We start from the raw sequence: 72,089 nt of genomic DNA, 5'->3' as shown, positions 1-72,089 counted from the left end.
AGGGACTAAGAACAATAACGGACTATAAAACACCATCTTCTAAAATGGTGAATGCGGACGCTTCTCTGGCAGACGAGCTAAACACCTTTTACGCTCGTTTCGAGGCTGCAGCTAACCACGCTAGCGGCACAACCAGCGTGCACGCCGAGAGAGCCGGAGAGGTAAACACGTTCACCATCTCGGAGCATGACGTAAGGAGGGCTTTCAAGAGAGTGAATACCAGGAAGGCAGCAGGACCAGATGGCATCACAGGCCGGGTTCTGAAAGCCTGCGCTGACCAGCTAGCACCGGTGTTCACTGAGATATTCAACCTCTCACTGGAACAGTCTGTTGTCCCCTCATGTTTCAAACAGTCCACCATTGTTCCGGTCCCGAAGAAACCCCAGCCCGCCTGCCTTAACAACTACCGCCCTGTAGCCTTGACCTCAGTAGTGATGAAGTGCTTCGAGAGACTGGTCAGAGACTTCATCACTGCATCACTACCAGACACACTGGACCCACTGCAGTTTGCGTACCGTCAGAACCGCTCTACTGAGGACGCCATTGCTCATCTTCTCCACACCACGATGAGCCACCTGGACCAAAGAAATGGGAATTATGCAAAGATGTTGTTCGTGGACTACAGTTCAGCGTTTAACACCATAATTCCCTCCACACTCACCTCTAAGTTGGAGGTCCTGGGACTCCGCTGTGTCAATGGATCTCTAACTTCCTGACAGACAGACCACAAGCCGTACGGGTGGGAAAAAAACACCCCATCCACCCTCACCCTTAGCACTGGCGCCCCCCAGGGTTGTGTTCTGAGCCCCCTGCTTTACTCAATGTACACACATGACTGTGTGGCCACATCCAACTCCACCACCATCATCAAGTTTGCTGACGTGTCTGATCTCTAACAACGACGAGACGGCCTACCTACAGGAGGTTAAAAACCTGGAGAGATGGTGCCAGGAGAACAACCTTCTCCTGAACGTCAGCAAGACTAAGGAGTTGATCGTGGACTTCAGCACAAAGCGGGAGCGGTCATACCAACCTATAAACATCAGCGGGACCCCAGTGGAGAGAGTGGACAGTTTCCGGTACCTTGGTGTTAACATCACACAGGATCTGTCTTGGTCCTGTGCATTCAGCTGAACGTACCATCCACACTGAGCTCCCTAACCTGCAGGACATCTATAGCACGTGGTGCAGGACCAGAGCCAGGAAGATTATGAAGAACCTCAGCCATCCCAAAAATGGACTTTTTTCTCTGTTGCGTTCAGGAAAACACTTCCGCTCCCTGAAAGCGAACACAGAGAGAATAAGGAGGAGCTTCTTCCCGCAGGCCATCCGGTGTTTAAACCAGGAAACACCCAGGATCTAGAACTGGCCCACTCTCTCCACCATCATCATCACACTTCTCTGTACATATATTCACCTTCGCACCACGTCACTTTAAACATATCTCACCGTTCGCACCACGACACTTTAAACTCTGGACTTGCACAGGACAGTGCGCTTTTTATTTTATTCATACCACATGGACCATATTGCACCATATTGCACATGGACACTTTACGGACCTTTACACCACACCATACCGCACACGGACACTTTATGGACAACCCACCACAAATTGCCTATTGTTTACATTTTTATTTTGTTTACATTTTTCACTACACATTGTTTACTGTTTATATGTATATTTGTTTCATACATTATCCTTTTATATATCTATATATCTTTATACCTTATATTCATTTATTTTATTTTATTTATTTATTTTATTTTATTTTAATAGTTTTTCTTATACCTTATAGTTATTTATCTGCCTCCTTTTCTTTCCCCCATCCTATTCCCTCATGCCGGACCATCGTACAAAACATTTCACTACATGTCGTACCCTGTATGTATGTGTATGTGATGAATAAAATTTGATTTGATTTGATTTGATATCATGAGAACGATTTAGTGATACATTAGCAACCATGTATCTAATAACATCATAACAACCACCAATAATATTATGGCATCCAATGAGAAAGATGCCAGCAACCCCTGGAATACAGAGGTAGCCAAATTGGTTAGCATAGCAACGAGAGAAACGCTACAAAATGAAGAGAATAAACTGTTGGGAATAAATTATAACAATTTCATGGAACAAATATTAGAATTTAGGTGTTAAATGTAGGTCAGTGCTTCTGATCGTGTTTAGGCCAGAAGAGAAGGCTTTGATGGCCCTGATGGCCCACCACTGGTAAAACCTCTGCAAAGAACTCTGTGTGTGTGTGTGTGTGTGTGTGTGTGTTTGTGTCTGTACAGTACAGTATATACACTCTACCAGTCAAAAGTTTGGACACACCTTTTTATTTAAAGGTTTTTCTTTATTTGTAATGTTTTCCACTTTGTGTATTAATATTGAGGACATTGAAGTTATGCCAAATGTGGAATTATCTGGTCAATATAAATGTGTTAATTAACCCAGACTATGCTTTCTATTTATTCAAAATAAATACAAACTCTGAAGAAAAAACACAATGAATAACAAAGAAACAACAAGCAAACTGAAACATGGATCAAGGGTACAAAACCATGGAGAAGAAAAAAGTTGCAACATACGCTGAGTCTAAATACAAGTCTTAATTATCCACAACAGGATTCAGGTGCACAAAGAGACATGTGACAGGGCCCCTTAATGTGCAGTGGCTGATAGGAAATGTAAATTGTAACAAAATAAATATTAAAATATTATTATTTTTTTTTTAAATTATAATGGAACTAAAACATAAATGTCAAATAAATATATATTATGAATCTATATTCCCTTAAAAAAATTTTTTTACCTGAAAATAGATTTCTTAAGGTAAAGGTATACTTTTAAAGCACTACAACACACTACTGAAGCATAAATACTGCTGTTCTGATGAAATGCCAAAGACGTTCTTCTTCTCCTGTTCAGTTTAAATACAGAAAAGAGCATTCACATCTGTCTCAGCTCTTGCTTTTTCTGGGGACGTGCTGGATTTTGCTGTAGATCAGAGATGAATCATCTGTCATAAGCCTATGGAACAAAAAGAGGTGACTTAAAGACACGAATAATGCACATCTAATCAGTCAGTTAATGAAGTAGCCTGAGCAGCAGAGTTAGTGTTGGTGTAATGATAATGATTTGCTCACTGGGTGGCAGCAGTGCTCCTACGAATATTCACAGCAGCGTACTGAACATTCTCCTCATCTGTGGTGTCTGGAGGAAGTCTGGGTGACCGAGACCGTCCCTGGCTGTGGGATTGTTTAAAAACAACACTAGCGTAGGCAACATTCTCCTGATCATCTGAGGTGACTCTGTGTCTGTGGTTTGAGGCTGGAACATTGTCATACACTGGAGCAGGCTGACGTTGAAAAAAGGAGCACAGAATTAAGTTTCAACTTGAACACGATCAAACAGTCGCTCCATTCAGTCACACTCACCTGTTCACCCTCGGCAGTGCTGCTGTGTTTATTAGCTGAGCTCGACTTCCGCTTCCTGAGGAACGCCAAGCACATGTTCATGCTAATTATAAATCGTTTTTTTCAACATAATTAGTATGTTTGCATTTTACATACCACATCCACAGAGCTCCTGAGAGGAGTGTTACTGCCAGGAAGACAACCAGACCCACCACGCTGAACTTTAACACTGTGTTCTCTGAACCTTCAGAAATAAATCATAAAAAAGATGATACACCATTTCATTGATATTTTTTCTTCTGCTTCATAAAGCTATGTGACAGTGTTACAATGCACTTACCTAACACATTCAGGTGTACGGGTGTAGAGTTTTGCCGTCCCAGCTGGTTGTGAGCAGTGCAGTAATAGAGTCCATTGTGATTGGTGTTGATGTTGCTGATGCTGTAATTCTGGCTTGTTGTCAGCGGTGTGTCTGTAGATTCTATCTGCTTAAACCAGGAGTAGGTGTGAACAGGAGGGTTTGCATCACTGCTACAGCTCAGAGTCACTGAATCCCCCTCCATTAGGTCTCCAGATGGATGAACCACTGCTCTGGTGTTTTTAGGGGAATCTGTATAGAAATACAACAACTAAATCAGCTGGTGTTGGTTCAGGATCAGCATTTGTTATATAAAAATACTGTGTTTAAAAAAAGGTAAATCCACACTTACACACTGGAGGAGATCGGAGACTGTCGTGGCCTTCAACAGCACAGCTGTAACTGACCTCACCACTGACTGCAGCTACAGAGCAGGAGGCAGATTTACTCTCATTCACCCGCTGTCCGTTCTTGTACCAGATGTAAGTGGGATTGTTAGACAGAGTGCAGGTGGTGTTACAGCTCAGCTCCATGTACTGATCAGTCCAGTCTGATACTGTAACCTTCAGATCTGCAAATTATAGAAAGTATGTGAGTAATTATTTTTCTCTTTATTAACTTTATTTAGTAAATATATACTTGTATAACTGTACAGCACCTGTAACAGACAGAGCGACTCCAGGTTCTCCAGTGTAATCACCTCCATCAGTGTAGAATCTGAATCTGTATGTTTGAGCATCTGTCTCTCTCAGGTTAGTGATTCTCAGACTACAGTTATTCTGAGAGTTCTGTGTGTCCTGCACTCGGCCCTGATACTCCTCACCCTTTCTCACATCTACAGGATCATCATCAGCCTTCTGTTTAATGAACCACACTGATGTTCTCACTGTGTGTTCTGCAGGGTGCGTATAAGAGCAGGAGAGATCAACCAATGTGCCTTTCAGAGCACACACATGATCAGGAGTGTAAGTCACACGCCAAAACGCCTTACTCATTACACCTGAAACATATAGAGAGGTAATAACTGTGGGAGGATCTTCTTTTGAAGCCTGGCATCCCATAATTATCATCTAGTTCTGGTCATAAATGTAGTGAAAACAGAAGATATTGAGTTTAATTTCGAAAATTAGGTGTCTTGTCAATTTTATTGTAAACTTGAGGGGGAGGAATCTGGACAGATTTACTCTGACACTTACACACTGGAGGAGAGCGACGTTCACTCTCATACGCCCTACAGGAGTAGCTGCCTTCATCATGTAGTCTAGTCGAGTCGAGGACAATGAAGTTATCATATGTAGTTTTTAACTTTTGGCCATTCCTGTACCAGTCGAAATTGTATGGACTGAGACTGCAGGTGAAACTGCAGGTCAGTTTTACTTCTTTCTGTCCTTCAGGTTTAGGCTCCACCTTCACCTGCAAATCTACACACAATAATGTACAAAAACTCTGTAAATACTACAGACCTGTTATATATCATATTATACTGCAAAGTCTACATGTGCATTATTACCTGTAACAGTTAGATGAACTCCAGATGGCGCTGATATCCAGTCACTGCTCTGTGTTTTAAATCTAATGTTATAAACTCCAGAGTCACTCACACTCACATTTTTCACTGTCAGCGTAAAGTCAGATGTCCAGATTATAGCTCGTCCTGAATATTGTGGATCTTTACTCAGGTCTTGTGGTTCTCCTTCAGAGCTCTGGACTCGATACCACTCTCTCTGTGTGACACTGGAGTGATCAGGATTTGTAAATGTACAGGGGATTTTTACTGAAGATTCAGCAACAGCACAGAGACTCTGAGTGGGGAAAGTTACACTGGGCTGAGCCTGAACTCCTGGAACACACACACACACACACACACACACACACACACACACACACACACACACACACACACACACACACACACACACACACATGTGAAGTTGAAATTAAAACGATGACACATACACTGATCAGGAAGGTGTTACTTTAGACTTTACCACTGATGCTGCTGTTTTTAGTCACACAGAGCGATTGTACCAAAATCATGTGAAAATGACATGTAAAAATAGATCTCAGTTTGAAACAGTTTACAAACTTCCTCTTGGTTTGAAGAATATAAACAGTACAAATAAACTCACACAGATGAAGAACAGTGGAGGATACTAATATATTGTTGTGTAAAATACATGCCTAATATACATCATGAGTTTTTTGTACATTCGCATGTTTTCAGTAAAAGTTGCAATAATTCGTTTAGTTTCTTGCTCTGTAACTCCTGATGTTTACTCTACAGCACCATACAAAGGATCAATCTTGCACACAGACTGAAAGGATACAGCAACGACATAATCGCACAGAAAAACAGTCAAAAGAGCTGAAATATATGAGAAGTTTACCAGTCAGTAACACGAGGATTGCAGCTGCTGCTGTAATGTTTCTCGCCATTCTGCCTTCAGACAAACGTCACTTAAAGATCCACCAGGTGTTGAATTTAATGCAAAGATTTCCTTGGAAATGCTTTCAAGAAATGCTTTCAAGAAATCTTACACTTTTAATAAACAATAACTTTCTCACTTAGTTTGTTCCTCCTTCACCCGTACTGTATTTGTGAGCACCAGCAGTAAAGATTGTGATTATCAGTCTGTTTCAGCTCAGTCTCTTCCCCTTTTGATGCATTAAAACAGAAATACATACGGTTAACACCCCTTTATTACTCTGTCTTTCTTTCTGTTGTGCTATGAAATGGCGTCTCTATAACTGATTTGATTTTCAGAATTAAGGTTGGAATATTTCAAATATCATTTTCATCGGGAAACATTTTCATAGTTTTCATCGGGAATCTAGCTGATGATACAGTGCAGAAAACCACTATCAGAACGTTTCCCAACCAGAAGCCGTGGGTGGATAAAACTATCCGCGACGCTCTGAGATCCCGCTCCGCTGCCTACAACACGGGGCTCGCCACCGGGGACATGGACGAGTACAAGGCTGCGTCTTACAGTGTTCGCAGAGCGGTGAAGGAAGCAAAGCGGCGCTACGGGAGGAAACTAGAGTCACAGTTTCAACATGGTGGCTCTAGGAACCTGTGGCAGGGACTAAGAACAATAACGGACTATAAAACACCATCTTCTAAAATGGTGAATGCGGACGCTTCTCTGGCAGACGAGCTAAACACCTTTTACGCTAGTTTCGAGGCTGCAGCTAACCACGCTAGCGGCACAACCAGCGTGCACGCCGAGAGAGCCGGAGAGGTAAACACGTTCACCATCTCGGAGCATGACGTAAGGAGGGCTTTCAAGAGAGTGAATACCAGGAAGGCAGCAGGACCAGATGGCATCACAGGCCGGGTTCTGAAAGCCTGCGCTGACCAGCTAGCACCGGTGTTCACTGAGATATTCAACCTCTCACTGGAACAGTCTGTTGTCCCCTCATGTTTCAAACAGTCCACCATTGTTCCGGTCCCGAAGAAACCCCAGCCCGCCTGCCTTAACAACTACCGCCCTGTAGCCTTGACCTCAGTAGTGATGAAGTGCTTCGAGAGACTGGTCAGAGACTTCATCACTGCATCACTACCAGACACACTGGACCCACTGCAGTTTGCGTACCGTCAGAACCGCTCTACTGAGGACGCCATTGCTCATCTTCTCCACACCACGATGAGCCACCTGGACCAAAGAAATGGGAATTATGCAAAGATGTTGTTCGTGGACTACAGTTCAGCGTTTAACACCATAATTCCCTCCACACTCACCTCTAAGTTGGAGGTCCTGGGACTCCGCTGTGTCAATGGATCTCTAACTTCCTGACAGACAGACCACAAGCCGTACGGGTGGGAAAAAAACACCCCATCCACCCTCACCCTTAGCACTGGCGCCCCCCAGGGTTGTGTTCTGAGCCCCCTGCTTTACTCAATGTACACACATGACTGTGTGGCCACATCCAACTCCACCACCATCATCAAGTTTGCTGACGTGTCTGATCTCTAACAACGACGAGACGGCCTACCTACAGGAGGTTAAAAACCTGGAGAGATGGTGCCAGGAGAACAACCTTCTCCTGAACGTCAGCAAGACTAAGGAGTTGATCGTGGACTTCAGCACAAAGCGGGAGCGGTCATACCAACCTATAAACATCAGCGGGACCCCAGTGGAGAGAGTGGACAGTTTCCGGTACCTTGGTGTTAACATCACACAGGATCTGTCTTGGTCCTGTGCATTCAGCTGAACGTACCATCCACACTGAGCTCCCTAACCTGCAGGACATCTATAGCACGTGGTGCAGGACCAGAGCCAGGAAGATTATGAAGAACCTCAGCCATCCCAAAAATGGACTTTTTTCTCTGTTGCGTTCAGGAAAACACTTCCGCTCCCTGAAAGCGAACACAGAGAGAATAAGGAGGAGCTTCTTCCCGCAGGCCATCCGGTGTTTAAACCAGGAAACACCCAGGATCTAGAACTGGCCCACTCTCTCCACCATCATCATCACACTTCTCTGTACATATATTCACCTTCGCACCACGTCACTTTAAACATATCTCACCGTTCGCACCACGACACTTTAAACTCTGGACTTGCACAGGACAGTGCGCTTTTTATTTTATTCATACCACATGGACCATATTGCACCATATTGCACATGGACACTTTACGGACCTTTACACCACACCATACCGCACACGGACACTTTATGGACAACCCACCACAAATTGCCTATTGTTTACATTTTTATTTTGTTTACATTTTTCACTACACATTGTTTACTGTTTATATGTATATTTGTTTCATACATTATCCTTTTATATATCTATATATCTTTATACCTTATATTCATTTATTTTATTTTATTTATTTATTTTATTTTATTTTAATAGTTTTTCTTATACCTTATAGTTATTTATCTGCCTCCTTTTCTTTCCCCCATCCTATTCCCTCATGCCGGACCATCGTACAAAACATTTCACTACATGTCGTACCCTGTATGTATGTGTATGTGATGAATAAAATTTGATTTGATTTGATTTGATATCATGAGAACGATTTAGTGATACATTAGCAACCATGTATCTAATAACATCATAACAACCACCAATAATATTATGGCATCCAATGAGAAAGATGCCAGCAACCCCTGGAATACAGAGGTAGCCAAATTGGTTAGCATAGCAACGAGAGAAACGCTACAAAATGAAGAGAATAAACTGTTGGGAATAAATTATAACAATTTCATGGAACAAATATTAGAATTTAGGTGTTAAATGTAGGTCAGTGCTTCTGATCGTGTTTAGGCCAGAAGAGAAGGCTTTGATGGCCCTGATGGCCCACCACTGGTAAAACCTCTGCAAAGAACTCTGTGTGTGTGTGTGTGTGTGTGTGTTTGTGTCTGTACAGTACAGTATATACACTCTACCAGTCAAAAGTTTGGACACACCTTTTTATTTAAAGGTTTTTCTTTATTTGTAATGTTTTCCACTTTGTGTATTAATATTGAGGACATTGAAGTTATGCCAAATGTGGAATTATCTGGTCAATATAAATGTGTTAATTAACCCAGACTATGCTTTCTATTTATTCAAAATAAATACAAACTCTGAAGAAAAAACACAATGAATAACAAAGAAACAACAAGCAAACTGAAACATGGATCAAGGGTACAAAACCATGGAGAAGAAAAAAGTTGCAACATACGCTGAGTCTAAATACAAGTCTTAATTATCCACAACAGGATTCAGGTGCACAAAGAGACATGTGACAGGGCCCCTTAATGTGCAGTGGCTGATAGGAAATGTAAATTGTAACAAAATAAATATTAAAATATTATTATTTTTTTTTTAAATTATAATGGAACTAAAACATAAATGTCAAATAAATATATATTATGAATCTATATTCCCTTAAAAAAATTTTTTTACCTGAAAATAGATTTCTTAAGGTAAAGGTATACTTTTAAAGCACTACAACACACTACTGAAGCATAAATACTGCTGTTCTGATGAAATGCCAAAGACGTTCTTCTTCTCCTGTTCAGTTTAAATACAGAAAAGAGCATTCACATCTGTCTCAGCTCTTGCTTTTTCTGGGGACGTGCTGGATTTTGCTGTAGATCAGAGATGAATCATCTGTCATAAGCCTATGGAACAAAAAGAGGTGACTTAAAGACACGAATAATGCACATCTAATCAGTCAGTTAATGAAGTAGCCTGAGCAGCAGAGTTAGTGTTGGTGTAATGATAATGATTTGCTCACTGGGTGGCAGCAGTGCTCCTACGAATATTCACAGCAGCGTACTGAACATTCTCCTCATCTGTGGTGTCTGGAGGAAGTCTGGGTGACCGAGACCGTCCCTGGCTGTGGGATTGTTTAAAAACAACACTAGCATAGGCAACATTCTCCTGATCATCTGAGGTGACTCTGTGTCTGTGGTTTGAGGCTGGAACATTGTCATACACTGGAGCAGGCTGACGTTGAAAAAAGGAGCACAGAATTAAGTTTCAACTTGAACACGATCAAACAGTCGCTCCATTCAGTCACACTCACCTGTTCACCCTCGGCAGTGCTGCTGTGTTTATTAGCTGAGCTCGACTTCCGCTTCCTGAGGAACGCCAAGCACATGTTCATGCTAATTATAAATCGTTTTTTCCAAAATAATTAGTATGTTTGCAATTTACATACCACATCCACAGAGCTCCTGAGAGGAGTGTTACTGCCAGGAAGACAACCAGACCCACCACGCTGAACTTTAACACTGTGTTCTCTGAACCTTCAGAAATAAATCATAAAAAAGATGATACACCATTTCATTGATATTTTTTCTTCTGCTTCATAAAGCTATGTGACAGTGTTACAATGCACTTACCTAACACATTCAGGTGTACGGGTGTAGAGTTTTGCCGTCCCAGCTGGTTGTGAGCAGTGCAGTAATAGAGTCCATTGTGATTGGTGTTGATGTTGCTGATGCTGTAATTCTGGCTTGTTGTCAGCGGTGTGTCTGTAGATTCTATCTGCTTAAACCAGGAGTAGGTGTGAACAGGAGGGTTTGCATCACTGCTACAGCTCAGAGTCACTGAATCCCCCTCCATTAGGTCTCCAGATGGATGAACCACTGCTCTGGTGTTTTTAGGGGAATCTGTATAGAAATACAACAACTAAATCAGCTGGTGTTGGTTCAGGATCAGCATTTGTTATATAAAAATACTGTGTTTAAAAAAAGGTAAATCCACACTTACACACTGGAGAAGATCGGAGACTGTCGTGGCCTTCAACAGCACAGCTGTAACTGACCTCACCACTGACTGCAGCTACAGAGCAGGAGGCAGATTTACTCTCATTCACCCGCTGTCCGTTCTTGTACCAGATGTAAGTGGGATTGTTAGACAGAGTGCAGGTGGTGTTACAGCTCAGCTCCATGTACTGATCAGTCCAGTCTGATACTGTAACCTTCAGATCTGCAAATTATAGAAAGTATGTGAGTAATTATTTTTCTCTTTATTAACTTTATTTAGTAAATATATACTTGTATAACTGTACAGCACCTGTAACAGACAGAGCGACTCCAGGTTCTCCAGTGTAATTACCTCCATCAGTGTAGAATCTGAATCTGTATGTTTGAGCATCTGTCTCTCTCAGGTTAGTGATTCTCAGACTACAGTTATTCTGAGAGTTCTGTGTGTCCTGCACTCGGCCCTGATACTCCTCACCCTTTCTCACATCTACAGGATCATCATCAGCCTTCTGTTTAATGAACCACACTGATGTTCTCACTGTGTGTTCTGCAGGGTGCGTATAAGAGCAGGAGAGATCAACCAATGTGCCTTTCAGAGCACACACATGATCAGGAGTGTAAGTCACACGCCAAAACGCCTTACTCATTACACCTGAAACATATAGAGAGGTAATAACTGTGGGAGGATCTTCTTTTGAAGCCTGGCATCCCATAATTATCATCTAGTTCTGGTCATAAATGTAGTGAAAACAGAAGATATTGAGTTTAATTTCGAAAATTAGGTGTCTTGTCAATTTTATTGTAAACTTGAGGGGGAGGAATCTGGACAGATTTACTCTGACACTTACACACTGGAGGAGAGCGACGTTCACTCTCATACGCCCTACAGGAGTAGCTGCCTTCATCATGTAGTCTAGTCGAGTCGAGGACAATGAAGTTATCATATGTAGTTTTTAACTTTTGGCCATTCCTGTACCAGTCGAAATTGTATGGACTGAGACTGCAGGTGAAACTGCAGGTCAGTTTTACTTCTTTCTGTCCTTCAGGTTTAGGCTCCACCTTCACCTGCAAATCTACACACAATAATGTACAAAAACTCTGTAAATACTACAGACCTGTTATATATCATATTATACTGCAAAGTCTACATGTGCATTATTACCTGTAACAGTTAGATGAACTCCAGATGGCGCTGATATCCAGTCACTGCTCTGTGTTTTAAATCTAATGTTATAAACTCCAGAGTCACTCACACTCACATTTTTCACTGTCAGCGTAAAGTCAGATGTCCAGATTATAGCTCGTCCTGAATATTGTGGATCTTTACTCAGGTCTTGTGGTTCTCCTTCAGAGCTCTGGACTCGATACCACTCTCTCTGTGTGACACTGGAGTGATCAGGATTTGTAAATGTACAGGGGATTTTTACTGAAGATTCAGCAACAGCACAGAGACTCTGAGTGGGGAAAGTTACACTGGGCTGAGCCTGAACTCCTGGAACACACACACACACACACACACACACACACACACACACACACACACACACACACACATGTGAAGTTGAAATTAAAACGATGACACATACACTGATCAGGAAGGTGTTACTTTAGACTTTACCACTGATGCTGCTGTTTTTAGTCACACAGAGCGATTGTACCAAAATCATGTGAAAATGACATGTAAAAATAGATCTCAGTTTGAAACAGTTTACAAACTTCCTCTTGGTTTGAAGAATATAAACAGTACAAATAAACTCACACAGATGAAGAACAGTGGAGGATACTAATATATTGTTGTGTAAAATACATGCCTAATATACATCATGAGTTTTTTGTACATTCGCATGTTTTCAGTAAAAGTTGCAATAATTCGTTTAGTTTCTTGCTCTGTAACTCCTGATGTTTACTCTACAGCACCATACAAAGGATCAATCTTGCACACAGACTGAAAGGATACAGCAACGACATAATCGCACAGAAAAACAGTCAAAAGAGCTGAAATATATGAGAAGTTTACCAGTCAGTAACACGAGGATTGCAGCTGCTGCTGTAATGTTTCTCGCCATTCTGCCTTCAGACAAACGTCACTTAAAGATCCACCAGGTGTTGAATTTAATGCAAAGATTTCCTTGGAAATGCTTTCAAGAAATGCTTTCAAGAAATCTTACACTTTTAATAAACAATAACTTTCTCACTTAGTTTGTTCCTCCTTCACCCGTACTGTATTTGTGAGCACCAGCAGTAAAGATTGTGATTATCAGTCTGTTTCAGCTCAGTCTCTTCCCCTTTTGATGCATTAAAACAGAAATACATACGGTTAACACCCCTTTATTACTCTGTCTTTCTTTCTGTTGTGCTATGAAATGGCGTCTCTATAACTGATTTGATTTTCAGAATTAAGGTTGGAATATTTCAAATATCATTTTCATCGGGAAACATTTTCATAGTTTTCATCGGGAATCTAGCTGATGATACAGTGCAGAAAACCACTATCAGAACGTTTCCCAACCAGAAGCCGTGGGTGGATAAAACTATCCGCGACGCTCTGAGATCCCGCTCCGCTGCCTACAACACGGGGCTCGCCACCGGGGACATGGACGAGTACAAGGCTGCGTCTTACAGTGTTCGCAGAGCGGTGAAGGAAGCAAAGCGGCGCTACGGGAGGAAACTAGAGTCACAGTTTCAACATGGTGGCTCTAGGAACCTGTGGCAGGGACTAAGAACAATAACGGACTATAAAACACCATCTTCTAAAATGGTGAATGCGGACGCTTCTCTGGCAGACGAGCTAAACACCTTTTACGCTAGTTTCGAGGCTGCAGCTAACCACGCTAGCGGCACAACCAGCGTGCACGCCGAGAGAGCCGGAGAGGTAAACACGTTCACCATCTCGGAGCATGACGTAAGGAGGGCTTTCAAGAGAGTGAATACCAGGAAGGCAGCAGGACCAGATGGCATCACAGGCCGGGTTCTGAAAGCCTGCGCTGACCAGCTAGCACCGGTGTTCACTGAGATATTCAACCTCTCACTGGAACAGTCTGTTGTCCCCTCATGTTTCAAACAGTCCACCATTGTTCCGGTCCCGAAGAAACCCCAGCCCGCCTGCCTTAACGACTACCGCCCTGTAGCCTTGACCTCAGTAGTGATGAAGTGCTTCGAGAGACTGGTCAGAGACTTCATCACTGCATCACTACCAGACACACTGGACCCACTGCAGTTTGCGTACCGTCAAAACCGCTCTACTGAGGACGCCATTGCTCATCTTCTCCACACCACGATGAGCCACCTGGACCAAAGAAATGGGAATTATGCAAAGATGTTGTTCGTGGACTACAATTCAGCGTTTAACACCATAATTCCCTCCACACTCACCTCTAAGTTGGAGGTCCTGGGACTCCGCTGTGTCAATGGATCTCTAACTTCCTGACAGACAGACCACAAGCCGTACGGGTGGGAAAACACACCTCATCCACCCTCACCCTTAGCACTGGCGCCCCCCAGGGTTGTGTTCTGAGCCCCCTGCTTTACTCAATGTACACACATGACTGTGTGGCCACATCCAACTCCACCACCATCATCAAGTTTGCTGACGGGTCTGATCTCTAACAACGACGAGACGGCCTACCTACAGGAGGTTAAAAACCTGGAGAGATGGTGCCAGGAGAACAACCTTCTCCTGAACGTCAGCAAGACTAAGGAGTTGATCGTGGACTTCAGCACAAAGCGGGAGCGGTCATACCAACCTATAAACATCAGCGGGACCCCAGTGGAGAGAGTGGACAGTTTCCGGTACCTTGGTGTTAACATCACACAGGATCTGTCTTGGTCCTGTGCGTTCAGCTGAACGTACCATCCACACTGAGCTCCCTAACCTGCAGGACATCTATAGCACGTGGTGCAGGACCAGAGCCAGGAAGATTATGAAGAACCTCAGCCATCCCAACAATGGACTTTTTTCTCTGTTGCGTTCAGGAAAACGCTTCCGCTCCCTGAAAGCGAACACAGAGAGAATGAGGAGGAGCTTCTTCCCGCAGTCCATCCGGTGTTTAAACCAGGAAACACCCAGGATCTAGAACTGGCCCACTCTCTCCACCATCATCATCACACTTCTCTGTACATATATTCACCTTCGCACCACGTCACTTTAAACATATCTCACCGTTCGCACCACGACACTTTAAACTCTGGACTTGCACAGCACAGTGCGCTTTTTATTTTATTCATACCACATGGACCATATTGCACCATATTGCACATGGACACTTTACGGACCTTTACACCACACCATACCGCACATGGACACTTTATGGACAACCCACCACAAATTGCCTATTGTTTACATTTTTCTTTTGTTTACATTTTTCACTACACATTGTTTACTGTTTATATGTATATTTGTTTCATACAATATCCTTTTATATATCTATATATCTTTATACCTTATATTCATTTATTTTATTTTATTTATTTATTTTATTTTATTTTAATAGTTTTTCTTATACCTTATAGTTATTTATCTGCCTCCTTTTCTTTCCCCCATCCTATTCCCTCATGCCGGACCATCGTACAAAACATTTCACTACATGTCGTACCCTGTATGTATGTGTATGTGATGAATAAAATTTGATTTGATTTGATTTGATATCATGAGAACGATTTAGTGATACATTAGCAACCATGTATCTAATAACATCATAACAACCACCAATAATATTATGGCATCCAATGAGAAAGATGCCAGCAACCCCTGGAATACAGAGGTAGCCAAATTGGTTAGCATAGCAACGAGAGAAACGCTACAAAATGAAGAGAATAAACTGTTGGGAATAAATTATAACAATTTCATGGAACAAATATTAGAATTTAGGTGTTAAATGTAGGTCAGTGCTTCTGATCGTGTTTAGGCCAGAAGAGAAGGCTTTGATGGCCCTGATGGCCCACCACTGGTAAAACCTCTGCAAAGAACTCTGTGTGTGTGTGTGTGTGTGTGTGTGTGTGTGTGTTTGTGTCTGTACAGTACAGTATATACACTCTACCAGTCAAAAGTTTGGACACACCTTTTTATTCAAAAGTTTTTCTTTATTTGTAATGTTTTCCACTTTGTGTATTAATATTGAGGACATTGAATTTATGCCAAATGTGGAATTATCTGGTCAATATAAATGTGTTAATTAACCCAGACTATGCTTTCTATTTATTCAAAATAAATACAAACTCTGAAGAAAAAACACAATGAATAACAAAGAAACAACAAGCAAACTGAAACATGGATCAAGGGTACAAAACCATGGAGAAGAGAAAAAAGTTGCAACATACGCTGAGTCTAAATACAAGTCTTAATTATCCACAACAGGATTCAGGTGCACAAAGAGACATGTGACAGGGCCCCTTAATGTGCAGTGGCTGATAGGAAATGTAAATTGTAACAAAATAAATATTAAAATATTATTATTATTTTTTTTAATTATAATGGAACTAAAACATAAATGTCAAATAAATATATATTATGAATCTAAATTCCCTTAAAAAAAAATTCTTACCTGAAAATAGATTTCTTAAGGTAAAGGTATACTTTTAAAGCACTACAACACACTACTGAAGCATAAATACTGCTGTTCTGATGAAATGCCAAAGACGTTCTTCTTCTCCTGTTCAGTTTAAATACAGAAAAGAGCATTCACATCTGTCTCAGCTCTTGCTTTTTCTGGGGACGTGCTGGATTTTGCTGTAGATCAGAGATGAATCATCTGTCATAAGCCTATGGAACAAAAAGAGGTGACTTAAAGACACGAATAATGCACATCTAATCAGTCAGTTAATGAAGTAGCCTGAGCAGCAGAGTTAGTGTTGGTGTAATGATAATGATTTGCTCACTGGGTGGCAGCAGTGCTCCTACGAATATTCACAGCAGCGTACTGAACATTCTCCTCATCTGTGGTGTCTGGAGGAAGTCTGGGTGACCGAGACCGTCCCTGGCTGTGGGATTGTTTAAAAACAACACTAGCGTAGGCAACATTCTCCTGATCATCTGAGGTGACTCTGTGTCTGTGGTTTGAGGCTGGAACATTGTCATACACTGGAGCAGGCTGACGTTGGTAAAAGGAGCACAGAATTAAGTTTCAACTTGAACACGATAAAACAGTCGCTCCATTCAGTCACACTCACCTGTTCACCCTCGGCAGTGCTGCTGTGTTTATTAGCTGAGCTCGACTTCCGCTTCCTGAGGAACGCCAAGCACATGTTCATGCTAATGATAAATCGTTTTTTTCAACATAATTAGTATGTTTGCATTTTACATACCACATCCACAGAGCTCCTGAGAGGAGTGTTACTGCCAGGAAGACAACCAGACCCACCACGCTGAACTTTAACACTGGGTTCTCTGAACCTTCAGAAATAAATCCTAAAAAAGATGATACACCATTTCATTGATATTTTTTCATCTGCTTCATAAAGCTATGTGACAGTGTTACAATGCACATACCTAACACATTCAGGTGTACGGGTGTAGAGTTTTGCCGTCCCAGCTGGTTGTGAGCAGTGCAGTAGTAGAGTCCATTGTGATTGGTGTTGATTTTGCTGATGCTGTAATTCTGGCTTGTTGTCAGCAGTGTGTCTGTAGATTCTATCTGCTTAAACCAGGAGTAGGTGTGAACAGCAGGGTTTGCATCACTGCTACAGCTCAGAGTCACTGAATCCCCCTCCATTAGGTCTCCAGATGGATGAACCACTGCTCTGGTGTTTTTAGGGGAATCTGTACGGAAATACAACAACTAAATCAGCTGGTGTTGGTTCAGGATCAGCATTTGTTATATAAAAATACTGTTGTTAGATTTTTATCATGCCCAAAACGAAACTTGGAGAGATTTTCCATACGACCTGTGATGCTCCGTAGTGCCTTTCTGAATTCAGGGAAGGAGAAATACACAGCACACAGAATGTGGCAAAATGTTCCTCTTCAGTTTATTGCAGGTGGCAGACACGTATTTATACACACAGGATGATACAGTCCACGCACACACACACGAACACGCACACACATATTGGGGAGAAAGCTGACCTAAAGTGTTTTCCTGTTTAGACAAGAGGATATACCAGCCCAGACAAGACTCTCTGTTTACCTTACCGACTAACATCGTAAATATCCTATAGACACTGAACGGACAAAGGAATGTGTGTGAGATAGTGTGAAAACAGTTTTAACACTAACAATGGCCACTTTAAATCATTTATGATTTAGCATCACACACCAAAACATAGGATGTTCATCCTGGGAACAGAACCTGTGACATAAACTGCCAATTGAAAGATATTCCATTTCATTCTTTTCCTACATGCAAATAATCCTTCATCATCACCACTCAAATCGAGGCCTTTATGGCCTGTCTTACCATCGTCATCAACATACATAGTACAATTCCAACAACATACAAGAATCATTCCTAAAACAAAAGTGTTCAACACTCGTAAACAAATTCTTAATCTTTTCCAAAAACTTTGTTCAGCAGTTGTTTCACGTTCTCCAAGACATCATGAGACCATTGTTTCTCATTGTTTGTTCAGTATGTCTATTAACAGTGATATAAGGTATAGATAACAGTTTCTTCTCTGAATAATGTATTCAAAGAGAATAAAAAAATTCGGAGTCTAGTTACATCTATGCACATATAGTTATAGAATTTAGACCTAGAGCGAGTATCAGGGTACGCTAAACTAAACAGTCAAGTGAGTTTGATCTTCACCCCGGAGGTGGCCCCCTTTCTACTAAAAAGAAAACATCTTTCCGTGGGCTCTCAACTGTTTCAGCCCTGAACACTCACTTAGGCTGGCTTCTTAGGCCAACAGACCAATTAATGCATAGATTAAGTGGGTGCTGTCTTGATCCTGCTTGCGTGTATCCACTGTGGCTGATAATCAGTCAGAACTCCAGTTCTGGTTACAGCTAGGACAGTCGCTGGACCCAGATACTTCGGATCACCGACCTTGATGGGCGTCAGACGTCTTATCAGGACCTGCTGATTAGGCACAAAAGGGTGTGTGGGCTTATCTGTGGGCAGAGGAAGAGTTAGTGAAACATCAGCACTGATAGAATTAAATTTCTCAACCAGGGCAGAAACGTAGTCGTCCACCATCACTTCCAGGTTACCTAAGAAAGAAATGCCAGTGCGTCTCCTGACCCATGGGGTCATATAAGGTTAGAACATAAAACTTTCAAAGGATTAGTTTTGTTCGAGACAGGGTTAGTTTTGTTAAAGATAGGGTTATTTTCATTTCTGTGAGTATTACCGAGAGAACAACAGTCCAATTTTGGCCTGTTTCAATGCAGGCTTCAGTAATACGTCTAATGGTTCTGTTTGTTCTCTCTACCACTCCAGCTGACTGTGGGTGATAGGGAATATTAAAATAACAATCAATTGCTAAACTTTTAGCCAAAAGTGTATCAGTGAATCAGTGTATAAAGTCACTACTTTACCTTTAGACAACTGACATGATCTTGTAAGTGCGAACAATTCTGCAGCTTGTGCCGATGTGTATGTTAATGATTTAGCTTCAACTATTACATCAGGTAATCTTACAACCGCATATCCACATAAATACACACCAGAAGGTTCTGAACATGAACATCTACATATAAGCAATCCCCCTCTTCCAGGGCCGTATCTAAAAGATCGGGCCTACAAGAGGTCTCACGTTCAATTTGTCTAAGGCAATCATGTGCGCCATCAAAACCATCTAAGTCAATATCGTCTAGCAGATCACGCAGAGCTTCTACAGCTGAATGCGGCTGAGAAGAAGGCATAATAGTTAAGTTTTCCATTACCAAGAGTGTAGTTTCATAACCAGATCTACGTTGTGCTGTCATATGTTGTTTGTTGAGGTCGTATAAATTAGCTGTTACCTGATTTGAGGTGTACAGTATTAAAGGATGTGACAGCACCGTTTTCTCAGCATCCCGGACCATCAGAGCCGCAGCAGCCACTGCACGCAAGCACGAAGGCAACCCTTGTGCTATGTTGTCTAAAAATTTGGAAAGATACGCAACAGGGCGATATCTGTCACCGTGTTCCTGGGCTAGGATCCCCGCAGCCGTACCACCACGTTCGTGCACATAAAGGTGAAAAGGCTCAGCATAATTCGGAAGACCCAGAGCTGGAGCAGACTGTACAGCCTTCTTGAGGGCAGCAAAACTGTCAGTCATTTCATGAGACCACAGAATGAGATGTGATGGAGGAGCTTTGTGAGCAATAGCACTATGCAAAACTTTATCATGCTGTGCGCAGTCAGGGATCCATGCTCGGCAGTAGTTCATCAGTCCCAAGAAGCTCTGCATCTGTTTCACAGTCAGAGGTCTTGAAAACCTAGTCACAAGCTGTACTCGGTCCTGTGACAAGGATGTCATCTGCGTATTGATGAATGCAGGTTGTTTCCGGCAGGTGGATATCAGCCAAAGTTCAGTGCGCTACAGCGGAGAATACGGCTGGCGAGTCAACAAAGCCTTGAGGAAGACGTGTCCAGGTGAATTGACGTCTCCTATAGGTAAAAGCGAAAAGCGGCTGCGTCTCTGAGGCCAAAGGGACACTGAAAAAAGCAGAACAAAGATCAATCACAGTAAAAAATCCGTGAGTTGCTGGTATAGAGTCAACAATGGTAGCTACTTCGGGCACCAAAGGAGCTAACGGAATAACTCATTTATTAATCTCACGTAAATCTTGTGTTAGCCTCCAGCATTTTTGATCTGCCTTTAAAACGGGATTAATCGGTGTGTTACACGGTGAATGTGTCTCGATCAAAACACCTTGTGACAATAAATTGTCAATAACAGGAGCAATGGCAACATTCTTCTCTTTCGACAATGGATATTGTTTAACAAAAATCGGATGGTGTGTTTTCATGAGTGGATGATACGGTTTTACCTGGATTAAACCTGCCTCATCTTTGTGAGAGGCCCATAATTTAGGGTTAACTTCACCGAAACTTGGTTCATCAGGCACGACTTCTGTACTACCCTGAAAGAAATCTTCCAGATGTGGCTGTGGCTCAGTTGAGAGCATGAGGACAGAAGGAAAGACAGTGAGACATTGGTTTAAAAAAACAGAATTTCCATTCCCATTTTGTGCATCGCATAAAGGCGAGTTTGGAATTATTGTAAAGCTATCATATAAATTTGTACCAGTCGGTGTCATCACAGGCAAAAGGTGAGTTACAGGACATGAAATTGGAACTCTATCTATTCCCTAATAGATGAACTTTCCCTTTTTCCTAGGACCTCCTCCTTGAGTTTAGTGCTAAGGCTGGAATGCACCACTTCCTGTTGCAGTGCAGAGCATAAAGGGTTAACTTAACCTGAAGCATAGCAGAAACCTCAAGCAGCATGTAAATCTCTATGGAAAAGTATCTAGATGTGACACAATTTCACTCCATAATGCCAAATGATCTAAATAAGGATTAGTCCAAAAACCAGCACTATTCCTATACACAAAATCTGTGGTATATTCTTCCGGCAGTAAGCGAGAAATGTTATGACCCATCTTCTTTACACAGAACAAAGAACAGACACACAACACTTAATACACGGACAATACACAAAACACATAACACTCAGACAATACAGCTGCGCAGGCACCAGGGAGATCACAGTCTTCAAACAAAAAGGTAATCCAGTCTCTCCAATTGGATCACAAATTTTGTAAATTAGGAGAAAAAAATAGACTTTAAAGCCAAAACAAGATTGAAGTCTTTTAAAAAATTGTATAGTCTTTTCAAAATGTCCGTTTCTCTTTAGTTCCTTTTCTCTTTAGTTCCTTTTCTCTTTTCTCACTTTTTTGTTTTTTTCTTAAAACAATTAATTTTTCATCTATCTATTTTTTTTCGGGCATATAAAAAATGATCGTGGATTCTTTTGGATACTTCAGACAATATCGCCTATATTAGACAGACCGTAAAAAACGTCTACTAATCTTGCATCTTACATCTAAGGTGAGGAAACCAATGTCGCGACGAAATCATCCCGCAAGGAAATTATCATTAATTAAAAAATTAATGCATAACCAAGACACGAACACACATGCAGCCTTATTAGCTGGCAAACGGGACAATCACCGCAAACAAGGGAATACATTAAATTCTACCTTGATGCGTGATCTCCCTCTGGATATTGTCGGAAAGTATCTCGCTTCTGACACCAAAACTGTTAGATTTTTATCATGCCCAAAAACGAAACTTGGAGAGATTTTCCATACGACCTGTGATGCTCCGTAGTGCCTTTCTGATATCAGGGAAGGAGAAATACACAGCACACAGAATGTGGCAAAATGTTCCTCTTCAGTTTATTGCAGGTGGCAGACACGTATTTATACACAGGATGATACAGTCCACGCACACACACACGAACACGCACACACATATTGGGGAGAAAGCTGACCTAAAGTGTTTCCTGTTTGGACAAGAGGATATACCAGCCCAGATAAGACTCTCTGTTTACCTTACCGACTAACATCCTATAGACACTGAACGGACAAAGGAATGTGTGTGAGATAGTGTGAAAACAGTTTTAACACTAACAACTGTGTTTAAAAAAAGGTAAATCCACACTCACACACTGGAGAAGATCGGAGACCCTCATGGCCTTCAACAGCACAGCTGTAACTGACCTCACCACTGACTGCAGCTACAGAGCTGGTGAATGAGTGTCATTCTTGTACCAGATGTAAGTGGGATTGTTAGACAGAGTGCAGGTGGTGTTACAGCTCAGCTCCATGTCCTGATCAGTCCAGTCTGATACTGTAACCTTCAGATCTGCAAATTATAGAAAGTATGTGAGTAATTACTTTGCTCTCTATTCACTTTATTTAGTAAATATATACTTGTATAACTGATTCAGCAACAGCACAGAAACTCTGAGTGGGGAAAGTTACACTGGGCTGAGCCTGAACTCCTGGAACACACAACACACACACACACACACACACACACACACACACACACACACACACACACACACACACAACAAAACAGAAGCAGAAAGTAAAGTAATGTCTTGTGCACTGACAGGGAAGTATAATCAGTCTTAAGTGCTGCTGCTGCACTCAGTCACACATAGTGAGTGAAAAAAAAAGTTGTGAAATTGACAATAAAAATAGAACTCATTTTAAAACTTCCTCTGGGTTTGTAGACTCTAGAACTGCAACAAATAAACTCATGCAGTTCAAAAACAGTGCAGGATACTAACACATTATAGTTTGTACAGTAATACATGAATAATACACATATGATTTAACATACGTATGTGATCTTTTTATTTCTGGCTCTATACTGTACCTCCTGATGTTTACTCTACAGCACCCTACAAATGATCTTTTCTACATACAGATGTTTCTGGAAGGATGCAGTAGTGACACAGAAGCACAGAAAAACAGTAGAAAGAGCTGAAATATATGAAAAGTTTACCAGTGAGTAACATGAGAATTGCTGCTGCTGCTGCTGCTGTAAAGTTTCTCGTCATTCTGTGAAAAACGCTGACATCAACCTTTAAACAGCTCATACTGAGATCCACCAGGTGTGAAATTTAGTCCAAAAATATCCTTAGAATTACAATATAAAACTTTCTTACTCTTTTAATAAACAATAACTGCCTAAATCAGCCTATTCCTCTTTCACTCATGCTGCACTCGTCTCTGTACGACACTTCCAGTTATGACTCGGAATATGAACGATGCGTTCACACCAGCATTGTGTGAACCACGCCAACGTGTTTAAGCCTCCTCTTTACTTTTAACCCTATAAAAAAAGTCATTCAAGTTTCATTAATACCACATTCCTACTCGATTTTTCTTTCTTCTGAGGTAAAAAAAACACTGTTACTTTTAATTCTTTGATAATGTCTAAATGTGATGATGTTAATGTTGTGATGTAAATGTACATTTTGTTATAATGTTTAGTAATGGATATTTGTCTTAATCAAGCTACAAGTACAGGAATGAAGAAGCCAAGAGAAGTCCATGCGATTTGACCATAATCAGTTATTCCTAAGCTATTTCTAGCGCCCTCCTGTGGCCGTTTTAGACAACTTATTTTTTTTATCCCAAGTCATGGCGAAACTAAATTGTAGAATTTTTTTGTAAATCACATGCTCATTTCAAACTATTGTAGAAAAAGAAACCATCAAATCAAGTCTGTTTTATAATCAATTAAGATTCTGGTATTTTAAACTCTCCTTGTCGTGTTCGACACACACCAGTTTCACATACAGAGGTATTATACATAATAATAGTAATAGCATTTAACAGTCAACAGTCAGTCCTATAGAGTCTAATACAGATAATTTATTAAAAAAATGTATATTTTTTTACCACATGTTAATATGTTAACATATATGTTAAGAATATTATATATAAATATTTGTTGGGGCGTGGGTTTTTTCCCTGTTTTTATGAGGAAGTTCAGGGAAGTTTTAGCTCTTGTGTGGTTGCTTGCTGCTGAAGGCAGGGTCAGTGGGAAAATCCTGATAATTTGTTGGTTTTTAATTGCAAGTGTGTTGGTACAGGATGAGAGTGGTCAGTGAAGATTTGCACATGTCCTACCTCAAGGTCAGAAGCTTCATAGTCTCTCTGCACAACAATGGTAAAGAGAATGACCTCAGTCAGTCACTGGACACTGCATGAGCATGAGAATGAGAGAAAAGGATAAACACAGGTAGGAGGACCAGAGAAGATGTTCACTGTGAGGGGTTTTGCTGCCACACTTCACTGTTCTTGTGCTCTTGTGCTCTCCACAACAACGAGGATGCTGAAGTGACACTATTATTTTACAACTCGGATGGGAGTTGTGCCACGAGTGTGCACAGTCTAGAAGTATTGAAAAACATGTTTGTAACCCATTTGAATAACGAGCAGCCAACAGATTTAGCATAGCAACCACATAGCAACAACCTATGAGCCTCAAGCACACAATGATATAATTTCAGTCACAAATGCTAACATGTTTATGCTACTAACATGCAGAGGAAATTGTCATTTCTTAACATGATTTGTGACATTGATTTTGAGAAATATAAAAAGTTTATATTACATATTATTCTCTGAACTGCATTTAACTATTCCTGCACCTGAATAAAATAATTTCTGAACAATGTGTTTTTGCATCTACTGACAATTTATATACTTAAAATTCATGCTTGTATTACAATTAAAATAAGGAACATATTCTCTTTTGTTTGATTTAATTTCCTTTATGAGACGGTTAGGACTTGAACCAGGGACAATGGCTTCATAGTCAAACCATCTATAAGATGTGGCACAGAGGGGAATATGAACCTAATCAGAGATAGACTCAATGAAAAGGTGGAAGGTTTCATAATGTATTTATTATAAAGTAAAAAACAAGAATAAACAAAGAAGACAAGAAATAAAATATTAAACTGAAAATCTTCTTAAAGAACTCAAGAAGAGTTGTCCCAATGACTTTTTCTAGAAAAAAGCAGAGAAAAGCAAAATATATTAAAAACTTTAAAAGAGGCAACTTGAAACAATGCTGGGGACACGGGAAACAAAACACTATCAGTAGACCATACAACATTAAGAAGCAAGTGAAAAACTACCACAAAGAAGGACCTTAAATAGACTGTGGGAGATTGGGAACAGCTGGAGACAATTGAGCATTTGGAAAGGGCAAAGGCGACATCTGGTGGTAAAAGGAAATAACTACAAATACAAAACCCCCTAAATCCTGAGACTTGATATATAAACTCATACTCAGTCTGGTGAAGCAGGTACACTTACCGTCAGGGTGTCTTAATTAAGGACGTGGCTGCAGGGTTCAGTGTTGGCTCTTGACAGAGCTCTTAATATTCTAAATGGAATAGATTACAGAATGAAGAATGTAGTATGTGTGTTGCTAACACACACACACACACACACACACACACACACACACACACACACACACACACACACACACACACACACACACAAACAAAGACTGTGTACATACTTGCAGAGTATCATAATCTGGAGACATCGTCGTGAGCTGCAGTGTTGTGTACGTGTCGCCTTCAGGTGCCGGAACCCTCTGAGAAAAAGAAACAATTTTCCAATCTTATTTTATTTACTTTATAGGATCTAGAGTTTGATGAAGATAAAGACATAAATTACAACGGTCTCTCAGTACCTGAAAGTCAGTGTCTCTGTTTGCTATTCTCTTCCTCCTATTCACACAAATAACATAAAACACGGCTCTTCAATCTGTTCTTGTTTTATTCAGATATTTATATAATAAAATAGTTCAGTTACTCACATAATGACCAGAACAGCAATAAGAAGAAGGAGAAGCAGAGTAGGAACGAGTGCAGCAGTTCCCCATGCAACATGGAGCTTCCACACCTCATCACCTGAGGGAAAGAAAAGCTTTTATTACAGGTACAGAGACAAATATATTTTACTGCAGCAATGAAATCATCAAATCTTAATAACTACATTGCACCCAGTATATGGACTTTTCACTCAGTAAACACAACTAGTAAAACTTTACACATGACACTTATGTAACACATGCAGGTGTATGGGTGTAGAGTTTTGACGTCCCAGCTGGTTGTGAGCAGTGCAGTAGTAGAGTCCACTGTGTAGGGAGCTAATTTGACTGATGCTGTAATTCTGGTTTGTTGTCAACAGGTTGTTTGTAGCTACTCTTTGCTTAAACCAGGAGTAGGTGAGAACAGGAGGGTTTGCATCACTGCTACAGCTTAAAGTCACTGAATCAACCTTCACTAGACTTTCAGAGGAATGAACCACTGCTATGATGTTTTTAGGGGAATCTGATCAGAAATACAACAACTAAATCAGCTGGTGTTGGTTCAGAATCAGCATTTGTTATATAAAAATAGATGTACTGTGTTTGAGAAAAGTCAAATCCACACTCACACACTGGAGAAGATCGGAGACTGTCGTGGCCTTCAACAGCACAGCTGTAACTGACCTCACCACTGACTGCAGCTACAAAGCAGTAGGCAGATTTACACTCATTCACCCGCTGTCCGTTCTTGTACCAGATGTAAGTGGGATTGTTAGACAGAGTGCAGGTGGTGTTACAGCTCAGCTTCATGTACTGATCAGTCCAGTCTGATACTGTAACCTTCAAATCTGCAAATTATAGAAAGTATGTGAGTAATTACTTTGCTCTCTATTCACTTTATTTAGTAAATATATACTTGTATAACTGTACATCACCTGTAACAGACAGAGCGACTCCAGGTTCTCCAGTGTAATCACCTCCATCAGTGTAGAATCTGAATCTGTATGTTTGAGCATCTGTCTCTCTCAGGTTAGTGATTCTCAGACTACAGTTATCCTGAGAGTTCTGTGTGTACTGCACTCGGCCCTGATACTCCTCACCCTTTCTCACATCTACAGGATCATCATCAGCCTTCTGTTTAATGAACCACACTGATGTTCTCACTGTGTGTTCTGCAGGGTGCGTATAAGAGCAGGAGAGATCAACCGATGTGCCTTTCAGAGCACACACATGATCAGGAGTGTAAGTCACATCCCAACACGCCTTTCTCATTACACCTGAAACATATAGAGAGGTAATAACTGTGGGAGGATCTTCTTTTGAAGCCTGGCATCCCATAATTATCATCTAGTTCTGGTCATAAATGTAGTTAAAACAGAAGATATTGAGTTTAATTTCGAAAATAAGGTGTCTTGTTAATTTTATTGGAAACTTGAGAGGGAGGAATCTGGACAGATTTACTCTGACACTTACACACTGGAGGAGAGCGACGTTCACTCCCATACGTACTACAGGAGTAGCTGCCTTCATCATGTAGACTAGTCGAGTCGAGGACAATGAAGTTATCATATGTAGTTTTTAACATTTGGCCATTCCTGTACCAGTAGAAATTGTATGTACTGAGACTGCAGGTGAAACTGCAGGTCAGTTTTACTTCTTTCTGTCCTTCAGGTTTAGGCTCCACCTTCACCTGCAAATCTACACACAATAATGTACAAAAACTCTGTAAATACTACAGACCTGTTATATATCATATTATACTGCAAAGTCTATGTGTGCATTATTACCTGTAACAGTCAGATGAACTCCAGATGGCGCTGATATCCAGTCACTACTCTGTGTTTTAAATCTAATGTTATAAACTCCAGAGTCACTCACACTCACATTTTGCACTGTCAGCGTACATTCAGATGTCCAGATTATAACTCGTCCTGAATATTGTGGATCTTTACTCAGGTCTTGTGGTTCTCCTTCAGAGCTCTGGACTCGATACCACTCGCTCTGTGTGACACTGGAGTGATCAGGATTTGTAAATGTACAGGGGATTTTTACTGTAGATTCAGCAAGAGCACAGAAACTCTGAGTGGGGAAAGTTACACTGGGCTGAGCCTGAACTCCTGGAACACACACACACACACACACACACACACACACACACACACACACACACACACACACACACATATGAAGCTGAAATTAAAACGATGACACATACACTGATCAGGAAGGGTGTTACTTTAGACTTCACCACTGATGCTGCTGTTTTTAGTCACACAGAGCGATTGTACCAAAATCATGTGAAAATGACATGTAAAAATAGATCTCAGTTTGAAACAGTTTACAAACTTCCTCTTGGTTTGAAGAATATAAACAGTACAAATAAACTCACACAGATGAAGAACGGTGGAGGATACTAATATATTGTTGTGTAAAACACATGCCTAATATACATCATGAGTTTTTTTTACATTCGCATGTTTTCAGTAAAAGTTGCAATAATTTGTTTAGTTTCTTGCTCTGTAACTCCTGATGTTTACTCTACAGCACCATACAAAGGATCAATCTTGCACACAGACTGAAAGGATACAGCAACGACATAATCGCACAGAAAAACAGTAAAAATAGCTGAAATATATGAGAAGTTTACCAGTCAGTAACACGAGGATTGCAGCTGCTGCTGTAATGTTTCTCGCCATTCTGCCTTCAGACAGACGTCACTTAAAGATCCACCAGGTGTTGAATTTAATGCAAAGATTTCCTTAGAAATGCTTTCAAGAAATGCTTTCAAGAAATCTTACACTTTTAATAAACAATAACTTTCTCACTTAGTTTGTTCCTCCTTCACCCGTACTGTATTTGTGAGCACCAGCAGTAAAGATTGTGATTATCAGTCTGTTTCAGCTCAGTCTCTTCCCCTTTTGATGCATTAAAACAGAAATACATACGGTTAACACCCATTTATTACTCTGTCTTTCTTTCTGTTGTGCTATGAAATGGCGTCTCTATAACTGATTTGATTTTCAGAATTAAGGTTGGAATATTTCAAATATCATGAGAACGATTTAGTGATACATTAGCAACCATGTATCTAATAACATCATAACAACCACCAATAATATTATGGCATCCAATGAGAAAGATGCCAGCAACCCCTGGAATACAGAGGTAGCCAAATTGGTTAGCATAGCAACTAGCTAACAACACCATGGAAAGCACCTGGAATATTATGGCAACCAACAAGCAAAATGCTAACAAACCACGGATATACTTTAGGAAACACCTAGCAATAACCAAATCTGTTTAGCACAGCAACCACCTAGCAACACCATAGCTTACACAGCCTCATCATCAGACATAATATTAAAAACAATGATTATAATTTAAAAAAGACAGAATAAGTACAAAACTTGTGACTAAGAATGTAAAACTACCCTTTGGCTCTCAATTCTAACACTTGCACTGTTTGAAACACAGTAATTAACTGAATCAGAAACAGATGTCTAGGGGGCTTAAAACTGGGTAAGGAACAGCCGAACTCTGCTACAAAGGTGAGGTTGTGGAAGAAAGTCTCAAATTGCACGTCATACTCCTTTGCAAGGTTACGTATGTCTGAGATCAAATCAATTTCTCTTCCTCCATAGGCGTAAAAAAGTCTAACTCAGATGTATTTATGTGTGCAGAGCTCTACAAGTGTTTTGCCAGTCGAACTCGTCTGTAACAGTTTCTCTCTGACCAACCAATCAGAGGACGGAAAAATGCTGACGCTATTCTGGGCCAGCGAGCTGCCCTGTGAGGCAAATATGAACTCTGATTGGTTAAAGAAACAGACCAATTTCTAATATTCTCTAAGGTAAAAAGGCCAGTAGTACTGATTCTGAAGGCTCTGGGCAGATTAGATTGACATGGCAGCACATAGAGGCTGAAATCTGATTGGACAAAAAGTCTAACATCCACATACATGTACTGAAGCAGTGCAGCCGAGAGAAACGCTACGAAAATGAAGAGAATAAACTGTTGGGAATAAATTATAAGAATTTCATGGAACAAATATTAGAATTTAGGTGGTAAATGTAGGTCAGTGCTTCTGATCGTGTTTAGACCAGAAGAGAAGGCTTTGATGGCCGTGATGGCCCACCACTGGTAAAACATCTGCAAAGAACTAATAATTAATAACTACATTGCACCCAGTATATGGACTTTTCACTCAGTAAACACAACTAGTAAAACTTTATGTGTGTATAAACAACTTGGAGATATGCTGATAGATGAAAATAATCTTTCAGCTTCAGGGTGAAGCTACAGTACATATGACACTTACCTAACACATTCAGGTGTACAGGTGCAGAGTTTTGCCGTCCCAGCTGGTTGTGAGCAGTGCAGTAATAGAGTCCATTGTGATTGGTGTTGATGTCGCTGATGCTGTAATTCTGGCTTGTTGTCAGCAGTGTGTCTGTAAATTCTATCTGCTTAAACCAGGAGTAGGTGTTAACAGGAGGGTTTGCATCACTGCTACAGCTCAGAGTCACTGAATCCCCCTTCATTAGGTCTCCAGATGGATGAACCACTGCTCTGGTGTTTTTAGGGGAATCTGTATAGAAATACAACAACTAAATCAGCTGGTGTTGGTTCAGGATCAGCATTTGTTATATAAAAATACTGTGTTTGAAAAAAGGTAAATCCACACTTACACACTGGAGAAGATCGGAGACTGTCGTGGCCTTCAACAGCACAGCTGTAACTGACCTCACCACTGACTGCAGCTACATAGCAGTAGGCAGATTTACTCTCATTCACCCGCTGTCCGTTCTTGTACCAGATGTAAGTGGGATTGTTAGACAGAGTGCAGGTGGTGTTACAGCTCAGCTCCATGTACTGATCAGTCCAGTCTGATACTGTAACCTTCAGATCTGCAAATTATAGAAAGTATGTGAGTAATTACTTTGCTCTCTATTCACTTTATTTAGTAAATATATACTTGTATAACTGAACATCACCTGTAACAGACAGAGCGACTCCAGGTTCTCCAGTGTAATCACCTCCATCAGTGTAGAATCTGAATCTGTATGTTTGAGCATCTGTCTCTCTCAGGTTAGTGATTCTCAGACTACAGTTATCCTGAGAGTTCTGTGTGTACTGCACTCGGCCCTGATGCTCCTTACCCTTTCTCACATCTACAGGATCATCATCAGCCTTCTGTTTAATGAACCACACTGATGTTCTCACTGTGTGTTCTGCAGGGTGCGTATAAGAGCAGGAGAGATCAACCGATGTGCCTTTCAGAGCACACACATGATCAGGAGTGTAAGTCACACGCCAACACGCCTTACTCATTACACCTGAAACATATAGAGAGGTAATAACTGTGGGAGGATCTTCTTTTGAAGCCTGGCATCCCATAATTATCATCTTGTTCTGGTCATAAATGTAGTTAAAACAGAAGATATTGAGTTTAATTTCGAAAATTAGGTGTCTTGTCAATTTTATTGTAAACTTGAGAGGGAGGAATCTGGACAGATTTACTCTGACACTTACACACTGGAGGAGAGCGACGTTCACTCTCATACGCCCTACAGGAGTAGCTGCCTTCATCATGTAGACTAGTCGAGTCGAGGACAATGAAGTTGTCATTTGTAGTTTTTAACTTTTGGCCATTCTTGTACCAGTAGAAATTGTATGGACTGAGACTGCAGGTGAAACTGCAGGTCAGTTTTACTTCTTTCTGTCCTTCAGGTTTAGGCTCCACCTTCACCTGCAAATCTACACACAATAATGTACAAAAACTCTGTAAATACTACAGACCTGTTATATATCATATTATACTGCAAAGTCTATGTGTGCATTATTACCTGTAACAGTCAGATGAACTCCAGATGGCGCTGATATCCAGTCACTGCTCTGTGTTTTAAATCTAAAGTTATAAACTCCAGAGTCACTCACACTCACATTTTGCACTGACAGCAAACATTCAGATGTCCAGATTATAACTCGTCCTGAATATTGTGGATCTTTACTCAGGTCTTGTGGTTCTCCTTCAGAGCTCTGGACTCGATACCACTCTCTCTGTGTGACACTGGAGTGATCAGGATTTGTAAATGTACAGGGGATTCTTAATGAAGATTCAGCAACAGCACAGAGACTCTGAGTGGGGAAAGTTACACTGGGCTGAGCCTGAACTCCTGGAACACGAACACACACACACACACACACACACGAACACACACACACGAACACACACACACACACGAACACACACACACGAACACACACGAACACACACGAACACACACGAACACACACGAACACACACGAACACACACGAACACACACACACACACACACACACACACACACACACACACACACACACACACACACACACACACACACACACACACACACGCCTTAAAAGCAGAAATTAAAGTAATACTCGTACACTGACCAGGAAGGGTGTTACATTTGATTTCACCACTGATGCTGATGTTTTTAGTCACACAGAGCGACTGAACCAAGATCGTGTGAAAATGACATGTAAAAATAGATCTCAGTTTGAAACAGTTCACAAACTTTCTCTGGGTTTGTAGAATATTAACAGTACAAATGATAATACATGCCTAATATACATCATCTTATTTTATTTACTTTATAGGATCTAGAGTTTGATGAAGATAAAGACATCAATTACAACGGTCTCTCAGTACCTGAAAGTCAGTGTCTCTGTTTGCTATTCTCTTCCTCCTATTCACACAAATAACATAAAACACGGCTCTTCAATCTGTTCTTGTTTCATTCAGATATTTATATAATAAAATAGTTCAGTTACTCACATAATGACCAGAACAGCAATAAGAAGAAGGAGAAGCAGAGTAGGAACAAGTGCAGCAGCTCCCCATGCAACATGGAGCTTCCACACCTCCTGTATCACATGAGGGAAAGAAAAGCTTTTATATGAAAGTAATCTTTTAGCTTCAGGGTGAAGCTACAGTACACATGACACTTACCTAACACATTCAGGTGTACGGGTGTAGAGTTTTGACGTCCCAGCTGGTTGTAAGCAGTGCAGTAGTAGAGTCCACTGTGCAGGGAACTGATGTTGCTGATGCTGTAATTCTGGCTTGCTGTCAGCAGTGTGTCTGCAGCTGCTCTCTGCTTAAACCAGGAGTAGGTGTGAACAGGAGGGTCTGCATCACTGCTACAGCTCAGAGTCAATGAATCCCCCTCCATTAGGTCTCCAGATGGAAGAACCTCTGCTTTTGTGTTTTTAGGGGAATCTGATGGGAAATAAAACACCTGATCACATAAGATCACATATGTTGTGATCTGTTGCTACCTTCATAAAAGATCATGAGAAAAAAAACGTTACTGTACGTTGTAAATTGGTCTACATTGTCTGTATTTACAATTTTCATTCGTCATGGTATTTATTGGTAAAAACTGGGCAGATTTGTTTTGGTTGATGGTTTAAGTCAAGTCAAGTCAAGTTTATGTGTATAGCGCTTTTCACAACAGACATTGTCTCAAAGCAGCTTTACAGAAAACAACAGTGAAGGTGAATGGTGTGCGTTTGTCCCTGATGAGCAGCCGTGGCGACAGTGGCAAGGAAAAACTCCCTTAGATGATATGAGGAAGAAACCTTGAGAGGAACCAGACTCAAAGGGGAACCCATCCTCATATGGGTGACATCAAAAGTTTGGTCATAAATTTTTCAACAATACAGAACAATTTGTGATCATCATAGATCCAGCATCAGCTTCTCCATGCCAGGGCCTTTAAACACTCGGCATCTACTTCTCCATGATCATCCATAGGTCCACAATCTTCACGAGGTGGGACGTGACTGGAGCTGGCCAAACCTCAGGAAGCCTCGGGATGGGGAGAGAAAGAGAAGCAGTGAAGAGGAATTAGCGTAGCTGCTGTTCATGATATTAACAGCACAAGTTGATAATGTGCATGTGATCAGATGTTCTGGAGCACAAGGTTGTGATGTGATGTGTGTGATGTGTGTTATGTGTAGGCTTTGCTAAAAAGATATGTTTTTAATCTGCACTTAAACTGGGAGAGTGTATCTGAACCCCGAACACTGTCAGGAAGACTATTCCAGAGTTTAGGAGCTAAATGTGAAAATGCTCTACCGCCTTTAGTGGACTTTGCTATTCTAGGAACTACTAGAAGCCCAGAGTTTTGAGATCTCAGGGAGCGTGACGGATTGTAGCGTGTTAAGAGACTGGATAGATACATGGGAGCCAAACCATTTAGTGCTTTATAAGTGAGTAGCAGTAGTTTGTAGTCTATTCGAAACTTAATAGGAAGCCAATGTAGGGACGATAAGATTGGGGTTATATGATCGTATTTTCTTGACCTAGTAAGAACTCTTGCTGCGGCATTCTGAACTAACTGAAGCTTGTTTATTAATGATGCAGGACATCCACCTAGTAATGCATTACAGTAGTCTATTCTAGAGGTCATAAACGCATGGACGAGCTTCTCTGCATCAGATATAGATAACATATTTCTTAGCTTAGAAATATTTCTAAGGTGAAAGAAGGCTGTTTTTGTAACTTGATTGATGTGATTTTTAAAAGATAAGTTGCTGTCTAAAATAACTCCCAGGTCTTTTACCGTTGAACTAGTAGTTACAGAACAACCGTCTAAATGCAGGCTGAGATGCTGGAGCTTCTGTGTACTATTTTTTGGGCCGATGAGCAAAATCTCCGTTTTATCAGAATTTAATAGCAGAAAGTTATGGGTCATCCAATCTCTTATTTCTTCAACACACTCAGTTATGCGAGCTAATTGAGCTGTATCGCCTGGTTTGGATGAAATATATAGCTGGGTATCATCAGCATAACAATGGAAGCTAATTCCATGCCTTCTAATAATATTTCCTAATGGAAGCATGTATATTGTAAAAAGCAGGGGTCCCAGAACTGACCCTTGTGGCATGCCATAATTTACTAGCATTATCCTGGATAGCTCTCCATTTAAATCTACGAAATGGTAACGATTGGACAGGTAGGATTTAAACCAGCTTAATGCCTGTCCCTGAATACCGATGTAATTCTGTAAGCGATCGAGGAGAAGATCATGATCTATAGTGTCGAACGCAGCACTAAGATCTAGTAAAACTAATAGGGAGATGAAGCCTTGGTCTGAAGCTAAAAACAGGTCGTTAGTGATTTTAACTAGAGCAGTTTCTGTGCTATGATGGAGCCTAAAACCTGACTGAAACTCTTCAAAGATATTGTTCTCCTGCAAGTGGTTACATAGCTGGGCAGCGACAATCTTTTCTAAAATCTTAGACATAAATGGGAGATTTGAAATTGGTCTGTAATTCGATAGCGTGTTTGGATCCAGATTAGGTTTTTTAATGAGGGGCTTAATAACTGCTAACTTGAGGGATTTAGGGACATGACCTAACGATAGTGAGGAGTTAATAATATTTAAAAGAGGCTCACCAGCTGTATATAACACTTCCTTCAGTAGTTTAGTGGGAATTGGATCTAACTGACATGTTGTTGATTTAGCTTTCATAATAGCATCATACAGCTCTTCCTGTCCTATACATGTAAAACAGTGTAGTTGTGGGGTTGTAAGTACGATTGTGTCGGGAGATGCTGTCAGAGGTTGAACTGCCACAATTGTTTTTCGAATGTTATCTATTTTTTCAGTGAAGAAATTCATAAAGTCTTCACTACTAAACTGTGATGGAACACATTTTTCAGATCCCTGATTTGTTGTTAATTTAGCGACTGTACTGAAAAGGAACCTGGGGTTGTTTTTGTTATTTTCTATGAGTTTGCTCAGGTGTTTAGCTCTAGCAGCTTTTAGCGCCTGTCTGTAGCTAAGCATACTGTCTTTATACGCAATTCTAAATACCTCCAATTTAGTTTTCCTCCATTTTCTCTCCAGATTACGTGTTGTTCTCTTTAGGGCATGCGTATGACTATTATACCAAGGTGCAGGTGCTTGTTCTCGAACCTTTTTTAACCGGATGGGGGCAACAGTGTCTAAAGTGCTAGTGAGGATAAGGTCTATGTTGTTGGCCATCTCATCAAGATGATCAGCAGTTATGGGTTTAATATGAAACTGAGATAAATCAGGCAGGTTATTTATGAATCTGTCCTTAGTGGTTGGAATAATAGTCCTACCAAGTCGATACCGTGGTGAAACACGGTTAATCTGCTCTACCGGTAGTGTGTACAGTAGGAGATAATGGTCTGTGATGTCATCATTCTGAGGTAAAATATTTATATCAGTGACGTCTGCTCCGTGGGATATTATTAAGTCTAGTGTGTGGTTAAAACGGTGGGTTGGTCTGGTGACGTTTTGTTTAACTCCAAAAGAGTTTAGTAAATCGACAAATGATAATCCTAGGGCATCGTTTTCATCATCTACATGAATATTAAAATCTCCTACAAGCAGCACTTTATCAAAGCTGATCAGGAGGTCTGAGAGAAAACAAGCAAACTCATGAAAATCAGCGTAGGGTCCTGGGGGTCTGTACACGGTGACCAGAGCGAGTTTTCTATGCATCTCTGAAAGTGCAATTTTAAGAACGAGCACTTCAAATGATTTAAAGCTGAATCCTAATCTCTGACTAACATTAAGAGAAGCACTATAAATGGTTCCTACACCCCCCCCACGACCAGTCTGACGGGGCTCATGCTTATAAACATATCCTGACGGTGTCGACTCGTTTAGACCCATATAATCACCTGGTTTAATCCAGGTCTCAGTGAGACAGAGTGCTGAGAGATTATTCTCTATGATCATCTCATTTACAATCAGTGCTTTGGGTGCAAGTGATCTAATGTTTAAAAGACCGAACTTTAGAACTTTGTTGTGTTTGTTTATCTGGCATTTTTCAGTTTTAACTGCAATAAGATTATTTCTGGATCTTGTGTATGTAATTCTTGGTTTTACTACACGAGGAATAGATACGGTTTCTATAAACTGGGCTGTGTGTGAACTTGTAACTATTTGGTCTGTAGTATGCGTGTTCTTATAGTTGAAGATTTCTTGATGTCTTACCAGTCAGATGGTGTGAAGTATCCTAGAGATGTTATCTGATAGCACTGCTGCTCCAACTCTGCTGGGGTGCAGGCCATCAGGCGGAAGAACCTAGGACGCTCCCAGAAACAGTTCCAGTTATTAACAAAGAGAAGTTTATGTTCTCGACACCATGACTGTAACCATTCATTTAGAGCTAAAAGTCTACTAAACTTCTCAGCCCCTCGCTGGTAAGTGGGAAGAGGTCCTGACACAATGATCCTCGTTGTGGGTGATGTGCTGCGTACCGTCTCCACCAGGATCCTGAAGTCCCTCTTTAAGATCTCCGTTTGCCGCAGCCTGGTGTCGTTTGATCCGGCATGGAGAACAACCGCTCCGAAGTTCTCGTTCAGGATCGCGGGTACCTGCGCAGCGACATCCAGAACACGAGCACCAGGAAAACAGCGAGTGTGCACCTTACCTTTAGCTCGGGTAGCGCGGACATGCCGGACGATGGAATCTCCGAGAATAACAGTGTCGCGTTCCGTCTCGCGGAGGGGGACGAAGCGGTTCTCGGTCGAGATCTCGAAGGCCGGTGGTGGAGGTGGAGACGTCCTCGATCGGGGCTTGGCTTGTCTCTTCCGCCGCGGTCGCATCCAGGGTCCATGTTGCACCGGTGCCGGAGTTGTAGGTGCGCTGGGCCTGGGCATAGAAGCACGCGGAGTTGATGTGCTGGGAGCGTTAGGTTCAACCCGGGAGTTTACCTGGGATGAGTGCGCGTCCGCCCGGGATCTTTCCAGCGCCGCTTTCCGCTCTCGCAGCCGGTCATGCTTTACATGCAGCTCGCGAATCTGTTTCTCCAATGCCTCCATCTCAAACGCCACCGTTTGCAACTCGAACGAGTCCTCACCTGTGCTCGAATGCAGACAAACAACCGGCATAGTGCTTATCGTCACGAACAGATTTATTATACAGAGATGTGAGTGAGAGAAAATAAATATAAACAACACTAGTTATAGTCGAGTTAACTAACTACAGGCACAAGTCAGGAAGACAAAAACAATTAAGGATTATTAAAAGAGGAAAAACGGATGGATAGATAGCAAAGTTTGTTTGAAAGACGCCGAGAGATACAAACACGTAACTCGCGGCAAACAAGTCAAACACAGGAAGCTACGTCACAGGAAGCTACGTTTTTATGTTTAAAACAAAGAAATGTACCACTCAATAAGCAGAAGCTGACAGTGGGATTATGAGAAACTGAGTGAAGGAGAAAAGTTCTTACAGACTGCAGGAGAGTGAAGATTCTCATGTCCTGTTACAGCACAGGAGTAGCTGCCATCACTGCTCACATCCAGATCCAGTTCATTTCTGTTCTGGTCAGGAACACGCTGTCCGTTCTTGTACCAGATGTAAGTGGGATTGTTAGACAGAGTGCAGGTGGTGATGCAGCTCAGCTTTTTATACCCATTTCTCCAGTCTGATACTGTAACCTTCAGATCTGCACAATAATAACTATATACTGTAAATAAATGTTTAATCATTTTCAGCTGTTTATTGCTAGATTACTTAAGCAATTATAGAATAATTTGACATCACCTGTAACAGACAGAGAGACTCCAGGATTCCCGGTGTATTTGTCCTGATCAGTGTAGAATCTGAATCTGTATGTTTGAGCATCTGTCTCTCTCAGGTTAGTGATTCTCAGACTACAGTTATCCTGAGAGTTCTGTGTGTACTGCACTCGGCCCTGATACTCCTCACCCTTTCTCACATCTACAAGCTCATCACCAGCCTTCTGTTTAATGAACCACACTGATGTTCTCACTGTGTGTTCTGCAGGGTGCGTATAAGAGCAGGAGTAAAGGAAGTATGAGGAAGTTCAGGGAAGTTTTAGCTCTTGTGTGGTTGCTTGCTGCTGAATTTGTTGGTTTTTAATTGCAAGTGTGTTGGTACAGGATAAGAGTGGTCAGTGAAGATTTGCACATGTCCTACCTCAAGGTCAGAAGCTTCATAGTCTCTCTGCACAACAATGGTAAAGAGAATGACCTCAGTCAGTCACTGGACACTGCATGAGCATGAGAATGAGAGAAAAGGATAAACACAGGTAGGAGGACCAGAGAAGATGTTCACTGTGAGGGGTTTTGCTGCCACACTTCACTGCTCTTGTGCTCTTGTGCTCTCCACAACAACGAGGATGCTGAAGTGACACTATTATTTTACAACTCGGATGGGAGTTGTGCCACGAGTGTGCACAGTCTAGAAGTATTGAAAAACATGTTTGTAACCCATTTGAATAACGAGCAGCCAACAGATTTAGCATAGCAACCACATAGCAACAACCTATGAGCCTCAAGCACACAATGATATAATTTCAGTCACAAATGCTAACATGTTTATGCTACTAACATGCAGAGGAAATTGTCATTTCTTAACATGATTTGTGACATTGATTTTGAGAAATATAAAAAGTTTATATTACATATTATTCTCTGAACTGCATTTAACTATTCCTGCACCTGAATAAAATAATGTCTGAACAATGTGTTTTTGCATCTACTGACAATTTATATACTTAAAATTCATGCTTGTATTACAATTAAAATAAGGAACATATACTCTTTTGTTTGATTTAATTTCCTTTATGAGACGGTTAGGACTTGAACCAGGGACAATGGCTTCATAGTCAAACCATCTATAAGATGTGGCACAGAGGGGCATATGAACCTAATCAGAGATAGACTCAATGAAAAGGTGGAAGGTTTCATAATGTATTTATTATAAAGTAAAAAAACAAGAATAAACAAAGAAGACAAGAAATAAAATATTAAACTGAAAATCTTCTTAAAGAACTCAAGAAGAGTTGTCCCAATGACTTTTTCTAGAAAAAAGCAGAGAAAAGCAAAATATATTAAAAACTTTAAAAGAGGCAACTTGAAACAATGCTGGGGACACGAGAAACAAACACTATCAGTAGACCATACAACATTAAGAAGCAAGTGAAAAACTACCACAAAGAAAGACCTTAAATAGACTGTGGGAGATTGGGAACAGGTGGAGACAATTGAGCATTTGGAAAGGGCAAAGGCGACATCTAGTGGTAAAAGGAAATAACTACAAATACAAAACCCCCTGAATCCTGACACTTGATATATAAACTCATACTCAGTCTGGTGAAGCAGGTACACTTACCGTCAGGGTGTCTTAATTAAGGACGTGGCTGCAGGGTTCGGTGTTGGCTCTTGACAGAGCTCTTAATATTCTAAATGGAAAAGATAAGAGAATGAAGAATGTAGTATGTGTGTTGCTAACACACACACACACACACACACACACACACACACACACACACACACACACACAAACAAAGACTGTGTACATACTTGTAGAGTATCATAATCTGGAGACATCGTCGTGAGCTGCAGTGTTGTGTACGTGTCGCCTTCAGGTGCCGGAGCCCTCTGAGAAAAAGAAACAAAATTTTCCAATCTTATTTTATTTACTTTATAGGATCTAGAGTTTGATGAAGAAAAGACATAAACAGACATTACAACGGTCTCTCAGTACCTGAAAGTCAGTGTCTCTGTTTGCTATTCTCTTCCTCCTATTCACACAAATAACATAAAACACGGCTCTTCAATCTGTTCTTGTTTCATTCAGATATTTATATAATAAAATAGTTCAGTTACTCACATAATGACCAGAACAGCAATAAGAAGAAGGAGAAGCAGAGTAGGAACGAGTGCAGCAGCTCCCCATGCAACATGGAGCTTCCACACCTCATCACCTGAGGGAAAGAAAAGCTTTTATTACAGGTACAGAGACAAATATATTTTACTGCAGCAATTAAATCATCAAATCTTAATAACTACAATGCACCCAGTATATGGACTTTTCACTCAGTAAACACAACTAGTAAAACTTTACGTGTGTATAAACAACTTGGAGATATGCTGATATATGAAAATAATCTTTCAGCTTCAGGGTGAAGCTACAGTACACATGACACTTACCTAACACATTCAGGTGTACAGGTGCAGAGTTTTGCCGTCCCAGCTGGTTGTGAGCAGTGCAGTAATAGAGTCCATTGTGATTGGTGTTGATGTCGCTGATGCTGTAATTCTGGCTTGTTGTCAGCAGTGTGTCTGTAGATTCTATCTGCTTAAACCAGGAGTAGGTGTGAACAGGAGGGTTTGCATCACTGCTACAGCTCAGAGTCACTGAATCCCCCTCCATTAGGACTCCACATGGATGAACCACTGCTCTGGTGTTTTTAGGGGAATCTGTATAGAAATACAACAACTAAATCAGCTGGTGTTGGTTCAGGATCAGCATTTGTTATATAAAAATACTGTTTTTAAAAAAAGGTAAATCCACACTCACACACTGGAGAAGATCGGAGACTGTCGTGGCCTTCAACAGCACAGCTGTAACTGACCTCACCACTGACTGCAGCTACAAAGCAGTAGGCAGATTTACTCTCATTCACCCGCTGTCCGTTCTTGTACCAGATGTAATTGGGATTGTTAGACAGAGTGCAGGTGGTGTTACAGCTCAGCTCCATGTACTGATCAGTCCAGTCTGATACTGTAACCTTCAGATCTGCAAATTATAGAAAGTATGTGAGTAATTACTTTGCTCTCTATTCACTTTATTTAGTAAATATATACTTGTATAACTGTACATCACCTGTAACAGACAGAGCGACTCCAGGTTCTCCAGTGTAATCACCTCCATCAGTGTAGAATCTGAATCTGTATGTTTGAGCATCTGTCTCTCTCAGGTTAGTGATTCTCAGACTACAGTTATTCTGAGAGTTCTGTGTGTACTGCACTCGGCCCTGATGCTCCTCACCCTTTCTCACATCTACAGGATCATCATCAGCCTTCTGTTTAATGAACCACACTGATGTTCTCACTGTGTGTTCTGCAGGGTGCGTATAAGAGCAGGAGAGATCAACCGATGTGCCTTTCAGAGCACACACATGATCAGGAGTGTAAGTCACACGCCAACACGCCTTACTCATTACACCTGAAACATATAGAGAGGTAATAACTGTGGGAGGATCTTCTTTTGAAGCCTGGCATCCCATAATTATCATCTAGTTCTGGTCATAAATGTAGTTAAAACAGAAGATATTGAGTTTAATTTCGAAAATTAGGTGTCTTGTCAATTTTATTGGAAACTTGAGAGGGAGGAATCTGGACAGATTTACTCTGACACTTACACACTGGAGGAGAGCGACGTTCACTCTCATACGCCCTACAGGAGTAGCTGCCTTCATCATGTAGACTAGTCGAGTCGAGGACAATGAAGTTATCATTTGTAGTTTTTAACTTTTGGCCATTCCTGTACCAGTCGAAATTGTATGGACTGAGACTGCAGGTGAAACTGCAGGTCAGTTTTACTTCTCTCTGTCCTTCAGGTTTAGGCTCCACCTTCACCTGCAAATCTACACACAATAATGTACAAAAACTCTGTAAATACTACAGACTTGTTATATATCATATTATACTGCAAAGTCTACATGTTCATTATTACCTGTAACAGTCAGATGAACTCCAGATGGCGCTGATATCCAGTCACTGCTCTGTGTTTTAAATCTAATGTTATAAACTCCAGAGTCACTCACACTCACATTTTTCACTGTCAGCGAACATTCAGATGTCCAGATTATAACTTGTCCTGAATATTGTGGATCTTTACTCAGGTCTTGTGGTTCTCCTTCAGAGCTCTGGACTCGATACCACTCGCTCTGTGTGACACTGGAGTGATCAGGATTTGTAAATGTACAGGGGATTTTTACTGAAGATTCAGCAAGAGCACAGAAACTCTGAGTGGGGAAAGTTACACTGGGCTGAGCCTGAACTCCTGGAACACACACACACACACACACACACACACACACACACACACACACACACACACACACACACACACACACACACACACACACGCACACATATGAAGCTGAAATTAAAACGATGACACATACACTGATCAGGAAGGTGTTACTTTAGACTTCACCACTGATGCTGCTGTTTTTAGTCACACAGAGCGATTGTTCCAAAATCATGTGAAAATGACATGTAAAAATAGATCTCAGTTTGAAACAGTTTACAAACTTCCTCTTGGTTTGAAGAATATAAACAGTACAAATAAACTCACACAGATGAAGAACGGTGGAGGATACTAATATATTGTTGTGTAAAATACATGCCTAATATACATCATGAGTTTTTTTTACATTCGCATGTTTTCAGTAAAAGTTGCAATAATTCGTTTAGTTTCTTGCTCTGTAACTCCTGATGTTTACTCTACAGCACCATACAAAGGATCAATCTTGCACACAGACTGAAAGGATACAGCAACGACATAATCGCACAGAAAAACAGTAAAAAGAGCTGAAATATATGAGAAGTTTACCAGTCAGTAACACGAGGATTGCAGCTGCTGCTGTAATGTTTCTCGCCATTCTGCCTTCAGACAGACGTCACTTAAAGATCCACCAGGTGTTGAATTTAATGCAAAGATTTCCTTGGAAATGCTTTCAAGAAATCTTACACTTTTAATAAACAATAACTTTCTCACTTAGTTTGTTCCTCCTTCACCCGTACTGTATTTGTGAGCACCAGCAGTAAAGATTGTGATTATCAGTCTGTTTCAGCTCAGTCTCTTCCCCTTTTGATGCATTAAAACAGAAATACATACGGTTAACACCCCTTTATTACTCTGTCTTTCTTTCTGTTGTGCTATGAAATGGCGTCTCTATAACTGATTTGATTTTCAGAATTAAGGTTGGAATATTTCAAATATCATGAGAACGATTTAGTAAAACATTAGCAACCATGTATCTAATAACATCATAACAACCACCAATAATATTATGGCATCCAATGAGAAAGATGCCAGCAACCCCTGGAATACAGAGGTAGCCAAATTGGTTAGCATAGCAACTAGCTAACAACACCATGGAAAGCACCTGGAATATTATGGCAACCAACAAGCAAAATGCTAACAAACCACGGATATACTTTAGGAAACACCTAGCAATAACCAAATCTGTTTAGCACAGCAACCACCTAGCAACACCATAGCTTACACAGCCTCATCATCAGACATAATATTAAAAACAATGATTATAATTTAAAAAAGACAGAATAAGTACAAACTTGTGACTAAGAATGTAAAACTACCCTTTGGCTCTCAATTCTAACACTTGCACAGTTTAAAACACAGTAATTAACTGAATCAGAAACAGATGTCTAGGGGGCTTAAAACTGGGTAAGGAACAGCCGAACTCTGCTACAAAGGTGAGGTTGTGGAAGACAGTCTCATGTTGCACGTCATACACCTTTGCAAGGTTACGTATGTCTGAGATCAAATCAATTTCTCTTCCTCCATAGGCGTGAAAAAGTCTAACTCAGATGTATTTATGTGTGCAGAGCTCTACAAGTGTTTTGCCAGTCGAACTCGTCTGTAACAGTTTCTCCAACCAACCAATCAGACCAACCAATCAGAGGACGGAAAAATGCTGACGCTATTCTGGGCCAGCGAGCTGCCCTGTGAGGCAAATATGAACTCTGATTGGTTAAAGAAACAGACCAATTTCTAATATTCTCTAAGGTAAAAAGGCCAGTAGTACTGATTCTGAAGGCTCTGGGCAGATTAGATTGACATGGCAGCACATAGAGGCTGAAATCTGATTGGACAAAAAGTCTAACATCCTCATACACGTACTGAAGCAGTGCAGCCGAGAGAAACGCTACGAAATGAAGAGAATAAACTGTTGGGAATAAATTATAAGAATTTCATGGAACAAATATTAGAATTTAGGTGGTAAATGTAGGTCAGTGCTTCTGATAGTGTTTAGGCCAGAAGAGAAGGCTTTGATGGCCCTGATGGCCCACCACTGGTAAAACCTCTGCAAAGAACTAATAATTAATAACTACATTGCACCCAGTATATGGACTTTTCACTCAGTAAACACAACTAGTAAAACTTTACGTGTGTATAAACAACTTGGAGATATGCTGATATATGAAAATAATCTTTCAGCTTCAGGGTGAAGCTACAGTACACATGACACTTACCTAACACATTCAGGTGTACAGGTGCAGAGTTTTGCCGTCCCAGCTGGTTGTGAGCAGTGCAGTAATAGAGTCCATTGTGATTGGTGTTGATGTTGCTGATGCTGTAATTCTGGCTTGTTGTCAGCAGTGTGTCTGTAGATTCTATCTGCTTAAACCAGGAGTAGGTGTGAACAGGAGGGTTTGCATCACTGCTACAGCTCAAAGTGACTGAATCCTCCTCCATTAGGTCTCCAGATGGATGAACCACTGCTCTGGTGTTTTTAGGGGAATCTGTATAGAAATACAACAACTAAATCAGCTGGTGTTGGTTCAGGATCAGCATTTGTTATATAAAAATACTGTGTTTAAAAAAAGTTAAATCCACACTTACACACTGGAGAAGATCGGAGACTGTCGTGGCCTTCAACAGCACAGCTGTAACTGACCTCACCACTGACTGCAGCTACAAAGCAGGAGGCAGATTTACACTCATTCACCCGCTGTCCGTTCTTGTACCAGATGTAAGTGGGATTGTTAGACAGAGTGCAGGTGGTGTTACAGCTCAGCCCCATGTACTGATCAGTCCAGTCTGATACTGTAACCTTCAGATCTGCAAATTATAAAAAGTATGTGAGTAATTACTTTGCTCTCTATTCACTTTGTTTAGTAAATATATACTTGTATAACTGTACATCACCTGTAACAGACAGAGCGACTCCAGGTTCTCCAGTGTAATCACCTTCATCAGTGTAGAATCTGAACCTGTATGTTTGAGCATCTGTCTCTCTCAGGTTAGTGATTCTCAGACTACAGTTATCCTGAGAGTTCTGTGTGTACTGCACTCGGCCCTGATGCTCCTCACCCTTTCTCACATCTACAGGATCATCATCAGCCTTCTGTTTAATGAACCACACTGATGTTCTCACTGTGTGTTCTGCAGGGTGCGTATAAGAGCAGGAGAGATCAACCGATGTGCCTTTCAGAGCACACACATGATCAGGAGTGTAAGTCACACGCCAACACGCCTTACTCATTACACCTGAAACATATAGAGAGGTAATAACTGTGGGAAGATCTTCTTTTAAAGCCTGGCATCCCATAATTATCATCTAGTTCTGGTCATAAATGTAGTTAAAACAGAAGATATTGAGTTTAATTTCGAAAATAAGGTGTTTTGTCAATTTTATTGTAAACTTGAGGGGGAGGAATCTGGACAGATTTACTCTGACACTTACACACTGGAGGAGAGCGACGTTCACTCTCATACGCCCTACAGGAGTAGCTGCCTTCATCATGTAGACTAGACGAGTCGAGGACAATGAAGTTATCATATGTAGTTTTTAACTTTTGGCCATTCCTGTACCAGTCGAAATTGTATGGAGTGAGACTGCAGGTGAAACTGCAGGTCAGTTTTACTTCTTTCTGTCCTTCAGGTTTAGGCTCCACCTTTACCTGCCAATCTACACACAATAATGTACAAAAACTCTGTAAATACTACAGACCTGTTATATATCATATTATACTGCAAAGTCTATGTGTGCATTATTACCTGTAACAGTTAGATGAACTCCAGATGGCGCTGATATCCAGTCACTGCTCTCTGTTTTAAATCTAAAGTTATAAACTCCAGAGTCACTCACACTCACATTTTGCACTGACAGCGTACATTCAGATGTCCAGATTATAACTCGTCCTGAATATTGTGGATCTTTACTCAGGTCTTGTGGTTCTCCTTCAGAGCTCTGGACTCGATACCACTCTTTCTGTGTGACACTGGAGTGATCAGGATTTGTAAATGTACAGGGGATTTTTACTGTAGATTCAGCAACAGCACAGAGACTCTGAGTGGGGAAAGTTACACTGGGCTGAGCCTGAACTCCTGGAACACACACACACACACACACACACACACACACACACACACACACACACACACACACACACACACACATATGAAAATTAAAACGATGACACATACACTGATCAGGAAGGGTGTTACTTTAGACTTCACCACTGATGCTGCTGTTTTTAGTCACACAGAGCGATTGTTCCAAAATCATGTGAAAATGACATGTAAAAATAGATCTCAGTTTGAAACAGTTTACAAACTTCCTCTTGGTTTGAAGAATATAAACAGTACAAATAAACTCACACAGATGAAGAACGGTGGAGGATACTAATATATTGTTGTGTAAAATACATGCCTAATATACATCATGAGTTTTTTGTACATTCGCATGTTTTCAGTAAAAGTTGCAATAATTCGTTTAGTTTCTTGCTCTGTAACTCCTGATGTTTACTCTACAGCACCATACAAAGGATCAATCTTGCACACAGACTGAAAGGATACAGCAACGACATAATCGCACAGAAAAACAGTCAAAAGAGCTGAAATATATGAGAAGTTTACCAGTCAGTAACACGAGGATTGCAGCTGCTGCTGTAATGTTTCTCGCCATTCTGCCTTCAGACAGACGTCACTTAAAGATCCACCAGGTGTTGAATTTAATGCAAAGATTTCCTTGGAAATGCTTTCAAGAAATCTTACACTTTTAATAAACAATAACTTTCTCACTTAGTTTGTTCCTCCTTCACCCGTACTGTATTTGTGAGCATCAGCAGTAAAGATTGTGATTATCAGTCTGTTTCAGCTCAGTCTCTTCCCCTTTTGATGCATTAAAACAGAAATACATACGGTTAACACCCCTTTATTACTCTGTCTTTCTTTCTGTTGTGCTATGAAATGGCGTCTCTATAATTGATTTGATTTTCAGAATTAAGGTTGGAATATTTCAAATATCATGAGAACGATTTAGTGATACATTAGCAACCATGTATCTAATAACATCATAACAACCACCAATAATATTATGGCATTATATATATGGCACTTGCACAGTTTTAAACACAGTAATTAACTGAATCAGAAACAGATGTCTAGAAGGCTTAAAACTGGGTAAGGAACAGCCGAACTCTGCTACAAAGGTGAGGTTGTGGAAGACAGTCTCAAGTTGCACGTCATACACCTTTGCAAGGTTACGTATGTCTGAGATCAAATCAATTTCTCTTCCTCCATAGGCGTAAAAAAGTCTAACTCAGATGTATTTATGTGTGCAGAGCTCTACAAGTGTTTTGCCAGTCGAACTCGTCTGTAACAGTTTCTCTCTGACCAACCAATCAGAGGACGGAAAAATGCTGACGCTATTCTGGGCCAGCGAGCTGCCCTGTGAGGCAAATATGAACTCTGATTGGTTAAAGAAACAGACCAATTTCTAATATTCTCTAAGGTAAAGAGGCCCGTAGTACTGATTCTGAAGGCTCTGGGCAGATTAGATTGACATGGCAGCACATAGAGGCTGAAATCTGATTGGAAAAAAAGTCTAACATCCTCATACACGTACTGAAGCAGTGCAGCCGAGAGAAACGCTACGAAAATGAAGAGAATAAACTGTTGGGAATAAATTATAACAATTTCATGGAACAAATATTAGAATTTAGGTGGTAAATGTAGGTCAGTGCTTCTGATAGTGTTTAGGCCAGAAGAGAAGGCTTTGATGGCCGTGATGGCCCACCACTGGTAAAACCTCTGCAAAGAACTCTGTGTGTGTGTGTGTGTGTGTGTGTGTGTGTGTGTGTGTGTGTGTGTGTGTGTGTGTGTGTGTGTGTGTATACAGTACAGTATATACACTCTACCAGTCAAAAGTTTGGACACACCTTTTTATTCAAAGGTTTTTCTTTATTTGTAATGTTTTCCACTTTGTGTATTAATATTGAGGACATTGAATTTATGCCAAATGTGGAATTATCTGGTCAATATAAATGTGTTAATTAACCCAGACTATGCTTTCTATTTATTCAAAATAAATACAAACTCTGAAGAAAAAACACAATGAATAACAAAGAAACAACAAGCAAAATGAAACATGGATCAAGGGTACAAAACCATGGAGAAGAAAAAAGTTGCAACATACGCTGAGTCTAAATACAAGTCTTAATTATCCACAACAGGATTCAGGTGCACAAAGAGACATGTGACAGGGCCCCTTAATGTGCAGTGGCTGATAGGAAATGTAGTTTGTAACAAAAGAAATAATTTAAAAAAAATTTACAATTATAAAAATTATAATGGAACTAAAACATAAATGTAAAATAAATATATATTATGAATCTAAATTCCCTTAAAAAATTTTTTTACCTGAACATAGATTTCTTAAGGTAAAGGTATACTTTTAAAGCACTACAACACACTACTGAAGCATAAATACTGCTGTTCTGATGAAATGCCAAAGACGTTCTTCTTCTCCTGTTCAGTTTAAATACAGAAAAGAGCATTCACATCTGTCTCAGCTCTTGCTTTTTCTGGGGACGTGCTGGATTTTGCTGTAGATCAGAGATGAATCATCTGTCATAAGCCTATGGAACAAAAAGAGGTGACTTAAAGACACGAATAATGCACATCTAATCAGTCAGTTAATGAAGTTCACCCTCGGCAGTGCTGCTGTGTTTATTAGCTGAGCTCGACTTCCGCTTCCTGAGGAACGCCAAGCACATGTTCATGCTAATTATAAATCGTTTTTTTCAACATAATTAGTATGTTTGCATTTTACATACCACATCCACAGAGCTCCTAAAAGGAGTGTTACTGCCAGGAAGACAACCAGACCCACCACGCTGAACTTTAACACTGTGTTCTCTGAACCTTCAGAAATAAATCATAAAAAAGATGATACACCATTTCATTGATATTTTTTCATCTGCTTCATAAAGCTATGTGACAGTGTTACAATGCACTTACCTAACACATTCAGGTGTACGGGTGTAGAGTTTTGCCGTCCCAGCTGGTTGTGAGCAGTGCAGTAGTAGAGTCCATTGTGACTGGTGTTGATGTCGCTGATGCTGTAATTCTGGCTTGTTGTCAGCGGTGTGTCTGTAGATTCTATCTGCTTAAACCAGGAGTAGGTGTGAACAGGAGGTTCTGCATCACTGCTACAGCTCAGAGTCACTGAATCCCCCTCCACTATGGTTCCAGAGGAATTATTATTATTATTTTTATTTTTTTTTACCTTTATTTTTTACAGGCAAGTCATTAAGAACAGGTTCTTATTTACAATGGCGGCCTGACAAGTGGAAAAACCACTTAGGGAAAGGGAAATAGGGCTAAAATAAGTACAAAACATTAAAAATACATACATGTAAACAATTACATAAATACATTTTAAAACAAAATTATGACAAGAAGCAACTGCATATATCCGTGAACAAATACGATATACTATTTTTAAAGGTTGAAATTGGAATGAATTTATCCAGTTTGAGAGTATTTTGCAAAGCATTCCAGTCGCGAGCGGCAGCAGATTGAAAAGATGCGAGACCAAACGCAGAGTTGGTTTTAGGAATGCTTAATTGAAAAATGAAGTGAGGACCGGGTGTTATATGTGACAGGCTTTAGCTGCAGCAAGTGACCTAAGTAAGGAGGTGAGTGGCCGAGAAGGGTCTTATAAATGAAGGTGAACCAGTGAATTTTACGGCGATTGTGAAGGGAGGGCCAGTTAACAGATGAATATAAAGCACAATGGTGTGTATTGAAAGGAGCATTTGTGGCAAACCTGATAGCAGAATGGTCAAGAGCATCAAGTTTTGATAGGGTGGACTTGCAAGCAACCCTATATATAGTGTCTCCATAATCTAACATGGGTAGAATGGTCATTTGAATAAGAATAAGTTTGGCAGAAGTGGTGAAGGAAGAGCGGTTTCTGTAAAAGAAACCAAGCTTGGCTTGGACCTTAGATTGCAGCTTTGATATGTGGATAGAGAAAGAGAGTGAAGTTTCCAACCAGATGCCTAAGTAGTTATAAGCAGTGACTTGTTCTAAAATAGCTCCCTTGCAGGTGGTGATGTTAAGGGCAGGAGGAGGCGTAGTACCCGTACGGCCAAACCACATGCTTTTTGTTTTGGAGGTATTGAGAGTGAGTTTGAGTTGTGTAAAAGACTGCTGTAGTTGGTAAAAGCCATGTTGCAGGGTAGCTTGAACAGCATCAGGGGAGGGACCTATGGCATAAAGGATTGTATCATCAGCATATAAGTGAATGAGTGAATTACCAACTGCCTGGGAAATGTTATTAATATAAATTGAGAAAAGTGTGGGACCAAGGATGGAGCCTTGGGGGACACCCCTGGTGACCAGAAGAGAATGGGAGAAAAGGTTTTAAAATCTTACACGTTGAACCCGTTGAGAAAGATAATTTGAGAACCAATCCAGTGAGTGATCAGTGACACCAATGCTGCGGAGTCTGTGGATAAGTGTGTTGTGGTCCACCGAGTCAAAAGCTTTTGCAAGATCAATGAATATAGCAGCACAGTTTTGTTTGTTATCTAATGCAGATGTAATGTCATTGAGCACTTTAGTGGTAGCTGTAACACAACCATACCCTGATCGAAAGCCAGACTGTGCCCCGGAGGTGATACCGTTAACATTTAGATAATTGATTAGTTGTTTATTGACAAGGTTTTCCAGAATTTTAGACACACATGGCAAGATGGAAATCGGCCTGTAATTATTAAGGTCAGCCTGATCACCGCCCTTATACAGAGGAAGCACAACTGCTTCTTTCCAAGCAGATGGAATCTCAGCTGTATAGAGGGAGAGGTTAATGAGGGCTGTTAGTGGAGCCGCAATGACAGGGGCAGCAATTTTAATAAAAAAGGCAGCAAGATCATCTGACCCAGCTGCTTTATTGGGGTCCAGAGCAGTCAGTTCGTTCAAGACTTCCCCCTCAAAAACAGGCTGGATGGAAAAACTGTGAGGAGGTGCTAAAAGGTTGCAAGTATTAGAGGTTGCAGGGGCTGTAGAAATAGGGTTTAATGTCTTTGAAACAAAGCCAGCATTTATGAAGTGGTGATTGAATGCTTCAGCCATGGAGTTTTTATTAGTGACAACTATGTCATCCAATTTTAGGGACAATGGTATGGTCCGGGGTTTGTTTTCAAGTTTTTTTACCGTATTCCAAAAAGCTTTTGGGTTCGCGCCACAAAGTGTGAGCTGTTTTTTAAAAAAGCCAGCTTTAACCTCCCTCACCGCTTGTGTGGCCTTGTTCCTGATTTGACGAAATAAAATGTTGTCGTTAACAGAATGTGTCTTGCGTGCTCTGCGCCAGGCTGTATTTTTTTGCTGAAGCAGAACCACTAGATCACGCTTAATCCACGGGCTGTTGCGGTTTTTTATACGCATCTTTTTGTTTGGGGCATGTTTGTTGATCACAGCAGTTAAAAGATCTTTAAACAACAACCATGCATCATTCACTGTAGGAATCAGACTTAAATGATTCAAATCATGTAAGAAGGCTTGAGCATCAAAATTTTTCAGAATACGTTTAGTGGTGATTACGACTGGCTGTTTGACAGAAAGTTGTTTTCTAACACAGGCAATAAAACAGTGGTCGCTGAGATCATTGCAAAAAACACCCGATAGGTACATGTGTGGGGCATTTGTGAACACAACATCTATCAATGTGGCGTTGTCACAACCTTTTGGGTTATATCTAGTAGGTAGGTTTATGATTTGATGAAGGTTTAAGAAATCAAATTGTTGTACAACTTTCTCAGGGGGCTTAAGCATGTCCCATTTAAGATCACCAAGTATGATCAACTCGGACCTAGTGAAAGGCGCAAGAGCATTGCTCAAGGCCTCTAGGGTACATGCTGGTGCAGATGGAGGGCGATAGCAGCCAGCCACAGATAAAGAAAAACTGTTAGATAATTTCATGTTAAGAACAAGAAGATCATACTGTTTGGGTATAGACTTTGCCAGGGCTATACTACATTCAAGATATTCTTTAGTGAAAATTGCTACTCCCCCACCCTTAGATGACCTATCCTGCCGAAACAGGTTGTAACCAGATAAATACAGGTCAGGATAGAGAATAGAGTTACGCAACCATGTCTCAGTAATTACTAAAACATCAGGGTTAGAACTCTCAACCCATACTTTAAGCTGGTCCTGTTTAGATAATATGCTTCTTGCGTTTAAATGCAAAAACCCAAGGTTATGGCGATTACAAAAAATAATCAAAGCATATATTATTTGAGGCCACATGATCCGTAGGGAAAACAACACCAGAAAGAACATCAGAAGAAGGGCCAGGGTTGACATGAACATTACCAGAGATCATAAGCAGTAATATAATCAAGGCCCGACAGAGCACAGCTGAGGTACTACAGTAATGCTGATTTGACAATACAGTTGCATGCAGTTTGTTAGGTAACGGAATAATATTAATGAGCTTTTTCATAATAAAACATGACAGCAGAGCCGGAGTAATGGAAAATCTGTCAGGCATTAACCCAAAAGTCCGTAATATCATTAAAGAGGCAGAGTCTCTATCATTTGAATAGACTTTGTCTGTTTTACTGCCTAAATAAGCAAGGCCATTTTGTTTGATTGCACATGAAGTAACGCAAGGAACTGAGAGACATGAAAAAATAGTTTGAGTATTGTTAGTGTTAAAACTGTTTTCACACTATCTCACACACATTCCTTTGTCCGTTCAGTGTCTATAGGATGTTAGTCGGTAAGGTAAACAGAGAGTCTTATCTGGGCTGGTATATCCTCTTGTCCAAACAGGAAACACTTTAGATCAGCTTTCTCCCCAATATGTGTGTGCGTGTTCGTGTGTGTGTGCGTGGACTGTATCATCCTGTGTATAAATACGTGTCTGCCACCTGCAATAAACTGAAGAGAGGAAACATTGCTACATTCTGTGTGCTGTGTATTTCTTCTTCCCTGATATCAGAAAGGCACTACGGAGCATCACAGGTCGTATGGAAAATCTCTCCATGAATTAAGTTTCGTTTTTGGGCATGATAAAAATCTAACAGTTTTGGTGTCAGAAGCGAGATACTTTCCGACAATATCCAGAGGGAGATCACGCATCAAGGTAGAATTTAATGTATTCCCTTGTTTGCGGTGATTGTCCCGTTTGCCAGCTATTAAGGCTGCATGTGTGTTCGTGTCTTGGTTATGCATTAATTTTTTAATTAGTGATAATTTCCTTGCGGGATGATTTCGTCGCGACATTGGTTTCCTCACCTTAGATGTAAGATGCAAGATTAGAAGACGTTTTTTACGGTCTGTCTAATATAGGCGATATTGTCTGAAGTATCCAAAAGAATCCACGATCATTTTAATATGCCTGAAAAAAATATATAATAAAAAATTATAAATGAAAAATTAATTGTTTTAAGAAAAAAAACAAAAAAGTGAGAAAAGAGAAAAGGAACTAAAGAGAAAAGGAACTAAAGAGAAACGGACATTTTGAAAAGACTTTAAAATTTTTCAAAGACTTCAATCTTGTTTTGGCTTTAAAGTCTATTTTTTTCTCCTAATTTACAAAATTTGTGATCCAATTGGAGAGACTGGATTACCTTTTTGTTTGAAGACTGTGATCTCCCTGGTGCCTGCGCAGCTGTATTGTCTGAGTGTTATGTGTTTTGTGTATTGTCCGTGTATTAAGTGTTGTGTGTCTGTTCTTTGTTCTGTGTAAAGATGATGGGTCATAACATTTCTCGCTTACTGCCGGAAGAATATACCACAGATTTTGTGTATAGGAATAGTGCTGGTTTTTGGACTAATCCTTATTTAGATCATTTGGCATTATGGAGTGAAATTGTGTCACATCTAGATACTTTTCCATAGAGATTTACATGCTGCTTGAGGTTTCTGCTATGCTTCAGGTTAAGTTAACCCTTTATGCTCTGCACTGCAACAGGAAGTGGTGCATTCCAGCCTCAGCACTAAACTCAAGGAGGAGGTCCTAGGAAAAAGGGAAAGTTCATCTATTAGGGAATAGATAGAGTTCCAATTTCATGTCCTGTAACTCACCTTTTGCCTGTGATGACACCGACTGGTACAAATTTATATCATAGCTTTACAATAATTCCAAACTCGCCTTTAAGGAAGAGATATGATGCACAAAATGGGAATGGAAATTCTGTTTTTTTAAACCAATGTCTCACTGTTTTTCCTTCTGTCCTCATGCTCTCAACCGAGCCACAGAGGTCCTGCCTGATGAACCAAATTTAGGTGAAGTTAACCCTAAATTATGGACCTCTCACAAAGATGAGGCAGGTTTCATCCAGGTAAAACCGTATCATCCACTCATGAAAACACACCATCCGATTTTTGTTAAACAATATCCATTGTCAATAGAGAAGAATGTTGGCATTGCTCCTGTTATTGACAATTTATTGTCACAAGGTGTTTTGATCGAGACACATTCACCGTGTAACACACCGATTAATCCCGTCTTAAAGGAAGATAAAAAATGCTGGAGGCTAACACAAGATTTACGTGAGATTAATAAATGAGTTATTCCGTTAGCTCCTTTGGTGCCCGAAGTAGCTACCATTGTTAACTCTATACCAGCAACTCACAGATTGTTTTTACTGTGATTGATCTTTGTTCTGCTTTTTTCAGTGTCCCTTTGGCCTCAGAGACGCAGCCGCTTTTCGCTTTTACCTATAGGAGACGTCAATTCACCTGGACACGTCTTCCTCAAGGCTTTGTTGACTCGCCAGCCGTATTCTCCGCTGTAGCGCACTGAACTTTGGCTGATATCCACCTGCCGGAAACAACCTGCATTTTTCAATACGCAGATGACATCCTTGTCACAGGACCGAGTACAGCTTGTGACTAGGTTTTCAAGACCTCTGACTGTGAAACAGATGCAGAGCTTCTTGGGACTGATGAACTACTGCCGAGCATGGATCTCTGACTGCGCACAGCATGATAAAGTTTGCGTAGTGCTATTGATCACAAAGCTCCTCCATCACATCTCATTCTGTGGTCTCATGAAATGACTGACAGTTTTGCTGCCCTCAAGAAGGCTGTACAGTCTGCTCCAGCTCTGGGTCTTCCGAATTATGCTGAGCCTTTTCACCTTTATGTGCACGAACGTGGTGGTACGGCTGCGGGGATCCTAGCCCAGGAACACGGTGACAGATATCGCCCTGTTGCGTATCTTTCCAAATTTTTAGACAACATAGCACAAGGGTTGCCTTCGTGCTTGCGTGCAGTGGCTGCTGCGGCTCTGATGGTCCGGGATGCTGAGAAAATGGTGCTGTCACATCCTTTAATACTGTACACCTCAAATCAGGTAACAGCTAATTTATACGACCTCAACAAACAACATATGACAGCACAACGTAGATCTGGTTATGAAACTACACTATTGGTAACGGAAAACTTAACTATTATGCCTTCTTCTCAGCCGCATTCAGCTGTAGAAGCTCTGCGTGATCTGCTAGACGATATTGATTTAGATGGTTTTGATGATGCGCATGATTGCCTTAGACAAATTGAACGTGAGACCTCTTGTAGGCCCGATCTTCAGATACGGCCCTGGAAGAGGGGGATTGCTTATATGTAGATGTTCATGTTTAGAACCTTCTGGTGTGTATTTATGTGGATATGGGGTTGTAAGATTACCTGATGTAATAGTTGAAGCTAAATCATTCCCATACACATCGGCACAAGCTGCAGAATTGTTCGCACTTACAAGATCATGTCAGTTGTCTAAAGGTAAAGTAGTGACTTTATACACTGATTCTAAGTATGCTTATGGTGTTGTGCATGATTTTGCTGAAACATGGAAGCAAAGAGACTTTAAAACAGCTGATGGAAAGCCCATAGCACATTTTAATCTCATAGGCGACTTATTAAAAGCTGTTCAACTCCCTGCCAAAGTGGCCATAGATTTTATACATATGCCACCTGTAGGAAATTTGAGGTACCTGTTGGTTATAGTTGACAGATTCACTAAGTGGCCAGAAGCATTTGCATGTGCGACAGAGAATGCTAAAACTGTTATTAAAATATTAACAAAAGAGATCATCTCTAGGTTTGGTATTCCTAGCGTGATTGAAATTGATAACGGCACACCTTTTGCTTCGAAGTTAAGACAACTTTTGACTAAAAGTTTAGCAATTGATTGTGATTTTAATATTCCCTATCACCCACAGTCAGCTGGAGTGGTAGAGAGAACAAACAGAACCATTAGACGTATTACTGAAGCCTGCATTGAAACAGGCCAAAATTGGACTGTTGTTCTCTCGGTAATACTCACAGAAATGAAAATAACCCTATCTTTAACAAAACTAACCCTGTCTCGAACAAAACTAATCCTTTGAAAGTTTTATGTTCTAACCTTATATGACCCCATGGGTCAGGAGACGCACTGGCATTTCTTTCTTAGGTAACCTGGAAGTGATGGTGGACGACTACGTTTCTGCCCTGGTTGAGAAATTTAATTCTATCAGTGCTGATGTTTCACTAACTCTTCCTCTGCCCACAGATAAGCCCACACACCCTTTTGTGCCTAATCAGCAGGTCCTGATAAGACGTCTGACGCCCATCAAGGTCGGTGATCCGAAGTATCTGGGTCCAGCGACTGTCCTAGCTGTAACCAGAACTGGAGTTCTGACTGATTATCAGCCACAGTGGATACACGCAAGCAGGATCAAGACAGCACCCACTTAATCTATGCATTAATTGGTCTGTTGGCCTAAGAAGCCAGCCTAAGTGAGCGTTCAGGGCTGAAACAGTTGAGAGCCCACGGAAAGATCTTTTCTTTTTAGTAGAAAGGGGGCCACCTCCGGGGTGAAGATCAAACTCACTTGACTGTTTAGTTTAGCGTACCCTGATACTCGCTCTAGGTCTAAATTCTATAACTATATGTGCATAGATGTAACTAGACTCCGAATTTTTTTATTCTCTTTGAATACATTATTCAGAGAAGAAACTGTTATCTATACCTTATATCACTGTTAATAGACATACTGAACAAACAATGAGAAACAATGGTCTCATGATGTCTTGGAGAACGTGAAACAACTGCTGAACAAAGTTTTTGGAAAAGATTAAGAATTTGTTTACGAGTGTTGAACACTATTTTGTTTTATCCTTGATTTGAGTGGTGATGATGAAGGATTATTTGCATATAGGAAAAGAATGAAATGGAATATCTTTCAATTGGCAGTTTATGTCACAGGTTCTGTTCCCAGGATGAACATCCTATGTTTTGGTGTGTGATGCTAAATCATAAATGATTTAAAGTGGCCATTGTTAGTGTTAAAACTGTTTTCACACTATCTCACACACATTCCTTTGTCCGTTCAGTGTCTATAGGATTTTTACCATGTTAGTCGGTAAGGTAAACAGAGAGTCTTATCTGGGCTGGTATATCCTCTTGTCTAAACAGGAAAACACTTTAGGTCAGCCTTTTGTGTGTGCGTGTTCGTGTGTGTGTGCGTGGACTGTATCATCCTGTGTATAAATACGTGTCTGCCACCTGCAATAAACTGAAGAGAGGAAACATTGCTACATTCTGTGTGCTGTGTATTTCTTCTTCCCTGAATTCAGAAAGGCACTACGGAGCATCACAGGTCGTATGGAAAATCTCTCCATGAATTAAGTTTCGTTTGGGCATGATAAAAATATAACAGTGTGTGTGTGTGTGTGTGTGTGTGTGTGTCTATACAGTACAGTATATACACTCTACCAGTCAAAAGTTTGTACACACCTTTTTATTCAAAGGTTTTTCTTTATTTGTAATGTTTTCCACTTTGTTTATTAATATTAAGGACATTGAGGGGTTTTGCTGCCACACTTCACTGTTCTTGTGCTCTTGTGCTCTCCACAACAACGAGGATGCTGAAGTGACACTATTATTTTACAACTCGGATGGGAGTTGTGCCACGAGTGTGCACAGTCTAGAAGTATTGAAAAACATGTTTGTAACCCATTTGAATAACGAGCAGCCAACAGATTTAGCATAGCAACCACATAGCAACAACCTATGAGCCTCAAGCACACAATGATATCATTTCAGTCACAAATGCTAACATGTTTATGCTACTAACATGCAGAGGAAATTGTCATTTCTTAACATGATTTGTGACATTGATTTTGAGAAATATAAAAAGTTTATATTACATATTATTCTCTGAACAGCATTTAACTATTCCTGCACCTGAATAAAATTATTTCTGAACAATGTGTTTTTGCATCTACTGACAATTTATATACTTAAAATTCATGCTTGTATTACAATTAAAATAAGGAACATATACTCTTTTGTTTGATTTAATTTCCTTTATGAGACGGTTAGGACTTGAACCAGGGACAATGGCTTCATAGTCAAACCATCTATAAGATGTGGCTCAGAGGGGAATATGAACCTAATCAGAGATAGACTGAATGAAAAGGTGGAAGGTTTCATAATGTATTTATTATAAAGTAAAAAACAAGAATAAACAACGAAGACAAGAAATAAAATATTAAACTGAAAATCTTCTTAAAGAACTCAAGAAGAGTTGTCCCAATGACTTTTTCTAGAAAAAAGCAGAGAAAAGCAAAATATATTAAAAACTTTAAAAGAGGCAACTTGAAACAATGCTGGGGACACGGGAAACAAAACACTATCAGTAGACCATACAACATTAAGAAGCAAGTGAAAAACTACCACAAAGAAGGACCTTAAATAGACTGTGGGAGATTGGGAACAGGTGGAGACAATTGAGCATTTGGAAAGGGCAAAGGCGACATCTGGTGGTAAAAGGAAATAACTACAAATACAAAACCCCCTGAATCCTGAGACTTGATATATAAACTTATACTCAGTCTGGTGAAGCAGGTACACTTACCGTCAGGGTGTCTTAATTAAGGACGTGGCTGCAGGGTTCGGTGTTGGCTCTTGACAGAGCTCTTAATATTCAAAATGGAAAAGATTAGAGAATGAAGAATGTAGTATGTGTGTTGCTAACACACACACACACACACACACACACACACACACACACACACACAAACAAACAAAGACTGTGTACATACTTGCAGAGTATCATAATCTGGAGACATCGTCGTGAGCTGCAGTGTTGTGTACGTGTCGCCTTCAGGTGCCGGAACCCTCTGAGAAAAAGAAACAAAATTTTCCAATCTTATTTTATTTACTTTATAGGATCTAGAGTTTGATGAAGAAAAGACATAAACAGACATTACAACGGTCTCTCAGTACCTGAAAGTCAGTGTCTCTGTTTGCTATTCTCTTCCTCCTATTCACACAAATAACATAAAACACGGCTCTTCAATCTGTTCTTGTTTCATTCAGATATTTATAGAATAAAATAGTTCAGTTACTCACATAATGACCAGAACAGCAATAGGAAGAAGCAGAGTAGGAACGAGTGCAGCAGCTCCCCATGCAACATGGAGCTTCCACACCTCATCACCTGAGGGAAAGAAAAGCTTTTATTACAGGTACAGAGACAAATATATTTTACTGCAGCAATTAAATCATCAAATCTTAATAACTACATTGCACCCAGTATATGGACTTTTCACTCAGTAAACACAACTAGTAAAACTTTACGTTTGTATAAACAACTTGGAGATATGCTGATATATGAAAATAATCTTTCAGCTTCAGGGTGAAGCTACAGTACACATGACACTTACCTAACACATTCAGGTGTACAGGTGCAGAGTTTTGTCGTCCCAGCTGGTTGTGAGCAGTGCAGTAATAGAGTCCATTGTGATTGGTGGTGATGTTGCTGATGCTGTAATTCTGGCTTGTTGTCAGCAGTGTGTCTGTAGATTCTATCTGCTTAAACCAGGAGTAGGTGTGAACAGGAGGGTTTGCATCACTGCTACAGCTCAGAGTCACTGAATCCCCCTCCATTAGGTCTCCAGATGGATGAACCACTGCTCTGGTGTTTTTAGGGGAATCTGTATAGAAATACAACAACTAAATCAGCTGGTGTTGGTTCAGGATCAGCATTTGTTATATAAAAATACTGTGTTTAAAAAAAGCTAAATCCACACTTACACACTGGAGAAGATCGGAGACTGTCGTGGCCTTCAACAGCACAGCTGTAACTGACCTCACCACTGACTGCAGCTACAAAGCAGGAGGCAGATTTACTCTCATTCACCCGCTGTCCGTTCTTGTACCAGATGTAAGTGGGATTGTTAGACAGAGTGCAGGTGGTGTTACAGCTCAGCTCCATGTACTGATCAGTCCAGTCTGATACTGTAACCTTCAGATCTGCAAATTATAGAAAGTATGTGAGTAATTACTTTGCTCTCTATTCACTTTATTTAGTAAATATATACTTGTATAACTGTACATCACCTGTAACAGACAGAGCGACTCCAGGTTCTCCAGTGTAATCACCTCCATCAGTGTAGAATCTGAATCTGTATGTTTGAGCATCTGTCTCTCTCAGGTTAGTGATTCTCAGACTACAGTTATCCTGAGAGTTCTGTGTGTACTGCACTCGGCCCTGATGCTCCTCACCTTTTCTCACATCTACAGGATCATCATCAGCCTTCTGTTTAATGAACCACACTGATGTTCTCACTGTGTGTTCTGCAGGGTGCGTATAAGAGCAGGAGAGATCAACCGATGTGCCTTTCAGAGCACACACATGATCAGGAGTGTAAGTCACACCCCAACACGCCTTACTCATTACACCTGAAACATATAGAGAGGTAATAACTGTGGGAGGATCTTCGTTTGAAGCCTGGCATCCCATAATTATCATCTAGTTCTGGTCATAAATGTAGTTAAAACAGAAGATATTGAGTTTAATTTCGAAAATTAGGTGTCTTGTCAATTTTATTGTAAACTTGAGAGGGAGGAATCTGGACAGATTTACTCTGACACTTACACACTGGAGGAGAGCGACGTTCACTCTGGTACGCCCTACAGGAGTAGCTGCCTTCATCATGTAGACTAGTCGAGTCGAGGACAATGAAGTTATCATATGTAGTTTTTAACTTTTGGCCATTCCTGTACCAGTGGAAATTGTATGGACTGAGACTGCAGGGGAAACTACAGGTCAGTTTTACTTCTCTCTGTCCTTCAGGTTTAGGCTCCACCTTCACCTGCAAATCTACACACAATAATGTACAAAAACTCTGTAAATACTACAGACCTGTTATATATCATATTATACTGCAAAGTCTATGTGTGCATTATTACCTGTAACAGTTAGATGAACTCCAGATGGCGCTGATATCCAGTCACTGCTCTGTGTTTTAAATCTAAAGTTATAAACTCCAGAGTCACTCACACTCACATTTTTCACTGACAGCGAACATTCAGATGTCCAGATTATAACTCGTCCTGAATATTGTGGATCTTTACTCAGGTCTTGTGGTTCTCCTTCAGAGCTCTGGACTCGATACCACTCGCTCTGTGTGACACTGGAGTGATCAGGATTTGTAAATGTACAGGGGATTTTTACTGAAGATTCAGCAAGAGCACAGAAACTCTGAGTGGGGAAAGTTACACTGGGCTGAGCCTGAACTCCTGGAACACACACACACACACACACACACACACACACACACACACACACACACACACACACAACAAAACAGAAGCAGAAAGTAAAGTAATGTCTTGTGCACTGACAGGGAAGTATAATCAGTCTTAAGTGCTGCTGCTGCACTCAGTCACACACAGTGAGTGAAAAAAAAAGTTGTGAAATTGACAATAAAAATAGAACTCATTTTAAAACTTCCTCTGGGTTTGTAGACTCTAGAACTGCAACAAATAAACTCATGCAGTTAAAAAACAGTGCAGGATACTAACACATTATAGTTTGTACAGTAATACATGACTAATACACATATGATTTAACATACGTATGTGATCTTTTTATTTCTGGCTCTATACTGTACCTCCTGATGTTTACTCTACAGCACCCTACAAATGATCTATTCTACATACAGATGTTTCTGAAAGGATGCAGTAGTGACACAGAAGCACAGAAAAACAGTAGAAAGAGCTGAAATATATGAAAAGTTTAACAGTGAGTAACATGAGAATTGCTGCTGCTGCTGCTGCTGTAAAGTTTCTCGTCATTCTGTGAAAAACGCTGACATCAACCTTTAAACAGCTCATACTGAGATCCACCAGGTGTGAAATTTTGTCCAAAAATATCCTTAGAATTACAATATAAAACTTTCTTACTCTTTTAATAAACAATAACTGCCTAAATCAGCCTATTCCTCTTTCACTCATGCTGCACTCGTCTCTGTACGACACTTCCAGTTATGACTCGGAATATGAACGATGCGTTCACACCAGCATTGTGTGAACCACGCCAACGTGTTTAAGCCTCCTCTTTACTTTTAACCCTATAAAAAAAGTCATTCAAGTTTCATTAATACCACATTCCTACTCGATTTTTCTTTCTTCTGAGGTAAAAAAAACACTGTTACTTTTAATTCTTTGATAATGTCTAAATGTGATGATGTTAATGTTGTGATGTAAATGTACATTTTGTTATAATGTTTAGTAATGGATATTTGTCTTAATCAAGCTACAAGTACAGGAATGAAGAAGCCAAGAGAAGTCCATGCGATTTGACCATAATCAGTTATCCCTAAGCTATTTCTAGCGCCCTCCTGTGGCCGTTTTAGACAACTTATTTTTTTTATCCCAAGTCATGGCGAAACTAAATTGTAGAATTTTTTTGTAAATCACATGCTCATTGCAAACTATTGGAGAAAAAGAAACCACCAAATCAAGTCTGTTTTATAATCAATTAAGATTCTGGTATTTTAAACTCTCCTTGTCGTGTTCGACACACACCAGTTTCACATACAGAGGTATTATACATAATAATAGTAATAGCATTTAACAGTCAACAGTCAGTCCTATAGAGTCTAATACAGATAATTTATTAAAAAAATGTATATTTTTTTACCACATGTTAATATGTTAACATATATGTTAAGAATATTATATATAAATATTTGTTGGGGCGTGGGTTTTTTCCCTGTTTTTATGAGGAAGTTCAGGGAAGTTTTAGCTCTTGTGTGGTTGCTTGCTGCTGAAGGCAGGGTCAGTGGGAAAATCCTGATAATTTGTTGGTTTTTAATTGCAAGTGTGTTGGTACAGGATGAGAGTGGTCAGTGAAGATTTGCACATGTCCTACCTCAAGGTCAGAAGCTTCATAGTCTCTCTGCACAACAATGGTAAAGAGAATGACCTCAGTCAGTCACTGGACACTGCATGAGCATGAGAATGAGAGAAAAGGATAAACACAGGTAGGAGGACCAGAGAAGATGTTCACTGTGAGGGGTTTTGCTGCCACACTTCACTGTTCTTGTGCTCTTGTGCTCTCCACAACAACGAGGATGCTGAAGTGACACTATTATTTTACAACTCGGATGGGAGTTGTGCCACGAGTGTGCACAGTCTAGAAGTATTGAAAAACATGTTTGTAACCCATTTGAATAACGAGCAGCCAACAGATTTAGCATAGCAACCACATAGCAACAACCTATGAGCCTCAAGCACACAATGATATAATTTCAGTCACAAATGCTAACATGTTTATGCTACTAACATGCAGAGGAAATTGTCATTTCTTAACATGATTTGTGACATTGATTTTGAGAAATATAAAAAGTTTATATTACATATTATTCTCTGAACAGCATTTAACTTATTCCTGCACCTGAATAAAATAATTTCTGAACAATGTGTTTTTGCATCTACTGACAATTTATATACTTAAAATTCATGCTTGTATTACAATTAAAATAAGGAACATATACTCTTTTGTTTGATTTAATTTCCTTTATGAGACGGTTAGGACTTGAACCAGGGACAATGGCTTCATAGTCAAACCATCTATAAGATGTGGCACAGAGGGGCATATGAACCTAATCAGAGATAGACTCAATGAAAAGGTGGAAGGTTTCATAATGTATTTATTATAAAGTAAAAAACAAGAATAAACAAAGAAGACAAGAAATAAAATATTAAACTGAAAATCTTCTTAAAGAACTCAAGAAGAGTTGTCCCAATGACTTTTTCTAGAAAAAAGCAGAGAAAAGCAAAATATATTAAAAACTTTAAAAGAGGCAACTTAAAACAATGCTGGGGACACGGGAAACAAAACACTATCAGTAGACCATACAACATTAAGAAGCAAGTGAAAAAACTACCACAAAGAAAGACCTTAAATAGACTGTGGGAGATTGGGAACAGATGGAGACAATTGAGCATTTGGAAAGGGCAAAGGCGACACCTGGTGGTAAAAGGAAATAACTACAAATACAAAACCCCCTGAATCCTGAGACTTGATATATAAACTCATACTCAGTCTGGTGAAGCAGGTACACTTACCGTCAGGGTGTCTTAATTAAGGACGTGGCTGCAGGGTTCAGTGTTGGCTCTTGACAGAGCTCTTAATATTCTAAATGGAATAGATTAGAGAATGAAGAATGTAGTATGTGTGTTGCTAACACACACACACACACACACACACACACACACACACACACACACACAAACAAAGACTGTGTACATACTTGCAGAGTATCATAATCTGGAGACATCGTCGTGAGCTGCAGTGTTGTGTACGTGTCGCCTTCAGGTGCCGGAGCCCTCTGAGAAAAAGAAACAAAATTTTCCAATCTTATTTTATTTACTTTATAGGATCTAGAGTTTGATAAAGATAAAGACATCAATTACAACGGTCTCTCAGTACCTGAAAGTCAGTGTCTCTGTTTGCTATTCTCTTCCTCCTATTCACACAAATAACATAAAACACGGCTCTTCAATCTGTTCTTGTTTTATTCAGATATTTATATAATAAAATAGTTCAGTTACTCACATAATGACCAGAACAGCAATAAGAAGAAGGAGAAGCAGAGTAGGAACGAGTGCAGCAGTTCCCCATGCAACATGGAGCTTCCACACCTCATCACCTGAGGGAAAGAAAAGCTTTTATTACAGGTACAGAGACAAATATATTTTACTGCAGCAATTAAATCATCAAATCTTAATAACTACATTGCACCCAGTATATGGACTTTTCACTCAGTAAACACAACTAGTAAAACTTTACACATGACACTTATGTAACACATGCAGGTGTATGGGTGTAGAGTTTTGAAGTCCCAGCTGGTTGTGAGCAGTGCAGTAGTAGAGTCCACTGTGTAGGGAGCTAATTTTACTGATGCTGTAATTCTGGTTTGTTGTCAACAGGTTGTTTGTAGCTACTCTTTGCTTAAACCAGGAGTAGGTGTGAACAGGAGGGTTTGCATCACTGCTACAGCTTAAAGTCACTGAATCAACCTTCACTAGACTTTCAGAGGAATGAACCACTGCTATGATGTTTTTAGGGGAATCTGATCAGAAATACAACAACTAAATCAGCTGGTGTTGGTTCAGGATCAGCATTTGTTTTATAAAAATAGATGTACTGTGTTTGAGAAAAGTTAAATCCACACTCACACACTGGAGAAGATCGGAGACTGTCGTGGCCTTCAACAGCACAGCTGTAACTGACCTCACCACTGACTGCAGCTACAAAGCAGGAGGCAGATTTACACTCATTCACCCGCTGTCCGTTCTTGTACCAGATGTAAGTGGGATTGTTAGACAGAGTGCAGGTGGTGTTACAGCTCAGCTCCATGTACTGATCAGTCCAGTCTGATACTGTAACCTTCAGATCTGCAAATTATAGAAAGTATGTGAGTAATTACTTTGCTCTCTATTCACTTTATTTAGTAAATATATACTTGTATAACTGTACATCACCTGTAACAGACAGAGCGACTCCAGGTTCTCCAGTGTAATCACCTCCATCAGTGTAGAATCTGAATCTGTATGTTTGAGCATCTGTCTCTCTCAGGTTAGTGATTCTCAGACTACAGTTATTCTGAGAGTTCTGTGTGTACTGCACTCGGCCCTTGTGCTCCTTACCCTTTCTCACATCTACAGGATCATCATCAGCCTTCTGTTTAATGAACCACACTGATGTTCTCACTGTGTGTTCTGCAGGGTGCGTATAAGAGCAGGAGAGATCAACCGATGTGCCTTTCAGAGCACACACATGATCAGGAGTGTAAGTCACACGCCAACACGCCTTACTCATTACACCTGAAACATATAGAGAGGTAATAACTGTGGGAGGATCTTCTTTTGAAGCCTGGCATCCCATAATTATCATCTAGTTCTGGTCATAAATGTAGTTAAAACAGAAGATATTGAGTTTAATTTCGAAAATTAGGTGTCTTGTCAATTTTATTGGAAACTTGAGGGGGAGGAATCTGGACAGATTTACTCTGACACTTACACACTGGAGGAGAGCGACGTTCACTCTCATACGCCCTACAGGAGTAGCTGCCTTCATCATGTAGACTAGTCGAGTCGAGGACAATGAAGTTATCATATGTAGTTTTTAACTTTTGGCCATTCCTGTACCAGTCGAAATTGTATGGAGTGAGACTGCAGGTGGAACTGCAGGTCAGTTTTACTTCTCTCTGTCCTTCAGGTTTAGGCTCCACCTTCACCTGCAAATCTACACACAATAATGTACAAAAACTCTGTAAATACTACAGACCTGTTATATATCATATTATACTGCAAAGTCTATGTGTGCATTATTACCTGTAACAGTTAGATGAACTCCAGATGGCGCTGATATCCAGTCACTGCTCTGTGTTTTAAATCTAATGTTATAAACTCCAGAGTCACTCACACTCACATTTTGCACTGTCAGCGAACATTCAGATGTCCAGATTATAACTCGTCCTGAATATTGTGGATCTTTACTCAGGTCTTGTGGTTCTCCTTCAGAGCTCTGGACTCGATACCACTCTCTCTGTGTGACACTGGAGTGATCAGGATTTGTAAATGTACAGGGGATTTTTACTGTAGATTCAGCAACAGCACAGAAACTCTGAGTGGGTAAAGTTACACTGGGCTGAGCCTGAACTCCTGGAACGAACACACACACACACACACACACACACACACACACACACACACACACACACACACACACACACACACACACACACACACACACACACACACACACATGAAGCTGAAATTAAAACGATGACACATACACTGATCAGGAAGGTGTTACTTTAGACTTCACCACTGATGCTGCTGTTTTTAGTCACACAGAGCGATTGTACCAAAATCATGTGAAAATGACATGTAAAAATAGATCTCAGTTTGAAACAGTTTACAAACTTCCTCTTGGTTTGAAGAATATAAACAGTACAAATAAACTCACACAGATGAAGAACGGTGGAGGATACTAATATATTGTTGTGTAAAATACATGCCTAATATACATCATGAGTTTTTTGTACATTCGCATGTTTTCAGTAAAAGTTGCAATAATTCGTTTAGTTTCTTGCTCTGTAACTCCTGATGTTTACTCTACAGCACCATACAAAGGATCAATCTTGCACACAGACTGAAAGGATACAGCAACGACATAATCGCACAGAAAAACAGTAAAAATAGCTGAAATATATGAGAAGTTTACCAGTCAGTAACACGAGGATTGCAGCTGCTGCTGTAATGTTTCTCGCCATTCTGCCTTCAGACAGACGTCACTTAAAGATCCACCAGGTGTTGAATTTAATGCAAAGATTTCCTTGGAAATGCTTTCAAGAAATGCTTTCAAGAAATCTTACACTTTTAATAAACAATAACTTTCTCACTTAGTTTGTTCCTCCTTCACCCGTACTGTATTTGTGAGCACCAGCAGTAAAGATTGTGATTATCAGTCTGTTTCAGCTCAGTCTCTTCCCCTTTTGATGCATTAAAACAGAAATACATACGGTTAACACCCCTTTATTACTCTGTCTTTCTTTCTGTTGTGCTATAAAATGGCGTCTCTATAACTGATTTGATTTTCAGAATTAAGGTTGGAATATTTCAAATATCATGAGAACGATTTAGTGATACATTAGCAACCATGTATCTAATAACATCATAACAACCACCAATAATATTATGGCATCCAATGAGAAAGATGCCAGCAACCCCTGGAATACAGAGGTAGCCAAATTGGTTAGCATAGCAACTAGCTAACAACACCATGGAAAGCACCTGGAATATTATGGCAACCAACAAGCAAAATGCTAACAAACCACGGATATACTTTAGGAAACACCTAGCAATAACCAAATCTGTTTAGCACAGCAACCACCTAGCAACACCATAGCTTACACAGCCTTATCATCAGACATAAAATTAAAAACAATGATTATAATTTAAAAAAGACAGAATAAGTACAAACTTGTGACTAAGAATGTAAAACTACCCTTTGGCTCTCAATTCTAACACTTGCACTGTTTGAAACACAGTAATTAACTGAATCAGAAACAGATGTCTAGGGGGCTTAAAACTGGGTAAGGAACAGCCGAACTCTGCTACAAAGGTGAGGTTGTGGAAGACAGTCTCAAATTGCACGTCATACACCTTTGCAAGATTACGTATGTCTGAGATCAAATCAATTTCTCTTCCTCCATAGGCGTAAAAAAGTCTAACTCAGATGTATTTATGTGTGCAGAGCTCTACAAGTGTTTTGCCAGTCGAACTCGTCTGTAACAGTTTCTCTCTGACCAACCAATCAGACCAACCAATCAGAGGACGGAAAAATGCTGACGCTATTCTGGGCCAGCGAGCTGCCCTGTGAGGCAAATATGAACTCTGATTGGTTAAAGAAACAGACCAATTTCTAATATTCTCTAAGGTAAAAAGGCCAGTAGTACTGATTCTGAAGGCTCTGGGCAGATTAGATTGACATGGCAGCACATGGAGGCTGAAATCTGATTGGACAAAAAGTCTAACATCCTCATACACGTACTGAAGCAGTGCAGCCGAGAGAAACGCTACGAAATGAAGAGAATAAACTGTTGGGAATAAATTAAAACAATTTCATGGAACAAATATTAGAATTTAGGTGGTAAATGTAGGTCAGTGCTTCTGATCGTGTTTAGACCAGAAGAGAAGGCTTTGATGGCCCTGATGGCCCACCACTGGTAAAACCTCTGCAAAGAACTAATAATTAATAACTACATTGCACCCAGTATATGGACTTTTCACTCAGTAAACACAACTAGTAAAACTTTACGTGTGTATAAACAACTTGGAGATATGCTGATAGATGAAAATAATCTTTCAGCTTCAGGGTGAAGCTACAGTACACATGACACTTACCTAACACATTCAGGTGTACAGGTGCAGAGTTTTGCCGTCCCAGCTGGTTGTGAGCAGTGCAGTAATAGAGTCCATTGTGATTGGTGTTGATGTTGCTGATGCTGTAATTCTGGCTTGTTGTCAGCAGTGTGTCTGTAGATTCTATCTGCTTAAACCAGGAGTAGGTGTGAACAGGAGGGTTTGCATCACTGCTACAGCTCAAAGTGACTGAATCCTCCTCCATTAGGTCTCCAGATGGATGAACCACTGCTCTGGTGTTTTTAGGGGAATCTGTATAGAAATACAACAACTAAATCAGCTGGTGTTGGTTCAGGATCAGCATTTGTTATATAAAAATACTGTGTTTAAAAAAAGTTAAATCCACACTTACACACTGGAGAAGATCGGAGACTCTCGTGGCCTTCAACAGCACAGCTGTAACTGACCTCACCACTGACTGCAGCTACAAAGCAGGAGGCAGATTTACTCTCATTCACCCGCTGTCCGTTCTTGTACCAGATGTAAGTGGGATTGTTAGACAGAGTGCAGGTGGTGTTACAGCTCAGCTCCATGTACTGATCAGTCCAGTCTGATACTGTAACCTTCAGATCTGCAAATTATAAAAAGTATGTGAGTAATTACTTTGCTCTCTATTCACTTTGTTTAGTAAATATATACTTGTATAACTGTACATCACCTGTAACAGACAGAGCGACTCCAGGTTCTCCAGTGTAATCACCTCCATCAGTGTAGAATCTGAACCTGTATGTTTGAGCATCTGTCTCTCTCAGGTTAGTGATTCTCAGACTACAGTTATTCTGAGAGTTCTGTGTGTACTGCACTCGGCCCTGATGCTCCTCACCCTTTCTCACATCTACAGGATCATCATCAGCCTTCTGTTTAATGAACCACACTGATGTTCTCACTGTGTGTTCTGCAGGGTGCGTATAAGAGCAGGAGAGATCAACCGATGTGCCTTTCAGAGCACACACATGATCAGGAGTGTAAGTCACACGCCAACGCGCCTTACTCATTACACCTGAAACATATAGAGAGGTAATAACTGTGGGAGGATCTTCTTTTAAAGCCTGGCATCCCATAATTATCATCTAGTTCTGGTCATAAATGTAGTTAAAACAGAAGATATTGAGTTTAATTTCGAAAATAAGGTGTTTTGTCAATTTTATTGTAAACTTGAGGGGGAGGAATCTGGACAGATTTACTCTGACACTTACACACTGGAGGAGAGCGACGTTCACTCTCATACGCCCTACAGGAGTAGCTGCCTTCATCATGTAGACTAGTCGAGTCGAGGACAATGAAGTTATCATATGTAGTTTTTAACATTTGGCCATTCCTGTACCAGTCGAAATTGTATGGACTGAGACTGCAGGTGAAACTGCAGGTCAGTTTTACTTCTTTCTGTCCTTCAGGTTTAGGCTCCACCTTCACCTGCAAATCTACACACAATAATGTACAAAAACTCTGTAAATACTACAGACCTGTTATATATCATATTATACTGCAAAGTCTATGTGTGCATTATTACCTGTAACAGTTAGATGAATTCCAGATGGCGCTGATATCCAGTTACTACTCTGTGTTTTAAATCTAAAGTTATAAACTCCAGAGTCACTCACACTCACATTTTGCACTGACAGCGAACATTCAGATGTCCAGATTATAACTCGTCCTGAATATTGTGGATCTTTACTCAGGTCTTGT

At 40.4% G+C, this 72,089-nt stretch overlaps 3 protein-coding genes across 3 annotated transcripts in view; all 3 read right to left on the bottom strand.

The window, feature by feature from the left end:
• The window catches only part of LOC310731615 (B-cell receptor CD22-like), a gene marked incomplete at both ends in the record, with an annotated part of 18,177 nt that extends 11,957 nt beyond the window's left edge, over nt 1-6,220 (bottom strand). Inside the window, 4 exons of the mRNA XM_083551268.1 lie at nt 3,767-4,036; nt 4,137-4,355; nt 4,443-4,721; nt 6,172-6,220. Coding sequence (XP_083407394.1) covers nt 3,767-4,036; nt 4,137-4,355; nt 4,443-4,721; nt 6,172-6,220 — 817 coding nt within the window. The remainder of the gene's footprint in view (nt 1-3,766; nt 4,037-4,136; nt 4,356-4,442; nt 4,722-6,171) is intronic.
• A 4,371-nt stretch (nt 6,221-10,591) lies between these two features.
• Nucleotides 10,592-31,870, bottom strand: LOC310731614 (B-cell receptor CD22-like; the record flags this gene model as incomplete). The annotated part of the gene is made up of 10 exons (XM_083551267.1): nt 10,592-10,599; nt 10,724-10,873; nt 16,693-16,751; nt 17,294-17,396; nt 17,478-17,766; nt 26,539-26,801; nt 30,597-30,866; nt 30,967-31,185; nt 31,273-31,471; nt 31,811-31,870. The coding sequence occupies 10 exons, from the start codon at nt 31,868-31,870 to the stop codon at nt 10,592-10,594; spliced, it is 1,620 nt and encodes a 539-aa protein (XP_083407393.1).
• An 11,731-nt stretch (nt 31,871-43,601) lies between these two features.
• Nucleotides 43,602-67,554, bottom strand: LOC310731613 (B-cell receptor CD22-like; the record flags this gene model as incomplete). The annotated part of the gene is made up of 10 exons (XM_083551266.1): nt 43,602-43,618; nt 45,358-45,627; nt 50,132-50,399; nt 60,834-61,114; nt 61,215-61,433; nt 61,521-61,719; nt 65,723-65,800; nt 65,902-65,938; nt 66,114-66,121; nt 67,495-67,554. The coding sequence occupies 10 exons, from the start codon at nt 67,552-67,554 to the stop codon at nt 43,602-43,604; spliced, it is 1,437 nt and encodes a 478-aa protein (XP_083407392.1).
• Nucleotides 67,555-72,089: the final 4,535 nt, after the last annotated feature.

This window comes from Silurus aristotelis (genome assembly GCF_946808225.1).
Source record: "Silurus aristotelis genome assembly, chromosome: 9".
Lineage (NCBI taxonomy): Eukaryota > Metazoa > Chordata > Actinopteri > Siluriformes > Siluridae > Silurus > Silurus aristotelis.
The sequence above is the reverse complement of the archived record's forward strand: the minus strand, read 5'-3'. Positions and strand labels throughout refer to the sequence as shown.